At 38.1% G+C, this 72,089-nt stretch overlaps 1 protein-coding gene across 1 annotated transcript; it reads right to left on the bottom strand.

Moving 5' to 3' along the window:
* Positions 1-28,279: 28,279 nt before the first annotated feature.
* Positions 28,280-61,162, bottom strand: LOC137502350 (zinc finger protein OZF-like). The gene is made up of 6 exons (XM_068229359.1): positions 61,097-61,162; positions 60,994-60,996; positions 57,443-57,523; positions 35,604-35,686; positions 29,375-29,456; positions 28,280-29,074 (listed from the first exon to the last, which is right to left on the bottom strand). The coding sequence occupies exons 1-6, from the start codon at positions 61,160-61,162 to the stop codon at positions 28,280-28,282; spliced, it is 1,110 nt and encodes a 369-aa protein (XP_068085460.1).
* Positions 61,163-72,089: the final 10,927 nt, after the last annotated feature.

Genomic DNA, 72,089 nt, shown 5'->3' with positions numbered 1-72,089 from the left:
TCATTTCTATGAAGAAACGTATCATCCTTTCATCTGATACCAGACTTACAAACCACACGTGGCGGTGTCACATAGTTGCGTATCGGAAGACTGTGTATTACATTCATGTGGCACTTCTCAATTCGTGTCCATTGCTGCGCCAAGTGATATGATATCATCAATATCTCCATCTTTCAGTTGACGAATGCAGTAGTGGTAGGGCAATGTATGTTATAAGTCACATGCGTCAGCATATTTCAGCTGAGTCAGCACCCGTGGTCAAGGACTCCAGCAACGGTCACTGACCCTATGACGTCGTGAACACGTGACCGTGATGTCACCAGCTCGTGGACTTGTTTTTAAACAAAAGCACGTGCTTTTGACAGCTGTCATCTTGAAAGAACCTAACCCAACATTTTTGGGCAAGAGACCGTCGCTAACCTCACTGCTGCTATCTTAACAGGTCCAAACCTCAATGCTGGTATCATAAACACATGGGCGCGGAATTAGAACAGCTGTCAAGAGGACAGCTGTCACATTGACGGAACCTAACCTCACTTTCCTGCATAAGGGAACGTCGCTAAACTCACTGATGCTACCTTGACAGACTCTAACCACACTGCTGCCATCTTAACAACATGGGGCGCGGAATTTAAACAGCTGTCAAGATGACAGCTGCCAGCTTGACAGGTCCTAACCACATGCGCTAGTTGGTGCGGATTTCGAACAGGTGCCTATCGCGGAGTCCCCTTCCCCTACACTGCCTTAGAGGGGCCTAACCTCAGAAGCGTATAGTTTTAAAGCTAGCTGACCTTCTCTACATGCACACTTCCCGACAGCATCTTGGAGAGGGCCTAGGAGGTCAACTCAATGCAATCTGTCTCCATCCGATAGTAACATAACCATGACGACGAGATCTTATGCTTAAGGCTTTACGTCCCCCCATCCGACAGACTGTCTGCGACGGGACTGACCACGTGGGATACTAAGATTATTCTGCTTTTAACACGCAGCGATGACGTCGGCATGATTATGCATGTTTAGGCTTGTCCGTTATCAAGGTCACTCTCTAGTAAACTCAAGCCTTTAGAGATAGTATGAGTGTGAATTTTTCTTTAGTCTCTGAGATACTGTGATACAGAGTACAGCAATTTATTCCATCATGACAAGAACATTAATAGTTGATGTACAAGGCTTCAAAGTAATCGGCAACTAATTTGCGTTTAAGGAGGTGACTGAGTTGGATTGCACTCTGTTGTGAGCGCCAATATTACGTCTGCAGTGGGAAGAAAAATAATACCTTATCGCTTTCTATCTTTGATCATGAACGCTTAGTTGTAAAGAGCAGATCTTGTTCTTTTTAATGGTTGTGAAAAGAAGGAATGGTTGCGTGAGTACCTACGATCAGCGTGTGTAATTATAGAGATGCATGAATCAAGATGTCTATCATTTAAAACTCTTCAAAAGGAGGATAATGGACGAACAATTAAGCAGTCTTTGCGGCATGTGGGTATGCTCTTTGACTGGTTGTGTTGCAGTGCATAAAGGGATGTGAACAACATATGTATATTGCAGTGTCGAAATGACGTCAGTGTGAAAGAAACATTTGTAGAGTAAAGACACCATGTCATTTCTATCCGATACTAAGTGTAACGCAGTTGAAAGGGCAATCGTAAAGTTGTATGCAAGCAAAAAGAAAATAAGTACTTTTAATAAAGAAGAGTCGAATGCATTACCAAAGGCATTTTTGGTTAATACAGCTGCGAATGCTGTAAAGAAGATCTGGAATAAGGTGTCCCGTGAGTGGACTCAAGACATTGTTTTGTCAGAGCTTCAAGCGTGTAGTTTACATCATAAACAAGTGAGTTTTGAGCCACACGCTGCACGCACAAAATCCTGCTCACCGTGCATAATATAACAACATTAGCTAAGAACTGAGGCTGGGATCGCGAATTGGAAAGGCCACAAGCCTTGAGCTGGAGATGAGCCTCTCGGCAGAAAAATACCAAGGGACGAAATTTTAATTAAAATATCAAGAAATTCAACAAATAACAAGGAAACATTTATTGAATTAACAAAATGAAGAAACGGAGAAAGTAAATGAATTTGAACATAGAGAAAGATAATCAATATGAAAATTAAACATTCGCAATTCTCCTATTACTGAGATGTAGCAAGTGTCACTATGACGGTATACCACCATTCGGAATCGAATTATATTACAATCAGCTGAACCACACAAAAGCGTGCGATTACATCCAGATTATCCTCACACAAACACGACGCAACACACAGTTCATTATGGTGGTCCGATTTCACAACAGTTAATAAATTCATTTATTCAACTTATCTCCACGTCCGTATATGACATCTCTCTTCTTTTATCTCTCTTATTTGTACAAAAATCCGTCACCCCCCCCCCCCCGCCACAAATAAAACAATTACTCCTGCGCATCAAAGAGCAGACTAAAGGAAATGATTACTCGTAGAACTTGCGGAGTAGATTTAAAAGGAGCATGTACACGAACTACAAGAAAAAAGAATGGTGAAGGCCATTAGCTGACATAAATTGCCCTGAGTCCGCACTATCTTGGAGGTATTTCAAATTCATGCCACTCACAATAGATTTGTTCATGAAAGAACTACAATACCCAGTACCTAACAACGCGACACGCAAAAAAATTGGCAAAGGTTGCAGAGGAGGGAAGACCCCAAATGTTTTACACACATGCCTATCAGGCGCTAACGATGGGCAGTAGTATAATTGGACAGTTCAGCGGCCGCCTCCGCCTCCGGGCTACCAGAGGCCCCTTCCGCCTCCGCCTCACGGGTGAACCTCCCAGAGGCCTCCTCCGCCTCCGCCTCCCGAGGGGCCTTTCCAGAGGCCTCCTCCACCTCCCGCGGGAAATTTGAATTGGTAAACAAAGCCACGTGCTTTTTGACAGCTGTCATCGACAACAACGCATCGCTAACCTCACTGCTGCCATCTTGACGGGATTAAAACTCAGTGGTACCAACTTAACCTAACTAGCACGAGATTTGAATAGGTAAAGAAAGCCACGTGCTTTTTGACAGCCACGTGCTTTTTGACAGACAACAACACATCGCTAACCTCAGTACTGCCATCTTGACGGGCCTAAAACTCAGTAGTACCAACTTAACCTAACTAGCGCGAGATTTGAATCGGTAAACAAAGCCACGTGCTTTTTTGACAACCACGTGCTTTTTGACAGCTATCATCGACAACAACGCATCGCTAACTTCAGCGTTACCATCTTGACGGACCTAAACGTTAGTGGTACCAAATTAACCTAATTAGCGCGAGATTTGAATCGGTAAACAAATCCACGTGCTTTTTGACAGTTGACATCCGCCATCCTTTATCAACAGAGCACAGTGCTGCCCTCTTTAGCTACTTACCTTAGAAATGTGGTGGCGGATAATTTGAAAAATGCTTTCTGATAGCAGCCATCTTTAATCAACAGAGCACCGTGCTGCACTCTGGTGACAGACAATTCCACGTGACAGGAGCCATCTTTAATCAAGAGAGCACAGGGCTACACTCTATGTGGTGGCGGCAATTTGAAAAAATTTACATGCTCTTGTTTGGAAACAAAGCCACGTGCTTTTTTGACAGCTACCATCCGCCATCTTTAATTAAGAGAGCACCGTCCTGCACTGTCTAGTTGAAATGTGGTGGCTGCGATTTGAAATATTCAACGTGCTCTTGTTTGGAAACAATGCCACATGCTCATTTGACAGCTGCCATCCGCCATGTTCAATCAAGAGAGCTGCTGGGGCTGTACCTTAATTAAGGCCACGGCCGCTTCCTTCCAACTCCTAGGCCTTTCCTATCCCATCGTCGCCATAAGACCTATCTGTGTCGGTGCGACGTAAAGCCCCTAGCAAAAAAATAATCAAGAGAGCACAGTGCTGCACTCTCTAGTTGAAATGTGGTGGCGGTAATTTGAAAAATTCCACGTGCCCTTGTTTGGAAACAATGCCACATGCTTATTTGACAGCTGCCATCCGCCATCTTTAATCTATAGAGCACAGTGCTGCCCTCTTTAGCTGAAATGTGGTGGCGGATAATTTGAAAAATGCTTTTTGACAACAGCCATCTTTAATCCAGAGAGCACCGTGCTGCCCTCTTCAGCTAGATACCTGTGGTGGCAGGCAATTCCACGTGACAGCAGCCATCTTTAATCAAGAGAGCACCGTGCTGCCCTCTTTGTGGCGGTGGCAAATTCCACGTGCTTTACAAACTCACGTGCTTTTTTCTGACAGCTGTCATCCGCCATCTTGCATCACAAACCTCAGTGCTGCACTCTTTACCTAGATACCTTTGAAATGTGGTGGCGGCAATTTGAAAAATTCTATGTGCTCTTGTTTGGAAACAAAGCCACGTGCTTTTTTGAAAGCTATCATCCGCCATCTTTAATCAATAGAGGACTGTGCTGCTATCATGCGGGCAATTTCGTCAGCTGTCATTCGCCATCTTTAATTCACAGAGCACCGTGCTGCCCTCTGTAGTAGTGGGCAATTTGAAAAGTTCTGCTAGCTGTCATCCGCCATCTTTAATCAAGAGAGCACCGTGCTGCCATCTTTAGCTAGATACCTTTGAAATGTGGTGGCGACAAATTGAAAAATTCTACGAGCTCTTGTTTAGTAAACAAACTCACGCGCTTTTTGTCACCTGTCATCCACCATCTTACATCGCAAACCTCAGTGCTACACTCTTTAGTTGAAATACGGTGGCGGATAATTTAAAAAGAAAAATTCTACAGCAGCCATCTCTCGACGCTAATTGCACAAGATGGTGGCTATACATGACACCTTAAAGGTGCTTATGCAAGATGGCCGCTATACATAGGTTCTTATGAGACGCCCTTGGGATGCTTGCGCATGATGGTGGTCATACAAGGCACCTTATGAGGCGCCCTAGGGATGCTTGCGCTAGATGGCGGTTGCTCTTATGAAGCGGCTTAAGGGTCCTTGCACAAGGTGACTAGAGACGCCCTAAGGATGCTTGCGCAAGATGGCGGACGCAAGATGGCGGCTGTACACGACTCCTTATGAGACGCCTTAAGGGTGCTTGCGCAAGATGGCTGCTGCTCTTAGCTTAGAGGCTAACGTGTCGTGCAAGTTCGATTCATTAAATTTAGGGCTTAAATGCAAAATGTTAAATATCTCGAAAACGGTGCATCGTACAGCAAAACGGACAAACTTTTTCTGCCCAATACCTCGGTTCGCAGTATGAGGAACAAGAAAAACATAGTCTAATGATGAGATCAACGGTTCGGTTCCTACTTAGGTCCTTTGGGATTTGCTCTGTTTTAGCTTGTATTGAAGCGAGTCTTCGTAACATGATCAGGTCTAGCTATGGTAGAGAGTATAACGTACCGTGCTGGTTCGATTCATTAAATTTGTGGCTTAAATGCAAAATGTTAAATATCTCGAAAACGGTGCATGGTAGAGCAAAACGGATAAAATTTTTCCGCCCAAGACCTAGGTTCGCAGTATCAGGAACAGGAGGAACATAGTCTAATGATGAGATCGACGGTTCGTTTCCTACTTAGGCCCTTTGGCATTTGCTCTTTTTTAGCTTGTATTGAAGCAAGTCTTCGTAACATGATCAGGTCTAGCTATGGTAGAGAGTATAACGTGCCGTGCTGGTTCGATTTATTAAATTTGGGGCTTAAATGCAAAATGTTAAATATCTCGAAAACGGTGCATCGTAGAGCAAAACGGACAAACATTTTCCGCCAAATACTTTGGTTCGCAGTATCAGGAACAAGAGAAACATATCAAAAAAGGCTTTCACGGCCGCAGATCTTATAATCACAGCAATAGAACCAGCTTTTGGGTGGTTAGGCCGTGTGCATAATGCAGAGTTTCGTCCAGACGTGCCATTTGGACTCATCAACTGGAATGGCACGCCCCTCCAGGACTCTGCATAGCAGTGGCAGACCAAACTGTGTGGCCCCGCCGAGTTAGCAAATCAAGTTTGCTAACCTGCTAAAGGAGAAAAGATTTCTCCGTTCAAAAAATGCTCCCCCACGGAGAAATCTTTTCTCCTTTAGCAGGTTAGCAAACTTGATTTGCTAACTCGGCGGGGCCACACAGTTTGGTCTGCCACTGCTATGCAGAGTCCTGGAGGGGCGTGCCATTCCAGTTGATGAGTCCAAATGGCACGTCTGGACGAAACTCTGCATTATGCAACCGGCCTAACCACCCAAAAGCTGGTTCTATTGCTGTGATTATAAGAGAAACATAGTCTAATGATGAGATCAACGGTTCGATTCCTACTTAAGCCCTTTGGCATTGGCAGCTATCTAATTCTACAAGATGGTGGCTGCTCTTATGAGACCCAGGATGGCTTGAGACGTCCTAGGGATGCTTACGCAAGATGGTGGACACAAAATGGTGACTATACATAGCTCCTTATGAGACAGCCTCGGGGTGCTCGCACAAGATGGCGGCTAGTCTTATGAAGAAAGCTAGCTTAGAGGCTACTGCGCAAGATAACGGCTGCTGTTATGCATGCGGTGGAGGGCAATTTGAAATTCTATGTGCATAATCAACAGAGCACCCTGCTGCCCTCTTTAGCTGATATGTGATGGCGGATAATTTGAAAAATTCTTTTGACAGCTGTCATCTTTAAACAATGGTGACTATACATAGGCTGTTAAAGCCTTATCATTCTCCTCCTCCTCCTCCTTCTCTACCTCCTCCTTCCCCCTTCAGTGTGTTTCCATAGTTTTTGATTTTACACTAAGCAAATCATAAAAATTGTACTTTTGCTCTGAACACATCAAACAATGTTCTGATCATATGTTGAAGTTAACAACATCGATTACAGTGTTCAATTCTAGTCTTGTTATGTTTCAATCTGATCTTCTTAGAACAAGGGTATCCCCTGACATGTTCTAAACACATGATGTATTGAGTACAGTGTTCGATTCTAGTCTTGATCACTTATTTTGTGTTCTGAACACATCAATCAATATTCTGATCACATGTTGTATCGAGTTCAGCGTTTGATTCTACTCTTCTAATGTTTCGAAAGTCTAAAGATGCACAATAATGTTATCGCTGCACACGCTTGACTTCGCGATGCAGGTTTAAACTTGTTCGATATAAAACTATGCCTTGACATAAGAGGCGGAGGAGGGGGGAAGGAGGAGGTAGAGAAGGAGGAGGAGGAGAATGATAAGGCTTTAACAGCCTATGTATAGTCACAATTGTTTAAAGATGACAGCTGTCAAAAGAATTTTTCAAATTATCCGCCACCACATTTCAGCTAAAGAGGGCAGCAGGGTGCTCTGTTGATTTTGCTCATAGAATTTCAAATTGCCCTACACCGCATGCATAACAGCAGCCGTTATCTTGCGCAGTAGCCTCTAAGCTAGCTTTCTTCATAAGACTAGCCGCCATCTTGTGCGAGCACCCCTAGGCTGTCTCATAAGGCGCTATGTATAGTCACCATTTTGTGTCCACCAGCTTGCGTAAGCATCCCTACGACGTCTGAAGCCATCTTGTGTCTCATAAGAGCAGCCACCATCTTGTAGAATTAGATAGCTGCCAATGCCAAAGGGCTTAAATAGGAATCGAACCGTTGATCTCATCATTAGACTATGTTTCTCTTGTTCCTGATACTGCGAACCGAAGTATTAGGCGGAAAAATTTTGTCCGTTTTGCTCTGCGATGCACCGTTTTCGAGATATTTAACATTTTGCATTTAAGCACAAAATCTAATGAATCGAACCAGCACGGTACGTTATATTTTCTATCATAGCTAGGCAGATCATGTTACGAATACTTGCTTCAATACAAGCTAAAACAGAGCAAATGCCAAAGGGCCTAAGTAGGAACCGAACCGTCGATCTCATCATTAGACTATGATTCTCTTGTTCCTGATACTGCGAACTTCGGTATAAAGCGGAAAAATTGTATCCGTTTTGCTCTACGATGCACCGTTTTCGAGATATTTAACATTTTGCATTTAAGCCCCAAATTTAGTGAATCGAACCAGTACGGTACGTTATACTCTCTACCATAGCTAGACCTAATCATGATACGAAGACTCGCTTCAATACAAGATAAAACAGAGCAAATCCCAAAGGACGTAAGTAGGAACCGAACCGTTGATCTCATCATTAGACTATGTTTTTCTTGTTCCTCATACTGCGAACCGAGGTATTGGGCAGAAAAATTTTGTCCGTTTTGCTCTACGATGCACCGTTTTCGAGATATTTAACATTTTGCATTTAAGCCCTAAATTTAATGAATCGAACTAGCACGACACGTTAGCCTCTAAGCTAAGAGCAGCAGCCATCTTGCGCAAGCACCCTTAAGGCGTCTCATAAGGAGTCGTGTACAGCCGCCATCTTGCGTCCGCCATCTTGCGCAAGCATCCTTAGGGAGTCTAGTCATCTTGTGCAAGGACCCTTAAGTCGCTTCATAAAAGCAATTGCCATCTAGCGCAAGCATCCCTAGGGCTGACCCGAACGTAGTCAAACACAGAAACACTACGGTAAGGCCAGCAAAAAATAGAACACACAAGAGTCACAATAGACAAAATTAGGACAGGAAGCGCAACTAGCCACCCACAGAACGTAACCTTAAAATCAGTAAATTACTTACCACAATAAGAAGCAGGTGACACATCAAACCATGTAAAATTAAAATCCAGCACAGATGAGTAATTCACTTGAAAGAACAACACCAGTGTTTTGATGCAATGGTAAGTAGAATTTATTAGAGAATAGTTAAACCTTCCAATTAGTAATAAGAAAACGCCCACGTAATAAAATGGAAAGACTAGTAATTAACATGAAATAAAATTATTGCCAAGAAAATAAATTAGTCATATTTAAAAGATATTAGGGGGCCCCACTATACTAGAAGAAATGTAATAATGAAAATCGTATCAGTTAAAATAAAGAAACAGTCTTTAAACTACCAAAAACAACATGAACCACATAGTCCTACTCAAGACAGGTCTTACCAGGAACCCAAAAAGAAAATTCACCTAAAACACTACGGGCAGGGAGAAGTTAAAACTATAAATTGAATTAGGAAAATGCAAAACAAAGGTACAAGAAAAGGGGAAGCACAAAACATTCAATAAAATAGAAAGGAAACGCAGGTAATCAAGCCCAGAAAGGCAAACAAGGAACAAAAATCCTTCCTCAACGGAAATGTTTACATTAACAATCCCCGTACAACATACGTTGTCATGGAAACAGGCCCACGCTCAAAACAAAGCAAAATCAAAGATACACACCGAAAGGAAACTAGGAACGAGGCAAAAAGGAAACTATTTAGGTAGTACGGACAAAGACAGAAGAAAATATAAAACCGGACCCCAAAAATTAAATAAACAAACCGGTTCTTGGTTAGGGCTAAGTAGTTCAAGTTAGACCCAATAATGATGAGCTTAACAGCAGAGTAAAAATTAGTATTATATCATATTCCTTTTTCCTCTTGAACAATTTAGAATGAAATTTACCATACGTCCAGAACAACGTTACAAGTTTACGTCACCATAATAGCACGTGATTAAATGAATATGCTTTTAAAAGGACATACTACCCAAGTTATTTTTTTTTTGAAAACATATCATTAAAATTTAGCCGAGAGTGAACAAATTTTAACCATTAGAGTCAAAGACACGTCTAACACTTCCGAACAGTTTTTCTTTTTGGGGTTTCAACAATATTGAAAATAGAACAGAAGCTTGAAGCCACTCTGCGTCGCCAAACGCAGATAGATAGACTTAAATCAAATACATACAGTCTGTGGACGTTTTCACGATGAATGAGGTATCACCTCATGTTGAGGGCTAGGAGGAGAGCCCTCACACACGTAGTATTCAGCCGTTCTCCATAGTTCCAAGTAAAATCTTCATCATCACGAGGCACCTACTACACGCGTCCATCACCAAACAGACGCCACCACAAGAATGAGTCTCTCGCTTCGAGCGAGCTTCAACAAGCTGTCCGAGACGAGCTCTCATTGGTCAAGGAGCTGAGCATCGTAGTACCAGTTCTCGGCACAGATGTCAGTACGTACAAGAAGCCCTTTAGATCAGGTCGTTACACGGACCAGACCGTTACCATAAAGTGGTAGAGAATCATAAAACTAGAAGGAAATAAGAAATTCAGCGAACTGAATACACAGAAACTTGTAGTAAGATACTAATTTCCACAGGGATTACCCCAGGTCCAAAAACGTTAGGGGGGGAAGAAGGCGATTAAATGTGACACCTCGGTGTCAGGGCATCTCATAAGGAGACTTGTATAACCGCCATCTTGCGCAAGCATCCCAAGGGCGTCTCATAAGGACCTATGTATAGCGGCCATCTTGCATAAGCACCTTTAAGGAGTCATGTATAGCCACCATCTTGTGCAATTAGCGTCGAGAGATGGCTGCTGTAGAATTTTTCTTTTTAAATTATCCGCCACCATATTTCAACTAACGAGTGTAGCACTGACGTTTGCGATGTAAGATGGTGGATGACAGGTGACAAAAAGCGCGTGAGTTTGTTCACTAAATATGAGCACGTAGAATTTTTCAATTTGTCGCCACCACATTTCAAAGGTATCTAGCTAAAGATGGCAGCACGGTGCTCCCTTGATTAAAGATGGCGGATGACAGCTTCCAGAACTTTTCAAATTGCCCGCTACTACGGAGGGCAGCACGGTGCTCTGTGAATTAAAGATAGCCGATGACAGCTGACGAAATTGCCCGCATGATAGCAGCACAGTGCTCTATTGATTAAAGATGGCGCATGATAGCTTTCAAAAAAGCACGTGCTTTGTTCCAAACAAGAGCACATAGAATTTTTCAAATTGCCGCCACCACATTTCAAAGGTATCTAGCTAAAGAGTGCAGCACTGAGGTTTGTGATGCAAGATGGCGGATGACAGCTGTCAGAAAAAAGCACGTGAGTTTGTAAAGCACGTGGAATTTGCCACCGCCACAAAGAGGGCAGCACGGTGCTCTCTTGATTAAAGATGGCTGCTGTCACGTGGAATTGCCTGCCACCACAGGTATCTAGCTGAAGAGGGCAGCACGGTGCTCTCTGGATTAAAGATGGCTGTTGTCAAAAAGCATTTTTCAAATTATCCGCCACCACATTTCAGCTAAAGAGGGCAGCACTGTGCTCTATAGATTAAGGATGGCGGATGGCAGCTGTCAAATAAGCATGTGGCATTGTTTCCAAACAAGAGCACGTGGAATTTTTCAAATTGCCGCCACCACATTTCAAGTAGAGAGTGCAGCACTGTGCTCTCTTGATTAAACATGGCGGATGGCAGCTGTCAAATAAGCATGTGGCATTGTTTCCAAACAAGAGCACGTGGAAATTTTCAAATTGCCGCCACCACATTTCATCTAGAGAGTGCAGCACGGTGCTCTCTTGATTAAAGATGGCGGATGGTAGCTGTCAAAAAAGCACGTGGCTTTTTCCAAACAAGAGCATGTGAAATTTTTCAAATTGCCGCCACCACATAGAGTGTAGCCCTGTGCTTTCTTGATTAAAGATGGCTGCTGTCACGTGGAATTGTCTGTCACCAGAGTGCAGCACGGTGCTCTGTCGATTAAAGATTGCTGCTATCAAAAAGCATTTTTCAAATTATCCGCCACCACATTTCAAAGGTAAGTAGCTAAAGAGGGCAGCACGGTGCTCTGTTGATAAAAGATGGCGGATGTCAGCTGTCAAAAAGCACGTGGATTTGTTTACCGATTCAAATCTCGCGCTAGTTAGGTTAAGTTGGTAGTACTGAGGTTTAGGCCCGTCAAGATGGCAGTACTGAGGTTAGCGATGTGTTGTTGTCTGTCAAAAAGCACATGGCTGTCAAAAAGCACGTGGCTTTCTTTACCTATTCAAATCTCGCGCTAGTTAGTTTAAGTTGGTACCACTGAAGTTTAGGCCCGTCAAGATGGCAGCAGTGAGGTTAGCGATGCGTTGTTGTCGATGACAGCTGTCAAAAAGCACGTGGCTTTGTTCACCAATTCAAATTTCCCGCGGGAGGCGGAGGAGGCGTCTGGAAAGTCCCCTCGGGATGCGGAGGCGGAGGAGGCCCCTGGGAGGGCCACCTGTGAGGCGGAGGCGGAGGGGGCCTCTGGGAGCCCGGAGGCGGAGGCGGCCGCTGAACTGTCCAATTATACTACTATGGGCCATCACGCCTGCTCGGATTTAGTTTCCCTGCTGAGAATTAGACCTAGGACATACATTGTGCTTGGCACCATTTAGACAGTTATAACATTTTAAGGAAGACTTAGACCAACTATACTTGGAGACGTGACCTAATTTCCCAAAATTTCAACATTTCGCTACATCAGTCTTCTTATCAACAGTTCAATTGGAATTTGGACGGCATTAATAGTGCGACGAGTAGGAGAGACGAAGTTCACCTTCCAGGAGAAGGGGATGAAGAAGTAATCGCACCAAAGGAGACAGCTTTTGACGATGCATGATAAGTGACGTCGGGGAATGAACAATCAGAGGGCACGGGAGGCGGACGTCGCAATTTATTCTGATAAACCGTTGTCTCAAACTCGCGACCCAAACTAGTGATTTCTTTCACGCTCTCAACCTGTGATTGTTTTATGTAAAGTTCTTAATCGGCGGTCAGATTGTGATAAAAGATCAAATACTTCCGATTCGGAGGCCTTGACACACAAACGGTCGAATAGCGTTAAAATTCCAGTGACATAGTCGTCAATGGATTCTCCTAGTGCTTGAGTTCTTCTGAAAATATCCTGTTTCAAGCAGTAGTCCATATCGGACAAACCGAGCCTCTGTTTTATTTGCGTAGCGAGATCTTGCCAGGATTGGATATTCGCTTTTGCTTACCTGAACCATTTCATCGCCGGCCCTTCCAGCATTCCAGAGATGACCCTCACGAACAGATCAGGAGATAAGGAGCTACATTCGGCAATATCTTCAACCCGTTCTATTAGCTATTACCTTCACACAAAAAATTCAGCTTCAATTTATGGACAATGTCAAAAATCGGGTTAATATTAGGAATACGGTCACTAATCGGACTAGTAATTTGTGAATCGGAGTTCACGCGTTTTTCAACGAGGGCATTTTCACCACTGGCAATCGGATCCCTCGCTTCAAGGTATCTAGCTCTCTCACTACCAGATAGGAACACGTGTTAATTTCATCTAATTCATGACCCATATCTTTTACATTGTTCGAGATATCTCCATTAAAATTTCACTCTCACTGCCCATATTCAAGCCATTATCTCTTTCCATAATTAGGACGGAATTTCAGGAGCAACAGACACGCCAAGTATAACGGATCTTAGTAAATAAGTAAGCATACCTAAAATTAGGTGACAACATCACACGTGGAGATTGGGGTTAATCGGAAGTGATTTAACATGCCCAGAAATACATTTTCATCCTCAGCTCTAGCTCTTCCCAATTTTATTCGAAGGAGATTACCCAGTCTAACCGCGTGACTGCTACCATTTGAGCCACACCCCGCAAGTACAAAACCTGCTCAACGTGCCTAATACAACGTCATTAGCTAAAAACTGAGGCCGGGATCGAGACTGGGAAAGGCCAGAATTTATAAGCCTTGAGCTGGAAATGAACCTCTCGGCAGAAGAATACCAAGAGACTAGTATTCAAAACAAAATACCAAGAAATTCAACAAATAACAGCAAAACATTTATTGAAATAATAAAATGAATAAATGGAGAAAATAAATGAATTCGAAAGTAGGGAGAGATAATCAATATGAAAATTATATTTACGTAATTCCCCTTTTACAGAGATGTATCAACAGTGCAACTGCGACGGTATACCACCATTCAGAATCGAATTATATTACAATCACTTGAACCGCTTATTAGCGTGCGATTGCATTCAGATTATCCCCACATAAACACGACGCAATACACACAGTTCATTAAATGTGGTCTAATTTTCCAACAGTTATTAATTTCACCTACTCAACCTATCTCCGCTCCCTTATATCACACCTCTCTTCTTTTATATCTCTTATTTTTACAACAATCCGTCATCCCCCAAAAAGTATACTCCGACGCATCAAAGAGCTGACTAAAGGAAATAACTATTCGTAGAACCTCCACAGTAGATTTAAAAGGAGCACGAACACGACCTACAAAGAATAATGTTAAGGTCTCAGTTCGCTTCGAACAGTGGTAGTGTGCGGTTCTACTTTCCTACTTAGTTCGTGTGCGACAAGTGCACTATTCTATAGTGCAAGCATTACAGTATATGTATGGCTCGCTTCGACAGTGGGGGTGGCGGTACTAACCGTTCACCGGACATGGACATTTCTAGTGATATTGATCATGAAGAAACAGTGCGGTCAACCACTAATAGTGCCATCACACCTGCTCTCGGTGGTGAAAACTCTTCATCCAATAATCAGTCTGATAAGACTGATACAATTAATCCGATTTACTACTATTCAGGTCACCGCGGGCCGTACGTAATCTATATTGAGTCAGCTGATGAGAAAAACACTGGAAATATTCATCCCGTGGCGCTTGGTCGGCTCTTCTACGTTAGTAAAATTGTCGGTATAAAATCTATCAAACCGAAAGGTGCAAAGCGTATTCAGATTCTATTTGACTCAGCTAACAATGCCAACAATTTTCTCAAACACCCCATTTTGAGCTATCATAAACTTAAAGCTTTCATTCCGGAATCCAACTTGTATCGCATTGGATTAATTCGGGGAGTTGATAAGAAATTAACTGAGGAGAACATTATCAAGTACATTGAATCCCCCCTCCCTATAGTCAAAGCTCAACGTCTCAACCGACGGGTGACAGTTGATGGAGAAGCTAACTTTGTTCCTACGGGAACGATAAAATTAACCTTCAAATGCCAAGCTTTACCTGAACTTGTTACTATTTTTCACGTAATACTAGAGGTTCAGGCATTCATTTTTCGCCCTATTATCTGCGGGAAGTGTCAACGATATGGCCATACAGCCAAAAACTGCAGAACAAAATACTCAAGATGCGGTAATTGCTCTAGGAATCATGAAACTCAAACATGTTCTGATATATTACGTAAATGCCTACATTGTGGGCTAAATCAGTGTCGGATCCGAACGATGTGAAGTTCATCAGCAACAAATCGCAATGAAGCGCATGATGTGTGTGGACAATATTTCCTTCCAGGAAGCACAAGAAAAACTCCATCCGACAGGATTTTCCCCCTTTAGTGTTCCACATCTATTCCCGCAGCTTAGTACAAGCAATTCGACGCCTCCGCGTGAGACTCCTCGTAAACGGAAATTCACTGAAGTAATTCAAAGACAAATTCGACCAGACCCCCTGCCGAGCTTTGATAGAGCAGGCTATCACGCGATCTTACGCGATCCTACTTTGGATCATGCTCCACGGGCATCTATTTCACAGTCTCAACCGTCAAAGGTGCAAGTGGAACAGTCAAATAGCACGGCTCCCCCCTCAGAAGGTCCTCAGACTTCATCTGATCGACCTATACTCCCGCGATTAACAAAGAACGTTCAAGCAGACATACTGCAAGACTTCAAGCGATTAGCAGACGTTCTGGGTGAACAGCCTCAATGGGCTCATTTATTAAATACACTCTTTAACAAGGTTAGTCAGTTTTTAGAAGAGGAGGATGCGCATACTGCAATGGAACTGTAGAAGTATTGTTCCAAAAAAGCATGAATTAATACTTCTCGTCCAAGAATATCATCCGCATATTATTATATTACAAGAGTCATGGTTAAAACCTGACTCCACCTTTTCTATCCAGGTTATAATGTTGAACGACTCGATGATTGTGGCTATGGTGGGGTACTCACTTTACCACATACTAACGTCTTGCTACCTTACACGATTGTTCCTTGGCTGTGAGAGGACAACTCTACTGCCCGCCCTCCATACAAGGCTATGCCTTTCAATGGCATCACTATTTTTCACAGTTTTCAGCCCAAGACAGTGTACTAATAGCAGGTGATCTCAATGGACATCACACTGACTGGGGATGTGTCGATATCACAACAAAAGGACGTCATATTCTTAATGCAGTCTTAAATAACCATTTGTTTATTTTAAATGATGGCTCTCCTACGCGGCTATCTCCACCCGGACACCCTAACAGTGCAGTAGATCTATCAATTTGTTCCGAAAGTATCGTCCATAAATCAAAGTAGTGTACGCACAGAGACACTCATCTAAGTGATCACTTTCCTATAATTATTGACATTATAACACAGCTCCATTCGCAGAACATAGTTTTAAACCTTCAGCGTAGAACATGGAATCTGCACGATTTTGATTTTGGCCTCTTTCATGATTATATTTTAAATCACATTAAATTTGCCTCACAAACAGCTTCTGCCTATACCTCCTTATATCAACTTATTCAAAACTACCTAGACATATATCAACCTTTTCATTATCGCAAATATAACAATACTACTAGACGAATTAATATTCACTGGTGGAATAAGCAATGCGCTGCTATGGTGAAACGAAGACGCAGCCTGCTCAGAATTTTAAATCAAGATTTCACACCTGCTAATTATTTGCAATATAAAAAGTACACTGCCCATCTGAGAAAAGTATTCAACGAAAGACGAAGAGAATCTTGGAAATGTTTTATTAACTCCCTCCATAGAAACACCTGTTTGAAGGATATTTGGGCTGCTACAAAAAAATTAGCTCATACGGGACGCAATAAAATCGACCAACCACACTTCGAAAGCATCTCCCAATTTTACGACACATTAACTCCGGATTTCGTTGTTCAAGAATTTCAGCAGTATACTACAATGCCTCTTTCAGATAAATTTCTCACACTCTCCCAACCTATATTTCAGCAGTATACTACAATGCCTCTTTCAGATAAATTTCTCACACTCTCCCAACCTATATCTTATCCAGAATTTATTAACATACTCCAAAAGAAACCTACTTCTGCTCCTGGACCGGACTATATTACCTAATGCTCTCCCATCTTCCTTATCATGCACATGCAATAATCGTAGCGTTTTACAATAAAATACTAAACTCAGATGCTCCTCCTTCTGCATGGAATACATTTACGCTCGTAAACATACCGAAACCGAAACTCTCGACTACCAATCTCATCGAATATAGAGGAATCGTTTTAGGATCATGTTTAAGGAAGGTCTTCCTCAGTATTGTTTTGGAAAGGCTTTTATGGTGTCTAGCTTATCACAATTTGCTACCGGTCTATCAATATGCCTTTATAAAAGGGAGAAGCACAGCGGATCCCATTAATATATTATTAACGGATTTGCAACTAGCAAAACAACGCAAACATGGGACAATTGCTGCTTTCCTCGATATCAAAGCTGCCTATGACAACGTGCCCATACACATTGTAACACTTAGAGCAATTAAAGGCATAATTACCCCAAGTGACAGCACCAAGGGTCTGACCGTGTACCAAAGGCACGGTTCAGATACGTGGAAACGTGCTAGACAAAGACAAATAAAAGGAAAAAAGGCTCTTACCATTAGAAAATAAAACAGGGCCCCCAAAGGAGCGGATAAAATACACCTGGTCATATCAAATTATCACCCCTTTTAAAGGAAAACACCAACACCTTGGGGAACAAATATATTTAATCAGCATAATTAAGTAATAAACAAATAGGAAGGAATATCCTCGCTGGAAAAAATAAAATTAAAATTTAAAAATTTTAAACTCAAACCAAAACCCTACGGTCGACCGTTTATAAAGAAAATTATTTAGTTTTTAAAAGACTTAGTAAGATTATGTAGATTAATGAAACACCTCATCAACTCAAGTTTTCTTACAACCAAAAGTTTTCTTGGTACAGTACCAAAGTTTTTTTTAATATCCTTTCAACCGTGAGAAACAACCTTGACAGAAACAGTTTTTAATATTGATACTGAAAACCCCTTTTCAGGATGTGTCAAACGACCCCCTGCAAGGATGGGTAGGTATTACGTGCACTTTTCGCGAAATTAAAATAATAATAATAATAATAATAATAATAATAATAATAATAATAAGCACCGAAACACCGGGAGGAAAAATGAGCAGAAGGAAAAATTAAAATCTCAAAGAAAAATTAAATGGACCAAGGTAATCCGCGCACAAGGCAGAATTCATCACGGGCACATCAAATACAAATCATCAATCCCATCACAAGAACATCAACAACATTAGCATTGCCATGGCAACGACCAACAATGGGTCAAGGGAAGGAAGGGCCAATCACAGACCGCAAACAACAATAGGCGAAAACTAACAAAGGACAAAGAAAACAGACGCAGAAAATAACCCAAAAACCTCAAAAGGAAGAATAAAATTAATTTAAATTAAAATAAAAATTAAACAGAGAAGCAAGAGAGAAAAGGTACCGGGACAGACTGTACACGTAACACCCACATCCCTGAAGCGACTCGCTTGTTAAATTATTCCAGTTAAATAATAGCCTTTTAGCACAAAACGTTTAGGCCTAGAAAAGCCATTAATAAACACTAGGTTTCCCAATTACGACTTCGAAGAATCCAAAACGTTCTTTCACACAGTACGCAAGCCCCAATTTAACAGACATAATTACACATGCTATAAGTTCCAATTAACAAGCCGAAAATTTGAAATTCCACAAGGCAAGACTTAGTTTTTAGATGACGCCAGTTACATAGTGTCGCACACACTTTCTTCACATAGGAAAATTTTCAGGTCTTTCACCAAAAATCAGTAAAGGTTTAGTTGTAACAACACTTACAGTTTCATCCAGATGAAGTTGTGAGGACGGCTTCGGTATTCTATGCTACTTACTTACTTAGAAGGAAAACATAACATGCAAATTCCAGACGAGGAATAATAAACCAAAACAACTTGCAGAATTCACCAGGGCAAAAGCCCTACGTATGTAACCTTAACCAGGCTCGAACATTTTCGGAGAAATCATCTCCTTAGGGAGAGAGAAGCCACACACGTCCATCTCTTCCTTTTCACCAAACAGCAATCGCGACTTCCCGAGATTCCGCAGTGCACGGCCCCAACGATCACATGTGCACAGAGAGTAAGCGCCTGAATGGTAACGTAGTTCGCGAGGTAGTACATACCTACGCCACTAGAGTGCAGGAGAATACAGTCAGGACGTGCATATGATCGGCTGGACAACAAATAACCTTCTCAGCGGCGAAGTTTCCAGCAATAAGTTTTGAAAAGAAGAAATAAAGAAGCGGCGAACCACTTCTAAGAACACAGTTTTTCCACAGCCATGGGGCTAGTTCGAAAATATTTCCCAAGAGGGAAAAATTGTTACGCAGGTAACAACATGTTACTGTCGAAACTTCATAACGTACACCTCCCTGCTAATTTTATTAAAATACTCCAATATCTTTTATATTTTCGGCGAATGGAAATCACATGCCAAACCTCTACGTCTAATGTACGATACGCGTCTAATGGGTTGCCTCAGGGCGACATTTTAAGTGGCCTATTATTTTCTCTATACTTAAAGGATTTAGAAGGTGTGCTTCGCGATGCAAGAATATTACTTTATGCGGATGATATAACCATTTATTCTTCTCATGAAAGTCTGGAAGTCTGCAGAACTCATATCACTCGAGCATTAACTGCTGCTAAAGCATGGTTAAACGAGCATGGTTTGGAACTTTCCTCTACTAAAAATGTGGCCATGATTTTCACGCATAAACGCAAGTATAACACAGACTCTTTCAGAATTGCAGATATTACAATTCCGATCGTCCGGGTGCACAAGTATCTTGGTATATTTTTAGATAATAAACTGTCCTGGAAACCCCATTTTGAATACCTTTCAACAAAGACTCAAAAATTTACTAATATTTCGAAATTAACAATTCCACGAAACTGGGGTGCTGATCCCGTAACGGCTTTATTACTTTATCGGCATACAATACGCTCGCACTTAGATTATGGATCCTTTTATTTTGATATCGCATCCTCCACTCTTATTCACAAGCTCAACGTAATTCAACATCGAGCACTCCGACTATGTATAGGCGCTTTACCCTCTACTTGTTGAAACATGTGACATGCCTCTCCACTATCGCCGTTTGTATTTAGCTTCTAAATTTTTATTGCCCCGAATGGCGCTAGCTAGACATCCTATTCTACCCAAACTACAATTAATGGAGAAATATCGTCAACGTTCTCAACAGCAATCACGAACTCCAGCTTTGTTAGACGCATTCAACTTGACGCGCCAATATCATAATGCTTCGCTTCCATACAATACAATGCCATACAATATTATGCACTACAAACCAAATATTGTAGTGTCTCAGCACATTTTCTTTAATAACAGCACAATGCAACTTTCTGAAAAACCTCAACTAACACTTAAAATGGCAATAAACGATCTAAATCCTACTCTCACAATATATACAGACGGATCCAAACATGTAGGCACGGGAGCCGCATATTACATTCCGCAGTTACACGTCCGCGAGCAATACACACTTCCAAACTATGCCTCAATTTTTACTGCTGAGGCTTTCGCTATACGACAAGCTTTGATATACATAAAAAAATAATCATATCTCCAAAGCGATCATTTTTACCGACTCCTTAAGTGTACTTCAAAGTTTAATGCCACACAAGTCCTATAGAAATTGGTATTTCTGCAATATTCGACGCCTTTTATTTGAACTCGATGAAAATGGTGCTGATATAACTCTAACATGGATAAAAGGTCATTCGAACAACGCAGGTAATGATCAGGTTGATAAAATGGCACAACAAGCTGCATACGGAACCGGAATCAATGCTTCCTTAGCCCTTCCCTACACAGATTTCACGCCGATTATTAAACTTGCTGTTCAAAAAAAATGGCAGTACAATTGGACACAATCGGCGAAACTCAAAGGAAAATATTACTATCAGCTGCAACCATGTATTGCTAGTCGCCCATGGTTTTCAATAACAAAATATTCACGCAGACATATTACAACACTTATCAGATTACGCTTTAATCACGCTCTGACTCCGACTTATAAATTCAAATTAAAGTTAGTGGATTCACCCATGTGCCCATGTAATAATAGTATGGCCGACATTAATCACATATTCTTTCAATGTTCCCATTTCGCCCTACATAGAAAACGTTTTTTCCACACTTTAAGCTAGCAAAACGTACAAGTACCCACAACAGTCGCTCGCCTCGTTCAACAGCCTGTACCTTCACCTGTTCTTGCTATTCAAGAATTTTTGGATAATTGTAACATTAAACTCTAAGTTCTTTCGACTAGAGAGTCTTATGAGCTTCTTAACTCGCATCCTCCTCTACATAACTGTAACTCAATCTCTTTGCTGTAACCTATGAAGACGTCACGTTCTCGACCTGTAACCCTAGTGTTTATTGAGTGTTTCTACAAGTGTTGATCAACTCTATCAGTCTTAAGTAAAACTCAGTATATATTTCTATTGAAGATTTGTGATAAAATAAGTGTTGCGACTGGGTAATGGCTTTTTAGCAGCGCCCAAGAAAATCCCAAGAGGAAGATGATGTTAAGGGCCAAAGGCATGCGCACAGCATACATACATACATTGTATTTACTTCTAAATTTACATTTACTACTTCTGTTCTAAATTTGGTAACTTACCCATCCACACGATGTATTGTAATTCATTACTATTGGTGGTTGGCTCATAAAAATCACTGTGTCGGAAAACACCACGACACGTTGAAACTTGTGCGTCAAAATTATCCACGGAATCCCTCTTGGAACATTTTCCGGTGCTGTTTCGTTTTGACTGTTCGAGTAACGCCATGCATCTTGCACTTACGGGATTAATGCGTGTGTTAGTGTGTTTAACCTGCAAAATTATTTTGGTCTCGTAGAACAATATTCTGTGCGCCCACATATTTCTGCTGCAGACATTTTTGCGCGATTTTCCATCCATGCAACTATATCTGATGAGCAAGAATATGTGTGATAGTTATAATTGTTTACTGCACTTTGTACTGGTATGATAAGGTTGCTGTCAACTTGTGTGATGTGTGGTGGAGCGCTGGCCACACTTAACGTGTTTATCTACTGGCATATGGTGAAGCTCTGCTATTCTTCAACCAAGTAAGACTATTCCATGTTTACTGTACTTAAAATGTTGGACTGTCATCTTCTGTAATCAACGTGTGAAGATTTGATTTGGACACTGAAATTGTACCATGTAATATTGTATCCAACGTCTCAACTTTTCGCCTCCCCGTGTTTTGGCTTTCGGTGGGGAGAATCTGTGACATGAATTAAAGCTAACCTCATTTATTTGGCATAGGTATTTGTGTGTGGGGAATTCATCTACCATTGTTTGAATTGCCGTTAATTTATGTGACTGAACTATGTCTATTTCAATGTGTAATCTGCTATTGATACGTCAGTAGCTTCGATGTTTCTCATTCGCTCAGTAAGCTAGTTGATTTGCGCGCGCAGGCGCACTATTCCCTTGAACTAAGCGATGTGCTTCTTGCTCGCTGCAAACGAGTCATTTGGTAGCCAAGTGCCATCATGGACGCTATTACTAACCGTGTTCTGTGGAAGATGCGATTGAGAGTTGGTGGAATGGAGCGCGATACCCCTGGCTGATAGCCATGTAAACTAAGGCATTTGCCTCAGTTGCAGCATATTTAGTGTTTTAATATTTTTTATTTACTGTTCTTTAGTATATAAGTGACTGGAATATCTGAGTGAGCGTGCTTCATTGCAAAATGACCTAACAACGTAAGCTATCGGATTATATTAAACTGGACACCCAAGGATGTAAGTACAAGTATCCTTTTAATTGTTTCGAAACTGTTCTTGTTATTTGGAGAAGGATAGTCTGAGTAACACGCTATCATTGACATTCATATTGTGGGAAATTTCGGCAACGCTGACAGAATTGTATCAAGCCAACCTCGCAACTGTAATTCGAAATTACGCCTACTTTTTCAAGGACCCGTCGGCGACGGTTTATTCGTTAATTAAAGTGGGACTTCTCTATCTTCAAGATTTTAAAATGTAACACGTTTGTAAAATTCAATATTCCAATTGTAATTGATAATGGTATAATTCTGGAACTCGGTATATGCGCGGATGAGAGGCAAATTTCTCCATTCATTTTTATTTCATTGAGATTGTCGTTGTGATACCTTTTCTGTTCCTTAAAGTTATTGAGATTATTATTATTATTAATTTTAGTTGGCGGATTTCTTTCTAAATTTCCTGGTTCAGGGTTGTGGCCTCTATAGCACTGTTATCAATGCATTGTATAATGCTGTGTGCTAGTATAATTTACGTTATGGGATCATTCTTTAACTCCTTACTGGGATCGTTTATTTCCTGTCTTATTCGCACATAACCGTATTCCAAGACCTCCTGAAAATTAAATTCAGTAACCGGCATTTTAATCCAGTATTAATAGTTTGTTGGAGGAAATGACTGTCACACATAAAATACTTACCGATGACGATATTTAACGCGGAAGGGAGAAGCCCACTCCAAGAGTAGGTTCATCAAAAGGCCGGGAACAAGTACTCACCTAAAGTTTTAACCTGCCTTAACATGTCATGTGAAATGAGCCTCGCCATTAAAGTTAAAAGATATTAATCAACACATTCATACCTACAGATGCATTTCAATTTCTACTAAGTAACTGAAAAGAAATATCTTGTCAATTAAAATTAATATTGTGAAACAACTGAAACCAGAAGTTGAAATATTTCTTAAATCAAGATAAAAATTGAAGGTTGAGGTACCTCAAAACAACCTTAACTATATCCTTAATATATTATTATTATCACTATTATTATTGGAGTGTGTACAGTATCCGGAACCTCAGAATTAGAACAGGCCTTGGTTTACTAGGCAAAGAATATTGTTAAATAAAATTAATTTTGGTACTTGACATGCACAATCAACTGGCAATATTAAAAACTGACTAGCACAATTAATTCAATAAATAGATTCCACATTTAGCTAGCTAGCAGAATAAATGACAGCCATTAAACACAATTATTCCATCTATGAGTAATATTCAGAAACGGTAATCTATTTTTCAACAAGATAGAGCAAAGAAAAAGAAAATAATCATCAAAGAAACTCGTAACCGGGCAAACGGCCATTATAAAAGGCAAGGCAATAAGCTTAAATAAATCTAGCCTTACGGCCATTGATAATTTTGAGGTTTCGTCTACATTAGGGAAGAATACCACGAAACGCAGTTGTGAACTTTTAGGTATACACTCATCATGCGATGTTCACATAACACCTTTAATAATCTTAACCTCGAGTTAGAGCCATGATATAGCTTTTAAAACTTACTAGAAGGGATGTATATTGAATTAAGGTTAACATTTTAGCACATTTTAAGAATTCTATACAGAATAATTGCGAATTACAGATGTAGCATATCTGCCGATCACACGGCCACTGGAATCAGTTCCACGCATAAATTTTAACTCATAGCATACAAAAAGGTTACATATTTACCTTGAGGTTCGGATCACAACACTACCTGATTAAAAATGGAAATTGAATGAAATAGTTTACCACATGGGCACGTGAAACGGATGAAAATGATTTGCCCTTCAAGAAAGGGAATATTCGTGGTAAATCAAACAATAACGGCTAGTGCTGACTTGAAGAAAACATCATGGAAACACGAAAAGCCACAAGGGTTTTTATTCAGGATCAAAAATCCTTCTTGCACACATTCTTATCTGTCGCACAACCCAATTTGCTTCCGATTCAAAAACCATCTTGCTCGACTACAGAGGAGTTCAGTTCAGCTGTCTTATTGTCGGAGTTCCGACTGGCAGCTGCGTGTAGCGCCACCAACTAGCTGAGTCTTTATTAACGAGGAACGCCAACAGGCTGCGCAGCGATGCACACTCGTTTCAATTCATAATTTGACACGAATCTCAATTTACCTGCGAAAGGAGCTTAAGTTCCTTAATAATGCCTCCATGACAAATTTAAAATTCTATACCTTATTATTGTAATATCGTGGTTGTAGGGAACTGAAATTTGTTTCTGCCATTCCTTAAAGATACCAACGTTTACGCTCCTCAGACTATTCATGTCCGTGTTATCCTTTTTTCTTCCATTATGAAGTGTCATTTATCTTATCTCCCTCTACGCTACATTTGTGTGAGCCTTGCCTTTAGTTTGATGATTTTATGTTAGCTTGGCTTGGGAAGCTGTGGGCTTCATCGTGTGTACGACTGTTCAGTTAACTGTGGAATGTTAATATCGTTTGCCTTCGTAATTTGTAACTAATTTGGGAAATATTTTTATGTGGAATTTTGCAGTTCTCTTGTCTCTTTATTTAATTATTTATGTATGGAAAATTTGGTTTGCGACCTTTGGTTTTAAAATTGTGCGTGTTACCGTGATTCTGGGATGATTGAAATGTTTATGATAAACTGGCCAGTGGTGTATTTAATTCTTGACATACGGATCCGTCTTAATATTTGTCATTTATTGATTCTGATGCGAGCTGCAACTACACTTATTTCTCTGTACTGTAAGAGTTAATTTAGTTTGTAATGCGAGTGGGTTTTCACATTTTTAATTTTTCTAAATAAGAAATTTGTCTCTTATTTGAATAAATTTAATAAGAAATATTTTCTTTTGGGGGTATAAGTTCTCCGACTTGCTTATTTCATTACATCATAAGGATTATTTTACATTATTATCTGAGTGTGCTATCATAATATTTATGTAAAACTGAGTATTTAATGCATAACTAAAAGAGTTGATTTTATCATTAAATTATTTGCTCTTAATTTTGTTCATTTTTCAATATATTGCAGAAAGTTTTAAATCGTATTTAAGTACCATTCATAATTTTTCTTTTCCAAATTTTTAAATAAATTTTTATTATCTGAATTTTAATTTTGCTTTTATTTAGTAGTTAGCGATATTGACATGGCCACCCCTCAAGTAGTAAGCTAAGATCCTGTCTTATTATCCTTTAGGTCCTGGGTCCTCCACGTCGGAACGTTTAATGCTGCAGCCCCCAAAGGTAAGTATTTTGCGTCTTGTGCTCATTTTTTCATTTCATGTGTATTCATTGTTGGGCGTTGCAGAGAGTTTTGAAACAGAAGCAGCAATCCAGAAAGGATTGAGGGAAAGTTGTAGTTTGTCAACCTCCTTTTGAATGTTTACATAGATATCAAAGAGGAATTTGAAAGGGATTCACAATGCAACGTGTGGAAATCAAGACCTTGAGATTTGCCGATGATATTGTTATTCTATCTCAGACTGCACAAGATCTCAAGAAGCTGCTGACTGTTGTGGACGAAGTCTTGGGTAAGGAGTACAAGATGAATATAAATAAGTCCAAAACAAAAGTAATGGAATGTAGTCGAACGAAGGCAGGTGATGCAGGAAATATTAGATTAGGAAATGAAGTCTTAAAGGAAGTAGATGAATATTGTTACATGGGTAGTAAAATAACTAACGATGGCAGAAGTAAGGAGGACATCAAAGACAGACTAGCACAAGCAAGGCAGAGCTTTCTTAAGACAGGACATTTGCTTACTTCAAACATTGATGTAGGAATTAGAAAGATGTTTCTGAAGACCTTCATCTGGAGCGTGGCATTGCATGGAAGTGAAAAATTGACGATAACTAGCTCAGACAGAAAGAGAATAGAAGCTCTTTCAAATGGGGTGTTACAGAAGAATGCTGAAGGTGAGATGGATGGATCGTATCACAAATAAAGAGATACTGAATCGAATTGGTGAGAGATTGATTTGGCTAAATTTGACGAGAACAAGGGACAGAATGACAGGACACATCTCAAGACTACCAGAACTTATTCAGTTGGTTATTGAAGAAAGTGTAGGCGGTAGGAACGTTAGAGGTAGACCAAAGAAAGAATATGACAAGCAGATAAGTGCAGATGTTGAATACAAAGAGCCGCATTTAACAACAACATTAAAATGGCACCCAGCATGAGGTGTTTGAGTATTTGATTCGATAATTTTAGTCATATGGCGATGTTTATTAATGACTTTGTTACTAACATATATTATAGTACACCAAATTTGCACTCTTCAAGATAGTTCCTACCACATCCATTACGACAATGTGGGCGCTATACATTAATCGCAAACATGTGTGGTCAATTATCAGATTAGGTTGAAATATTTCCACATTGAACAAAATTATGTGGATGTGTCTAATAACCGCTGTCTTTTAACACGTTCCCTGCGGCAGTGAATTTCGATGACTTAATGTTACGTCGTATCGGCCCACCGGTGACCCGATGCTGCCTTTAGTTATTATCGGTTCGGGTCACCGGTGACCTGACGAATTTGACTTTGTTTACTCCCTAGTATTAAATCCTAAAGAATGCAAGTGCACTTGTTGTGTGCGTTATTGTTGAGGAGACATTCCAGTGTATTTATCTGTGCGACAGTGTTCCGATTCAACAATTGCGTGAAACAGAAATGACCCCGGAAATAATTGGGTCACCGGTGGGCCGATCAAAACTAGCAGTATGCCTCGATCCTTCATTTCAATTGGAACACTATGTTGCCATTAGTTAACAGAAATTCATAACTAGGACGTAGTTACTTACTTCGCAATTCTGGGAAGTTCGCACCGACGGATAAGAGTAACATGTTTCCGGGCACATGGTGACCCGAACCGCACGGAACGTGTTAACACGCAACTAAGATTTATATAACCAAATGCATATTCAACTCGGACTTCTGGCCAAAGCTGTTACACACATCGATCTCAACAAAGAGGAAGAGATGGAATATATGTTGTGTTTTCGAAGAATGGAATAGGTAATAAAACTAATTATCGCACTGATCAAATGAATGCAGACGCACCCCAGTATCCGTCAGCGTATGTTGTCGAAGAACTGGTTTTTAGAAAACTTCTTCGCAGAGTCATTACCAGAACGGGGACTCTCACTAGTATGGATAAGCAGGTGTTGCTGACTAGACGTCTTGTCTGAACGTTCACGATAAAAATTCTTAGAAAACTTATTACCACATTATTTACATTAATGTGGTCGGCGACCAGTATGTGTAAGATGGTGAAACTTAAGATGTGAATTCTGGGAAAACATCTGACCACATTGTTTGCAAAAAATGTGCACGCTCACGAGTATGTGCTTAATAAGACTTGACTTTAAATTAAACTTACAAGGACATTGATCACAGAAATATAGACGCTCACAAATATATATATAAGAAGTTGACGCTGTAGACTCGTCTTCTCAGAAAATGTCTTACCACATTGTCTACAAAAAAATTAGGACGCTAATCAGTATGTGTACGAAGGTGACGCCGAAGATGTGACTTCTCAGAAAACCTCTTACCACACTGTTTACAGGAAAATGGACGTTCACCAGTATGTGTAAAAAGGTGACGTTTGAGATTCGACTTTTGAGAAAACCTCTTACCACATTGTTTACAAGAATGTGGACGATCACTAGTATGTGTAAACTGATGTTTCAGAAGACTTGACTTTCGAGTAAAATTAGAACTACATTGATCACACGAATACGGACGCTCACCAGTATGTGTAAGAATGTGACGCCGAAGTGTCGACCTCTCAAAGAACCGCTTACCACATTGTTTACAGGAAAATGGACGTTCACCAGTATGTGTGAAAAGGTGACGTTTGAGATAGGCCTTTTGAGAAAACCTCTTACCACATATTTTACAAGAATGTGGACGATCACCAATATGCGTAAAAAGGTGCCTGTTGAGATTGGCCTCTTGAGAAAACCTCTTACCACATTGTTTACATGAATATGGACGCTCACCAGTATGTGTAAAAAGGTGGCTGTTGAGATAGGCCTTTTGAGAAAACCTCTTACCACAATGTTCACAAGAAAATGCACGCTCACCAATATGTGTAAACTGGTGAACCCGGAGACTTGCCTTTTCAGAATAATTGGAACAACATTGATCGCTGGAATATGGACGTTCAACAGTATGTGTTACAAGGTGCCTTTTGAGATTGGTTTTGTGAGAAAATTTCGCACCACATTGTTTACAGCAATATGGACGCTCACCAGTATGTATAAGACGGTGACGCTCAAGATGCGACTTCTGGGAAAACTTCGTACCACATTGTTCACAAGAATATGGACGCTCACCAGTATGTGTATAATGGTGGCGATCAAGATGCGCCTTCTTGGAAAACTTCGCACCACATTGTTTACAGGAATATGAACGTACACTAGTATGTGTAGCAATGTGACGTCGAAGGTGCGATTTCCGAGAAAACTTATAACCACATTCATTACAACATAGTTCCCATTTGTTATTGAGATGGATTGGACTTGGATTAGAGACACAGGACATGTGTAGGTTGCATCCATTACAAGTGGACAAAATGCACATTACCTTACTTCCTTCTTTCGTTATCTTGCACCTACTGTTACATGTACCAACTGGACCTCCAGTAATTAATGGAACATTCCCAAATCTAGAACATGGAAAGAAAAGTTATTAAATTTTACAATTAAGTTGACAAAATAAAATACAATAATCAGAGGCAAACGCAATATATGTACCAAAATTGCTTCTAATCACATAACATAGCAGACCAAATCTCAATAATTTCAGATAAAGGCTCTAACATATAAGCCCATATAATTTCCATGTGCCAAATAGAATATATGATACATCTGCACTTGTATATCTTAGGAACATCAGCTGAATGAGTAACAAGATGGGTTATGAATCTTAAAACAATAGACAGGAAGTCAGGCTTAATTTCAGGGTCAGCCGTTTATAAAGGGTTCAAAAACTACCCCATTTCAATATTCACAACTTCTGTCAAACTCAACAGCTGGGTTGGTTATCACGCTAGAATCTTAGAGTACACAATGATGGGGCATATGTATACATGATGAGTTAGAAGTCATAAGGGGTATATTTTCCATGTGTCCCGTTTTACTGTATTCACGCATGAAAATTACATTACATTACCTTACCTTACATTACATTACATTACCTGGCATTACCTTGCAAACTTATTTTCAGCGTGTTCGAGCATTTTAACAGCATTATGCTTAAACTGAGGTACAGGTGACACTTCAGGACGAATAGGAAATTTGCCATTAAACCTGCCAGAATCATCCATTTCATCATTGTTCAAAAATGTTCTTCACATACCCTTTCTTCAGAAGTATGGAATGGTTTATGGCGTTCTTCAAGCTTCCAAAACCTCTGCAATTTTGTGTGAAGAGAATCGAGATTTATTAGCCTGGCACACCGAACTTTGGCGATATTCTTAACATAAACATCAGGGATGGTGCCTGAAAATCCCCAACCAAATTTGGTCATCTAACAAAGTGCGATAACCTTCCTTATGCAAGGTATTAGAAGACAAAATATCATAGTAGACTTCAACTCTTCGCAAGATATAAGAGGAAGAACGCTGCTTAAAAATACTAACACTTAAAACGACATCACGAGCAATATACCAACTGGAACAATCAATTTGTTGTGCAGGAAGTTGGCTTGTGGTGTATTCACAACTGCACAGTTCAACTTCATTGTGTAATCTGACACATTAGAGAACGAAACAAGGTTGCATGTGTATCATGCAGGCGATACATCAGTATTGCCTATACCAAATACAGGTAGCTAACAAACCTCAGTACAAATGCCAAACTTCGTGACAAGACTTCAAGACACTAAGGATAAATGACTCCCCCAGTCCAATAAAATCTTCAACTAGTACAATCTCTCCTGAACAGTTCTTCACTGCTACACACGTTGTGGTTAACTGAATATTTGTGGGCTGGCACAATTGCAGAACTTCTAACAGGTATATCATTGTTGGGAATTGTTTGGTCTTTACAAACCAATAAGGTGTGGGGTCCATTGTACCGGGGACACTTGTGTCACTTACACTGTTTAAATACATGAGAAGCAAAAAATATAGATACCAACGGTTACTTTCCCTCACAAACTTGCAGTGATAATTAATGTTTGTTCGAACTTTCTACAATCAAAATTGCTATGATTATCAAGTTTTCAACATTCACCGTTAAAGGAAATGCTCTTGTTGGTATTGTGTAATAAAATCTAAAACAAACGACAATGACAAAAGGGCCATGAATGAAAGAAAATTAGTGGATCCAATTCACAATGCCTTATTTTCGGAGATAATGCTTGTTGTCCAGAAGGGTCCAAAATCCATGCACAGAACCTTGCAACAGTATTAATTACTGGTAAAGTGGAACCATGGTCTTCCTCCTATAGTGGTACAAATCACACATGTCGTACTCATGGCGTTCCTCTCATGGTGGTACTAATCACAGGTAATATAGACACAGAGCATGCCATACATAATGGCTCACCTCAAATGTAACACAGACCGATGGTGTTCCTCACACAGTGGGACTAAACACGGTCACCACCCAGATCAATGATGATGATGATCATAATTCTTGTTCAAAGGGGCTTACCCGCTAGGTAACCAGACCCTATTGGTATGAGGTGCAACAAAATGGAACAATAATTAAAACATAAACATGCATTCATCGACAAGTTTCTGAAGTAAATGTTGGTGAAAAATTAGCATGAATTCAAAATAATCAGTGGATTCAAATGACAATGCTTTCATGACTTCACTATGCACGGTAGGATTAAAGAGAACTTTATTATAAAACATACAACATAGCTTGGAGTCCCAGCGCTCAACGCTGCATCAGCCTGTTTGCATCCCGGAGTCAGCGTGCTTTCCTCCTCCAAAGAACGAGTTTGCGACAACTTTTTAGGTCCTATAGCCAAGAACATCCACCCGATGGATGATAAGTTCGAATCCGCAGTTAAGAAGATAGTTTTAAAGTGGTTTCACATTTTCATACCTAGCTGGTCAACATGTCACTGTACTGTGAAACTTCTTCTCCTCAAAGACGTAGTAGCGCTTAACCTCTGCCTTATGGACAGAGTACTGTATGACTTCTTCGTACCTAGTACTCATTTCTGTTACAAAATTGAGAAAACCTCGGATTTATCTCTCACACCTCTTAACAGACAACGAAACGTACACCTTTATGGAACAGACCTAAATGAATCGCTGTTAAAATTTATACTTCATCAATTCACATTAAAATAAATGCCTTCCTCACCACCACCATTAAGGAACAAACGCTGAATCTCCGTGTTCTGAGATAGAGATTTGAATCCCAAAAACTACAACAAAAACTCCACTCATATTCACTTTAAGACGTGTATTGATATAATCGTTTTACAGAGAATCGGTTCATCACGGGATTCGACTACTGAGTTGAATGACAATTATAATTAAACTTATGTCTTAATGGTCCACCTTTTCAATCCTATATTATGCAATGTGTATAGACTATATAATATTGGGAAGGTGGACCACTAAACATAAGTTTAATTATTACTGTGATCACAATTCAATACGGATCAAAAACAAGTAATTTATATCCTATGATATTGAGTAGTATGGCAAAGCAACTATAAGCTGCGACATAACAACTTCAACAGAAACCAACAGAGAGCACCATCAGTTAGAAATATACCACCTGCGGGAAAAGCTTCTTCTATGGTGCCCGGAAATTCTACACCATAACCACCACCATGATGACAACAAATTGCAATGGAGAAGAATGCAGGGAAGCAGGCTAGGAGCCTAGAAGACAGTGATTCTCCAATCCCAAATAATTGCATGTAGCTTGCTATTCCTCCAGAGGAATAATTTCCATTTGTATTGTTGGGCAGAACACACACACCACTCTCAATCAGGCGGCATATCACATCTCAACATCAGAGTGATATTCCTTATGCTAGTTGCAATTTTGTAGACAGGTCTGATGGCAACGATGGGACAGGAAAGGGCTAGGAGTGGGGAGGAAGCGGCCGCGGCCTTAATTAAGGTACAGCCCCCGGATTTTACTGGTGTGAAAATGGGAAACGACGGAAAACCATTTTCAGGGCTGTCGACAGTGGGGTTCGAAATATGCACAGCCCTTACCTGTATTGATGTTGAGAATGCCTTTCAAAGGAATGATATATAAATTCCATCATCTTCCAGTTCCAAAGACAATCACCAATTCCCTAGCGAAAATCAATATCCAAAACACATTTACCTACAACTCTCCAATTAAAGCATGAGTACCACAAGGTTCCCACTGTCACCACATTTGTGTGTCCTGTTTTGTAACAATATTACCCAACCTATACCCCCACTTTCATTGTGTCAGTTTGCTGAACACACAGCACTACTGGCTGTGGAATCCAATAACTGATCCTTGCAATCCCGTCATCAAACGAATTTAACTGAACTCGAACAATGGCTCAATCTCTGACAAATCAAGATTAATGTCAGCAAAAAATGTACTTTTTTTCCTAATCGTAAATGCAGATGCCCTCCCACTAACAAACCCTTTCTAACCTTACATAATCAACCCCTTGCTGTAATGACCACACTTACCTACTTAGGCATAACGTTTCAAAATAATTTTCAATGGGATGTACATTTGGACCAAATTTATAAAGAGGCATCCCACAGGATACAGATCCTCCCCTGGCTGTAAGGTCAAACCTGAGGATTAAAAGGCATACAAATCACACCTAGTACCAAGCACCACTTCCCGCTTCCAAGTCAGACGATAGATACATTTAAACTCAAAAGGGAATTATGGACATATACAGATCGCACATTCTTATTTTATTTTTTTCCTCAGAAATTATGACAACTTGGCTTATTCACATGAAGAAGAATTCTACATATAATCGGAGTGTGTCTGTGTTGGTGGCACATTTAATAAATAAATATAATGCTACTTTTTTAAAGTTCACTTCTGACTATCATTCTTAGATCAGCCTTTTACGCTGATGGCAGTAGAGTGCTCACCTCCTATTTTAGTCTACACAGACGTGAAATGCTGCAATGTTTCACCATCACCTCTGTCCAGTGATCCATAGATCAGCCCTTTAGGCTGATGACAGTGGAGCGCTCACCACCTATTTTAGTCTACACAGACGTGAAATGCTGCAATGTTTCACCATCACCTCTGTCCAGTGATCCATAGATCAGCCCTTTAGGCTGATGACAGTGGAGCGCTCACCACCTATTTTAGTCTACACAGACGTGAAATGCTGCAATGTTTCACCATCACCTCTGTCCAGTGATCCATAGATCAGCCCTTTCGGCTGATGACAGTGGAGCGCTCACCACCTATTTTAGTCTACACAGACGTGACATGCTGCAATGTTTCACCATCACCTCTGTCCAGTGATCCTTAGATCAGCCCTTTAGGCTGATGACAGTGGAGCGCTCACCACCTATTTTAGTCTACACAGACGTGAAATGCTGCAATGTTTCACCATCACCTCTGTCCAGTGATCCTTAGATCAGCCCTTTAGGCTGATGACAGTGGAGCGCTAGCTTCCAAAGTTAGTCTACACAGACTTGACAGGTATCTTTCAACATATATTTAAATTCTGCAGCCAAAACTTTAATCTCTAAGTGATGTAAACATTATGGTATGCAATTAAAAGTCTCTAAATTTCAAATCTGTGAGCTCAAAAATTAAAAATCAACAAGTGAGTGACTCCGTGGTCGCTCAGATCTGAAATTGACGTTCATTACGTCCATATAAGCAATCCAAATATGTTAGGCCTTACACCATCTCCGTATTCCCATTAGCAAAATGTGTAGCTACCATCTTGTTGGAAGTCCAGCACCGAGTCTCGAAGATCACCCTCGAATCTTTCCCCTCTATGAGTCAAGCATATGTATTAAGCCTTACAGCCTAGTCTCATTAGTATAATGTGTCGCCGAAATTTTGTTCCAAGGTCCGCTCCAAGGGAGCTAATGCTTCTGCACATTGCCTATGTAGTGGCCTCCACGGTATGCGCTAGCCTTGCATTTTGGTAGGTGTGTTAAGTACCAACTGATGTGCCCAACTTAGCAAACAAGAGCAAAATGCAGGCAACCAAGAATGAGTTAGCTGGAAAATTTATAATATCCAATAACGGACCATTATATTGGTATTATAAATTTACTCGTTCAGGACAAATATTCATGTTCCCTATGGGAATCTACATCAATATCATCTGATGGACAGGTAGGCATCAATTTTTGGAAGTGAGACATAGTCTCTCCTTGTGCATTGGCACTGCTGGTGGCTTCGAGTAGCCTATGCAGTGGCCTCCATGGTATCCACTAGCCTTGCATCTTGGTAGGTGTGTTATGTGCCAACTGATGTGCCCAACTTAGCACATAAGAGCGAAACGCAGGCAACCAAGAATGAGTTAGCTGCAAAATTTATAATGTCCAATAACGGACCATTATATTGGTGCCAACTAGGCGGCCTGCTGATCACAGGCTAACTTACTTTAATTTTGTGTAATTTTCTCAAGAGCCACGATCAAACCAACAAGTTCGGACCATGAATGAAGTACAGGAGACAGAATTCGAGAATGATATGGATGGACCTGTGCTGCCTTGAACCCAAGATATTGGGATACTGAGGACTTAACTCCACCTCTTGTCTGCAGAGGGAGCTACTCAACATATAAATAGCAAATTCCATATTGTTGAGGTTTAGGGGTGTAAAATCTAATTAATCTAACCGGTACTTACTTGTCTTCTTCTTTGAAACAAGTGACCAACTGATCCACTGTGTGTTCATCCACACTTAATTCATTCTTAATATCGCTGGAAGGCTGTAAAGAACAAATATGCAAAACAAAGTAAGAAATGTAGAGTAAACAGATAACTAGAGTAAATGATTATAAAAAGACATGGCATAGCTGACAAAATAAACTGCATAATTGCACAATAAAATATCAATTTATTCTCCCAATGTAAAAAGGAAACAAGCAAACAAGTGTCAAGTCAAATTTATATTAAGAACAAGAATAAGAGAAGGAAATCGTAAAAGATAAAGAGGACAGCACTGGAAGAGAGAGCAAAAGAAGAAGAAAAACTTGAAGGACAACAATAATCTCTGCACATTTCTTCTTCTCTTCCTACAACTTCCTGTCATCGTGTTCATTGTATTATGTGTTCTTAAATGACTGGTCACTTGTTTCTTTCTTGTGTTCCCGCAGATGACTCTGATTGTCAGAAAGACATACATTGGATCTTAACATGAGAAAGGTCAGAGTCTTGCCTACCATGTTCAATTTCGTACAACAAATAGTTAGTTGTTGGACTTTTCATTGACTCTAGACAATCTGAAGGCTTTATTAATATAGACTTACAACATTTACATTCAGATTTTAAAGGACAATGATGGCCGTGTCTCTACGGAGAGCAAGTACACCTCATTCCCGGAAGCCACAGAATTGATTCTCGGACAAGTTAGAGATTATTATCACACTCTGACGGCTAGTTGCTGGTCCAGTCAGGCTGTGTGAGAACAAAGAAGTTGTTAATTGATAGAGAGGTAGAGTCCTTAGTCTAAGAAGCCATGAATAATCGCCAAGAAAATTTGTTTTGTTCACCACACACTGACTTATAAACTGCCGAACATCAGGCTGAGCAGGGGCCACTTGACAGGGTAATGCCCATCAGAGTTGTAGAGCCAGAGGTTTTGGTCTTAAAAGGACTATGTTCAGGGAGTTTTAAACTACCTAGTATGTTTTCTAGATATGACTCGAAATGCCTAACACTTTTAAATATCATTCAACTTAAGTAGCCTACGCTTAACTTTGTATGCAATGTTAGATTAATGTTATCTCTCGGGGTTTTTGAAAAAGAGAAACCTTACACTTTGCTTCCTCACAAGTGAATCTTCCACTGTTCTAACAAAGGTGAAAGGATTCGATTTAGTTAAATGTCATTGATTATTTCATCAATAGAGCAATATTCTAATGAATTCATCAATCTAAACCTAACTAATAACAGTTGAAGGATCATAAATAATGTCGTGGATTTTGAAACTAACAACCAGCAAAAGAGAAGAAACTCCCATTGTCCTGTGTAGCAAATGCTGCAAAAAAGTCAAAGATCCAAAGCACATGGGTAACACTTGCCTGGAAAACCTCAAGGCTCAATTCATCTCAGATGAGTCTCTTCAGGAACGGCTGCATCTACGGATATGCCACGAAGCACATGTATGTAGAATTATATTGACTTGAATGTAAAGTTTTATATCGGAAAGGCAAACCCGTTTGTTCACAACAACAAAGCTTTAAACAACAATCTATATTAACTTCATGAGAAGAAACATGCTTGAAACAGGCGTTTCTCCAGATATATCCATAAAATATTTTCAACGGACTGGTCATATGAAGATTAAGTGGATGAAAACAGAAACGATGTTTAATTAGCTCTAGTAAATGAAGGCAAACTGACGTACTGGAGACAAGATGGTTCGAACTTTAAGAGGGACGATACTGCTGATGTGACGCTATGCAATGGAATCTAATAATGTTACTGACAGCACACGTTAGTTTTATACCTACCTTACCTTAGAGCATACCTTCTCACATCACACGCACGCAAACTGGCATAATGAACACAGTCTCGGGTTAGCTGGAAATTTAGGTCAGTGTTGTCGCGATGTTTTGGTATCGTACAGCACGAGAGTGTCTTCAAGATCTTCAAGAAGCTTGCAGCGAAGCTGCATAGCCTTACAGGACAGTGGCACGGTGGGTAAAAGCCTTTAACGAAGGACGCCAATAAGTGGCAGACGTGTGTCAGCCAGGTTATCCTAGTGTCAGTGAAGGGGAAGTGCATGTTCTTCCCGTGTTAATGGACACTGCTCGATGTCATATGGCATGTGAGCTGGCCCAGGACACCGGGTCAACTTGGTGCTTCAGGTGAGTTTCTATTTACAAAAGGAATTCCTCGTTGTCTCAGCTTCCGTCACGCTAATACGCAATTGATTTCCCTCCTTTAGGTCCGCCTTGGTTCGAAATCTTTCTAGACCCTCCAAAAATCCTTCTGAACATACTGTGTTTTCAAAAAATCTCGGCCGTCAATCTACAATTCTCAAATTTATGGATCTTTATGGCTACAGCTTTCAAAATATAAGATCAATATTACGTGAAAAATATACTAATGTAATTTAATTTACAGTATTCACACAAGATATTAGTCTCTATACTCTAGATACTATCAAGACAAACTCGAACATTCTACACAGGTCATTAACATATATACTACGTTTTTTCTTAAGAATGAAGCCATGTTTTCCAGAGTTGACTAAGTTCAATGTAACAAAGGCTTTTCAGTCCGTCAAACACACAGCAAATGCAATGTAAATTATAACACTATAAACATACCTGTAAAATACACACTAACATACAAAGAATGAGATGCTTCGTTCTACAAGAACATCCTCGGATTCTATTAAATCACTTAAAAACAAACTTATATATGTACAGTATTGTTTACGTAGCGTAAACTTGTCAATGATAGAGAGTTTAGTGATAACATGAAACAGTAATGACAAAAATAAAATATATACAATTACTAATATAATGTAAACTTACGTACTTATCTAGACTGCCGATGTTAAGTCCGTTGTCACCAAACACTATCTCAGGACTGTGGTCGTGGAAAGTTTTGGTGAAGCACGCTGTGCGTGGAGAGGCGAGGGCAAGAAAGGGAGGGGCCTTGGAGAGCGAAGTGGATCTCTCCTATTGGATGATTAAATCGAGTACACTATACAGTAGAGAGGGGAGGGAGAAGTAGGGCGGAGCGGCTGGAGCGCTGTGGAACCTTCCATCAACATTGAAGAGGGAAGAGATGTTATTGACCTATTTCATGTTAAATGTACCTTTATGTAATATGGATGAATGCAATTTAATAATTATTTTTTAAAGTAAGGAACGGTATTATTATTATTATTATTATTATTATTATTATTATTATTATTATTATTATTATTATTATTATTATTATTATTATTATTATTATTATTATTGATAAAAGCAATTTAATGAGTAGGTTTTGTCAGATATTATGTGAGTAGAGCGAATAGGGGGTAATTATTTGAATGTGTATGCTCATTCAGGTTATTTGCATTACCATTTTTTGCGACGTAAACTTCTATTGCTTCTTTTATATTCAAATAATTTCTTTTATTTTCGAAGTGTAAAATTTTTAGATTAGTGATGACGTTTGTGAAATGGTGTGAACAGTCGTATAAGTGCTCCCCGAAGGCTGAATGCCGATTATATCTGATCGCGTTGTTGTGTTCTTTGTATCTTGAATGGAAATTAAATTTTGTTTGACGCCACATATATTTGTATTTTACAGGTATGTTTATAGTGTTATAATTTACATTGTATTTGCTGTGTGTTTGACAGACTGAAAAGCCTTTGTTACATATATACTACAAGGAGCTGTTTTATCAAAAACTTGGTGCTGTAAACTGATTTTCCCTCACGTATAATGACTTTTAATATTTTATCAGCCAATTTTACTGTGTTAAATATAATTAAGAACGTTAATAATCTGATAAGGCCAATTGAATGCCTTTAATGTCCAATTAAGATATATTTTATGAAGAGTATTTACAAAAACTCAATGCTGTACTCAACCTTTATAACATCCACAAGCAATTTGACAACGTCATTTACTATTTGTATATTTGTATAACCCGTTAAGGAGAGATCCTCCCTTGGACTATGTGTAAGTAGGGTAGCATCCTGCTTCATGAATCTGCCGAGCTCAGACATTTTAAGCAAGCCTCGGACCTATGGGAGTAACGGAGTCCCACTCCCATTTGACAGGCGAGGGACTCCTTGGAAACAACTTGGCGAACGAAATGGAATTCAATGGAGAGCCATCAATATTAATGGGGCTTATGGAAGAAAGAAAGTAGAACTGGCTGAGTCAGCAAACAGGATGCATCTGGATGTGCTAGGAGTAAGTGATATTCGGGTAAGGGGAGATAACGAGGAAGATATAGGAGATTATAAAGTGTACTTGACGGGTGTTAGAAACGGAAGGGCAGAGTCTGGGGTAGGGCTCTATATCAGGAATACCATTGCACGGAACATAGTTTCTGTTAGGCACGTAAGTGAACGAATGATGTGGGTAGATTTGTCAGTTGGAGGAATTAGGACTAGAATTGTGTCCGTGTATTCACCATGTGAGGGTGCGAATGAGGATGAAGTTGACAAGTTTTATGAAGCATTGAGTGGCATTGTGGTCAGGGTCAACAGCAAGGATAGAATAGTGCTAATGGGCGATTTCAGTGCGAGAGTTGGGAATAGAACTGAAGGATACGAAAGGGTGATTGGTAAATGTGGGGAAGATATGGAAGCTCATGGAAATGGGAAGCGTTTGCTGGACTTCTGTGCTAGTATGGGTTTAGCTGTTACGAATACATTCTTCAAGCAAAAGGCTATTCACCGCTACACATGGGAGGCTAGGGGTACCAGATCCATAATAGACTATATCTTAACAGACTTCGAATTCAGGAAATCTGTTAGGAATGTACGAGTTTTCCGCGGATTTTTCGATGATACAGACCACTATCTGATCTGTAGTGAACTAAGTATATCTAGGCCTAGGGTAGAGAAAGTGAAATCTGTCTGCAAACGAATAAGGGTAGAAAATCTCCAGGACGAGGAAATTAGACGGAAGTACATGGATATGATTAGTGAGAAGTTTCGAACAGTAGACAATAAGCAGGTTCAGGATATAGAAAGTGAATGGATGGCATACAGGGATGCTGTAGTAGAAACAGCAAGGGAATGCCTGGGAACAAGTATGTGTAAAGATGGGAAAAGGCGAATATCTTGGTGGAATGATGAAGTGAGAGCAGCTTGTAAACGTAAAAAGAAGGCTTATCAAAAATAGCTCCACACAAGTGCCGAAGCAGACAGGGAGTTGTACGTAGATGCAAGAAACAGAGCGAAACAAATAGTTGTTGAATCCAAAAAGAAGTCCTGGGAAGATTTTGGTAACAACTTGGAAAGGCTAGGTCAAGCAGCAGGGAAACCTTTCTGGACAGTAATAAAGAATCTTAGGATGGGAGGGAAAACGGATATTAACAGTGTTTTGAGTAATTCAGGTGAACTCATAATAGATCCCAGGGAATCACTGGAGAGGTGGAGGGAATATTTTGAACATCTTCTCAATGTAAAAGGAAATAATCCTGGTGGTGTTGTGAACAGCCAAACAAATGGGGAGGAGGAAAATGATGTTGATGAAATTATGCTTGAGGAAGTGGAAAGGATGGTAAATAAACTCCGTTGTCATAAGGCAGCAGGAATAGATGAAATTAGACCTGAAATGGTGAAATATAGTGGGAAGACAGGGATGAAATGGCTTCATAGAATAGTAAAATTAGTATGGAGTGTTGGTAAGGTACCTTCAGATTCGACAAAATCAGTAATTGTACCTATCTATAAGCAAGGGAACAGGAAGGACTGCAACAACTATCGAGGTATCTCATTGATTAGTATACCAGGCAAAGTATTCACTGGCATCTTGGAAGGGAGGGTGTGATCAGTCGTTGAGAGGAAGCTGGATGAAAACCAGTGTGGTTTCAGACCACAGAGAGGCTGTCAGGATCAGATTTTCAGTATGCGCCAGGTAATTGAAAAATGCTACGAGATGAATAGGCAGTTATGTTTATGTTTTGTAGATCTAGAGAAAGCTTATGACAGGGTACCGAGGGAAAAGATGTTCGCCATACTGGGGGACTATGGAATTCAAGGCAGATTATTAAAAGCAATCGAAGGCATTTATGTTGACAATTGGGCTTCAGTGAGACTTGATGGTAGAATGAGTTCCTGGTTCAGGGTACTTACAGGGGTTAGGCAAGGCTGTAATCTTTCACCGTTGCTGTTCGTAGTTTACATGGATCATCTGCTGAAAGGTATAAAATGGCAGGGAGGGATTCAATTAGGTGGAAATATAGTAAGCAGTCTGGCCTATGCTGAAGATTTGGTCCTAATGGCAGATTGTGCCGAAAGCCTAGTCTAATATCTGGGAACTAGAAAATAGGTGCAATGAGTATTGTATGAAAATTAGCCTATCGAAGACTAAATTGATGTCAGTAGGTAACAAATTCAACAGAATCGAATGTCAGATTGGTGATACAAAGCTAGAACAGGTCGATAATTTCAAGTATTTAGGTTGTGTGTTTTCCCAGGATGGTAATATAGTAAGTGAGATTGAATCAAGGTGTCATAAAGCTAATGCAGTGAGCTCGCAGCTACGATCAACAGTATTCTGTAAGAAGGAAGTGAGCTCCCAGACGAAACTATCTTTACATCGGTCTGTTTTCAGACCAACTTTGCTTTACGAGGGCGAAAGCTGGGTGGACTCAGGATATCTTATTCATAAGTTAGAAGTAACAGACATGAAAGTAAAAGGAATGGTTGCTGGTAAAAACAGGTGAGAACAATGGCAGGAGGGTACTCGGAATGAGGAAATAAAGGCTAACTTAGGAATGAACTCGATGGATGAAGCTGTACGCATAAACCGGCTTCGGTGGTGGGGTCATGTGAGGCGGATGGAGGAGGATAGGTTACCAACGAGAATAATGGACTCTGCTATGGAAGGTAAGAGAAGTAGAGGTAGACCAAGACGACGATGGTTAGACTCGGTTTCTAACGATTAAAAGATAAGAGGTATATAATTAAATGAGGCCACAACACTAGTTGCAAATCGAGGATTGTGGCGACGTTTAGTAAATTCACAAAGGCTTGCAGACTGAACGCTAAAAGGCATAACAGTCTATAATGATAATGTATGTATGTATGTATGTATGTATGTATGTATGTATGTATGTATATATTGTATCTCATAAGAATTATTCTAGTCTTTGTATTTTAAATATACAAATTTTATGGTATACACCCAATACAAAAACTTATTTGAAGAACAAGTTCTAAATACATAAATTTTTAATTATATTAGTGTAGTTTTCAGAATGCCTTGTAACAATTTTCTTAGCCTGATGATGGCAACTATAAAATAAAATAAAATAAAATAAAATAAGATAAATAAATATCTGACGTATTAATAACTTCACAACTTTGTAGTATTGTATAGGTGGAACAACTTACCCATATTTCCTAATGAAAATCTTGATTCTATATGGACCAAAAATGAAATTTTTTACATTAAATAAGGCGACTAATGTCAGATATCGGTCTTTCTGTGGGGTGGTTACCCTTGATAGACCTGGTACCGGCCTATGACTAACATTTCCTGTGTCTCAAAATCGTCTTCAAAACCTGGAAATGAAACTTTATGGCACATTCAAGGATACGGCGACTTCGGTCCGTGTCTGGCCTGCTTCCAGGCGGCCGAGTATTCTACCCTGCAAGACGGGGTCCAAATGGCGTCGTTGTGACTTTATGTTGTCACGATCACCATGAGGCTACACTCCGCGCACTATAACACGGCAAACACGACTGAGGGAATATGGGGCGCAGGCACTGGCTGGGTTTACCTTGCGGTTACACCACCAGTCAAGGCTGAGAACACTCCTTTCCTATACAGAGCGAACACGTAAGGCTGGTATGTGCATATCACAGAGATTTACTGAATAATGGTGCCGGTTTCAGTATTTAAATGTCATCATCAGCCATAAAATACTTTAATCACACAATTGAGAAAGGACATGATAATTAAAATTGACGTCATTATACATAAATAAATATATAGTCTTTTAAGGATAAAAGATGAAAACGTTTTGACAAGTTATCGACGTATAAGTCTTTTGAATCGCTTATTTACACTGTGTGCTGAATAAAATTGTAAAAAAACTCATACCAATCACTTGATACACTTTTTCTGCTATTATGTTTATGTACAAATACTCAAACCTTCGCGTCATATTTACGGTTGCATTTGAATCTTTGGCGATAATTTGCCCGTTCTTTAAGGCAATTGTTATTCGAATGTTGTCAAAGTGAAAACGTAATTTTAGTTGATAACACCTTGTTCATGTAAAGAACTTGTAGAAATATGCATTAGTAAATCTCATTACACTCGTAGTCTCGAAAGGCTTGTTGTGTTCATTAAAATTATACAATGATGTATTAATAAATGCATTATAATACCCGTGGGGACACGTTTCGAAGCCTCTTAACAGCACAACTCTGGCCTGGCATTTTATTCCTTCTCGCTAAATGTAATTGCATCTTCTCCACCCGCGGGGCTATATTCCATCGTTCATATACGATGTTTCCTGATCTCATGTCTCTTGTCTACCGGTCTGATGTCGGACCAGCCGGAGAGCGAGTCTTAATTGGCCCGCTCGCTGTCCTAACTTCTTTTACTGTACATCGCCGGGTAGCGTGAAGTCAGTTGATTGTCGAGCGCCATGAGGGTCAGAAGCTTAATGTGGTGGCTCTTGGTTAGAGCGTCTACCTACCTCAGCATGCCTGGATAGCATGTAAAGGATCAGGGCTAACGCCCTGAAGTGTCGTTTTCATCTTATTTTCTTTCCTGGAGTGGACGTCCGCTACTTATTCTACTTAATTCTATCTCTATGAATTTGTAAGTAACCTGCATCCCAAATGACGCCATGCGTTAGTTTCCACTCATGGACTAAAATGTAAGTCTATTTCAAGAATATATTATTTTCCTTTTCTCCTGGAGCTCGATGACCTCGTCTTGGAAGTTCATTTAAAATTGCAGTCGCATGCTGCCGGAGAAATACAGAATTGGTGGTTCTTCTGTTCTGACAAAATTTTAAAATTTTGTAACATGTTTGATTTTCGGCCTACTGTCTGCTCCGTTTTAACCTACTATGAGTAGAAGAAAACCTTTCCGACGAGATGATCTTGGCACTAAATGATGTTCCTGTTTCGGATTTAGTTGAAGAAGTTAGGAGTGAAATAATTTAATAATGTGAAGTCATCCATTAAAAGGATTGAGATCGCGAGATTATCTCCGTGGATCGGGATCTATTTCTTTCTTTAAATTTTATCTTTTCTGTCTTTCTTTTACACTTCAGTACCGTTTACTGTTGTTGTCGTCTCCATGGGAACTACTGTTTTGGATTATTCATAAGGATTGATTATATTGCTGAATTAATTAGTTTTGTGAGGAGCGTACCATTAAGTTGGGAGCTGTTGGCTCTTAACTCTTCGCCTTAGTTGATTTATGAATTGAATGTGAGAGTTCTTCCTGGTGGTTTGAGCTGGACTGCTCTTCATCCTGATTTCATTTTATGTGTGCTTTTTTCTTTTGTTGATTAGAGCTGCTTACTGTGATAACCAATGACTGATTTTTTAATTTTTGGTGGGCACGTTACCATTCTTGTTTTCCATTTCGAAGCACGGTGAATTTTTGGGGTCGTTTCGTGACCTGTTGAATGTCTATCTATCTTTGAGAGCGCCTTCGGTTTTGGATATGCTTTCTGTGAATGTTAATTAATTTTCCTGTTGTGCCTATTGCGACCCGGTTCATAGGATGATCTAGCAGCCTCACCTTAGCAGTGTTTCACCTAATGTACAAAATAATTCCTTTTGAATGATTAAGATTGAGCCTCCCAGGCACGCAGTAAAGTTTAGTCCATGGACATTTTCTGACAACCAATTATCTTGTAATTTAATCTTGATTTAAGTCTATCTACAAATTAAATTGAAAAGCGTCCCTCGACACTAGGTATACATTTCTACTCAATTCAGAATTATTTAATAAACCCATTTAAAATATTAATTCGTCACCTCAATTCAGAGTTTATTTCATTCATCAAATTATCATATTAATTCATTATTCAATTCAGCGTTTATCTAATTTAATCTAATTATCATATTAATAATCTAATTATCATAATAACTTGTTATCCCAATTCAGTATTTATTTTATTGATCAATTTACCACTTTAATTAGTTAAACTGTTTGTCTTTGTGAAGGTGCACCTGTAGTTTCAAGGGAGTTTTATTTTCCTATCATATGTAACTTTCTCTTATAGCAGAAATTAAATCATTTAGTTTTTTGAAAAACTCGCAAATTTTTCTTTCATGGTTTCTAATATTTCCTACCGTGCAAATCTTTTGGTTCGGTGTGAGTTGCCTCTGGTTTATGGTCGGTTACTGAACTATTTGGTGAGTATTCTCTGTTTTCCTTCTTAAGTTTAAAAAAAAGGAATATTTGCTATCTCTTGCTCTTCGTTTACTTGTACGAGTAAATGCCGGTACGACTGGTATGCCAGTTATATTTAGCTATAGATCGAATTGTATTTAATATTTTATTCCAATTTTCTCTATTTAGCGGTATACTGAATGCCCGGTCTGCTGTAGGTAGCACATTTTCGACTTTGGGATGGAATGAATATTTCTTTATGGTAGTAGCGGCCTGTGTTGGTTTCCTGTAAATATTGTATTCTATCGAAGTAGGAAGTCTGTTTAACGTGAGATCTAGAAAATAAATGCTTCCATTTTACTCAGATTCCAGAGTGAACTTTATCTATGGATCAATATTTTTTAAATTGTTTAGGGTGGAGCCTGCATAAGTAATTCTTTTGTGAAGGATAACGAGAGTGTCATCTACAAATCTGGCCCAAAATTTTATGTTCGCAAAGTCACTATTGTTATTAATTGCCGTATGCTCTAAATAGTCAATGTATATTTCTGCTAATATCCCTGAGGCTGGCGACGCCATAGCCAACCATCCTGCAGATATATGCAATAATTAAAAAGGAAGAAATTACTCTTAACTACTAGTTTCAAAATTTCCATGAAATCTAGAATCTCGAATTTACTGACGTTACTATTTTTATTTAAATTATTTTGGATAATAGGAAAAAGTTTCTTTGTACTGACACTCGGATACATATTTGTTGTATCGACAGAATGCAACGAGTGGAAAGGCTGTATTTCAAAGCTCTCTTGCTTTTTAATTTACTCAATAGTATTTTTCACAGAATTATTCGACAGAAAAGATAATTCTTTATTAGAAATTTCTGGATAAATTGTGTTAATTTATACAATGGACTTGGCCTATAATTGATGATGGGGCGTATGGGGACGCCAGCCTTATGGATCTTAGGTAAAGCTTTCGTTACTGGCAGTTCGGGGTTCATACTTATTAGTTTTATTTTCTCTTGTTCTGTAAATAAAAACGAGGTATTATGGGACTGATTTTAGGAGACGTTGTATCAGTTGGGTCGGATCTTCTTAGTCACAAATATTATAATAATATTTATAGATCCACCTCTTCAGTACAATGCAATACAATCCACTATTTTATGTGGTTAAAATATATACATAATACATAAAGGCCTTAGGTACATGTTTCACCGTTTTTACGGGCATTATCAGCCTATATCAATCTTGAAAATTAATGGATACGGGATCTTTCTAATCTTATAAACTATAGAGTAAAATGTTGGACAATGATCTCATAAAATGCTGTACTATAACATCTAAAATAGGGTTATTGCACGGAAAGTACGTTAAAATACTGTGAATTAACAGTTTTTGAAGATTATAAAGTGGTTAATCATGAATATTTGAGCGTTTAAAACCAAAATGGATCCTCTTTTTATACACTATTAGGACTGTGACCGCCTTGAGTGTATAAGCACTATCATCCAAGGGGGATGGTTACTCCATTCCCATAGCATGAGTTCAATATAGTAAAATCAATGTCAGTTATTTAAAATAGAAGTGAGCACATATCAAATGTGTTAAAATATGTACAGGTGATTTATCAGAAAGTCGTAGAAAAGAAGATGGGACTTCTTGTGGAGACGTTGCTAAAGCTAAAATGTTGTGTCAAAGCTAGCTTATGTCAGTATTTAGTTATGTTAGTACGGTAATCAACTGGATCCAAAAGACGGTCAAGTGGGTGTTATTAACCCTGTTGAAACATTTGTTCGAAGAAATGATCGAGTTTTACCTGAAACAAAATGTTAAAGAGAGTTAGTTAAATAGTATTGTGCATGAGACTAAGGCGGTGTTCACTCGTACAGTGCGTGTTAAGTACGTCGGGCTGTTCCAGCAACCTTTCTACTGCTAGTATTATACCGGTGTGGCTGAGGCGGTGAAGGACACGGGGGGGGGGGGAAGGGGAGCGGATCCTTGCGTGCAGGTGTTGTTGTTTGAGGGCTGTTAGGAGCAGAATGGGTGGGCCTAACATTTGGCGAGGTGGTGGGAACTTTAGAACAAAAAGTTCTAAAAGTCTGCAGGATTGTATTGTTTCGACTTCACAATACCTAATAACTTTAATGTTAGCTCATATAAAGGATATTTTGCCTCTGTGGCATCATTAAGATTATGGTCTTTGTTATAGGCTTGGTCAAAAAAGATGTAAAGACTTTCTAATTCATTCATAAGTTTTCCTTTGCCTATACATGTTAGAATAGTGAGATCCTTATCAATTGATGTAAACTGGTGTCCTGTTTCACACATATGTGAGCTCATCGCTGGATATTTGTTATGTTTGAAGGCATTGTAATGCTCCGTATATCTCGTATAGAAGCTGCGCCCAGTTTGACAAACGTAACTAAATCCACACTGAGCGCAAGTTAGTCTGTAAGTACCAGATCTCGAAAAACGGCTGTTTTTATAATTGACTTTATTATGATTAAAAATATACTTTGATTTGTATTTACTGTTCTGAAGGCGATATTAATGTCATATTTCTTGAGTGTGTTTGCGATCTGGTGGACGGCTGGGTTGTTGTATGTAAACGTGGCATAACTAGTTTTTTAGGTTTATCCGGAATGAGATTCGTGGATAGTTTTTATTTAACTTTATCAACTAACCGGTTAATCATTTCAACTTTGAACCTATTAAGTTTAGCCAAGTTCCTTATATAGTTTAAAACAATTTTTAAGCTGAGAGGGAAGAGTGGGATTTTCAAAGCTCTGTGTATTAAATTATAGAATGATGCCTGTTTATGAGTATTGGGATGTAAAAAGGAATTATTTACGGTTATACGAGATTGTGTGGCCTTCCCGTATATTTGAAATCCAAAAGTATTATTGACGCGCGTGATCGTTATATCTAGAATATTTACGGACTGTTTAACTTCGTCTTCCTTAGTGAATTTTACATTAGGGTCAATTTTATTTAATTTACCTAAAACTTCGTCACTGTTAGTAACATTTTTGTCAATAACCACAAAGGTGTCATCCACGAATCTTAGCCATAAACATATAGCTTTTATATGCGCTTTGATGTCCGTATGCTACATTGAATCCATGAAATGTCTGCCAAGATGCCGGACAAAAGGTCACCCATGGCTAAGCCAGTCTGTTGATAACTCTTTCCGTTAAAGGAGAAAAGTTGTTATTCAATACAGAATTCAATATCTTCATAAATTCATAAATTTCCACCTTACTCATGCTGCTACATTTTGAAATATTGTCAGAGATAATTTCGACCATTTCTTTAGTAGGTATATTTGGATACATGTTTATGACATCAAAGGAACACATTATGTGGTTACGTTGTAAGTCAAATCAACTTAAGTCAAATATACTTAAAATATCGCAAAATTTGATTGAATTCTTTAAAGGATGTTTATTATGAAACAAATAATGTTGTTTTAGAAAACCGTGGATATATTAGGAAACTTTATAGGTAGGGCTATTACGGCAATTAATAATCGGACGTACGGGAATGTTGTTCTTATGGATTTTAGGTAGGGCTCTAGCTACTGAAATGCTGGGGTTCATGTTGATAAGTCTCTGTTGTTCCTGTTCATTAAGAAGGAATGTGGTGTTCTTCATTATAGATTTTAAATTGCATTGTATTCTTACAATAGGATCTTTGCTAGCGATTGTACAGATCTTATCCTTAAAAAATTAGTTTTATTTAGGTAACTGTCCTTATCCAATAATACTATAGACCCTCCTTCATCAGCTTCTGTGACTAAGATGTAACTATCTTCTTTTTTAGTTCTGAAAATACGTATTACTGTTTTTGATGAGAATCGCATTTAGCGTTAAGTCCTTTAGCTAGGGTTCGTAATTTCCTATTATGTCAAATCTAGTGTCAGTTTGAACTTCAAAGGGGAGTTTAGAAATGTTAGCCTCTACCTCAGCTACTGCGGTAATTATATCCAAGTTCGTTTTTATTCACTAGGCCAGTTATACTTCGGACCCTTATTTAGGAGTTCCATTTCTATTTCAGAAAACTGCACACTGGTTAAGTTAACAATTGCAGGTGTGTTGACACGCGGAGTACTTGCTTTTGATTATCTGTATTCTGTACAATGAACTGTGTTTGGGATTCTTTTAAATGCGTTCATTTCTTATCTAATGTAGTCTGTTTCTTGTCCGGTAAAACCATCATTTTGTAGTGTACGTGCAGTTGGAAAGAGTTCCATTCTAATGGCAGCAATGCCTGGGTCACTGTTAAAAGAATTTTATATAGATTTAAGTTCAATTGCAATTTCTTTTCGTATAGTGACCTAACTTCATTCCTTAACCATATTTCAATTACTTTGTTTTGGATTTTGTTCATACATGGAATGGTTAAGTTTCTTCTTTGTGTAGGTTTCAAAAATTTTGGGATCAATTTTAGTTTTAAACATTGCTTCAAAAATGTTATATCCTTAGACAACTTGCATATTTTAATTTTGAGATTGATAAAACCTATTTAATTTGAGTCTTGCCTGGTTGGCTACTAAGTTACAAGTAACTATCCTCATTTTGATTCTGTATAAGATGACGTATATCACAAATATCATTATAATATTTATAGATCCACCTGTTGAATACAATGCAATAAAATCCACTATTTTATGTGGTTAAAATATATAAATAATAATACACAATTCACAGGTATATGTTTCACCCTTTTTTTATGGGCATCATCAGCCTATAACAATCTTAAAAATTAATGGATACGGGATCTTTCTAATTTCATAAACTATAGAATAAAATGTTGGACAACGATCTCATAAAATGTTGTACTGTAACATGTAAAATTGGGATATTGCACAGAATGTATGTTAAAAAATACTGTGAATTAACAGTTTTTGAAGATTATAATGTGGTTAATCATGAATATTTCAGCGTTTAAAACCGAAATGGATTCTCTTCTTATACATCATTAGGACTGTGACGGCCTTGAGTGTAAAAGCACTATCATCCAAGGGGGATATTTACTCCATTCCCATAGCATGAGATCAAGATAATAAAATCAATGTCAGTTATTTAAAACGTAAGTGTGCACGTATCAAATGTATTAAAATATATATGGTTGATTTATCAGAAAGTCTTAGAAAAGAAGATGGGACTTCTTGTGGAGGCATTGCTAATGCTAAAATGTTGTGTCAAAGCTAGCTGTTGTCAGTGTTTATTTATGTTAGTACGGTAATCATTTGGCTCCAAAAGATGGTCAAGTGGGTGTTATTAACCCTGCTGAAACATTTGTTCGAAGAAATGATCGAGTTTTACCTGATACAAAATGTTAAAGACAGTTAGTTAAATAGTATTGTGCATGAGACTTCCCGTAAGTCAACAATGCCTAAGGTAGTACTTACTCGTACAGTGCGTGTTAAGTACGTCGGGCTGTTCCAGCAACGCTAGCTAGAAGTAAAATGGTCAGTCAATCCAGTGGATCTGTAAATATTATAATAATATTTTTTATATATGTCATCTTCAATACGGAACCAAAATGAGAATAGTTACTTGTTATCTTTTTTAGTCACTGTAAAAGAGCTTTTCTTGAAAAATTCCCCATATTTGGTGTAATCTGTTTCTTCCATTATTACTGCCGGGTTCCCTTTATCTGCCCTAGTGATAATGAGGTTCTTTTCTCGATTTTCCTTTTGCTATTTGCTTTACGTGCACCGACACGGATAGGTCTTATGGCGACGATGGGATGGAAAATGCCTAGGAAGTGGCAGGATGCGGCCGTGGCCTTAATTAAGGTACAGCCCCGGCAATTGCCTGGTGTGAAAATGGGAAACCATGGAAAACCATCTTCAGGACTGCCGACAGTGGGGCTCGAACCCACGATCTCCTGATTACTGGATACTGGCCGCACTTAAGCGACTGCAGCTATCGAGCTCGGTAAATTTCCTTTTTTTTGAGGTTTATTACCTGTTCCCGTTCAACAAAATATTCTTGGTTTCTATTGTTACTTGTAGATAATGCTTTTCTTTTTGATACATGGATTTTGTTCAGTTTTCTCCTATTATCGAATCTGACCTCATCTTGTATTTCCGGGGGCATTTCACTAACAGCTACTTCCGACTCAACAATCATTATGGTAGTGGCATTGATTATATTCATGTTCGACGAATTGTGTTTCAGACCTTTTTCTAGTATCTTGTTTTCCTGCTCTGTTAGTTCTGTTTTTGACAAATTTATAATGGGAGGGTGAAATTTCTCAATCAAGTTGTTTAAATTGTTATGATTTTCTATTTTGCTTTTTGTACACATTTTTTGTCGCATTAGCCTTAAGTGTGTTGAGATTTCTGTCTAGCACGAGCTGTTTTTGGGCTAATATTTCCTGCTCTCTTCTTGAAAATTTCTCCTTTCCTCTCAAGAAGAGAGCAGAAAATATTTTAAGTTCAACATTGTGACTAACTTAATAGGTGTTATTTATTTATTTATGAATCAAAAATTATTCTACTTCAAGTGTTTTATTAAATGACAAAGCAAACACAAAGAACATTTTATTCTTTTTCAGATTTAAATAAGGATTTGAGTTCCAAGAGCAGAGCAGATTTAAAATTTCAGCATATAGTGACTAATTTAATAGATTTTATTCAATTATGATTTGAAAATTTATATTTTAAAGTCTGTAATAAATAACATAGTAAGTAAGTAAAGTTAAAACACAAAGACATTTTTAACAATTTCAAAGAATTATATATAATTGTCCTGTTGATAGGTATATTTGTAATAATGCACAAAGTCCAAATGTTATTGAATTTTTGGCACCGCTGAAGGAGAGAGTAGTTAGCTCTAGAAATATGTACGGTAATTAAGTTAAATAAAATATGTAAAGTATTGACAAGGCAGGAAGATGTTTTATAAGTCAATACGGACAGGATTAATCAACATGGTGGAAATAATCCATGCTAATAATATTCTCGCCATATAATGGGAAGACAGAAAGGATGTGCATTTACTTTCAACTGTTGATAAGGACTTGGACTTTGATGTGAAAATTCAAAGAAAATGAGACTGAGGAGAGGAAGTAGTGAAAAACCCCAAGGGTACTGGAAGATAACAACCAGAAAATGAATACAGTATATCGTCAAGACCAAGCCCTTGCATATTTCCCTGTAATGCGATGGACTATGCTGTATCTATTGGATATGGCTATCTTCAATTCATACATTGTGTTCATGAAGGTTACTGGCAGGTGGCTGTATTATACAGAATTTCTCAGAGCATTTGCCAAGCAATTGTTGTAGAGTGTTGCTCTCCTGCCTAGGACAACAAAAGGAAGAACTCCCAGTCAACACAGCCACCTAAGACTTCAGGCAAATGTATGGGGCATTTTCCAGTGCCTGTTCCTCCAACAGAAAGGAAGAAAATTCCTTCTAGGCCCTGCAATGTTTGTAAGGGTCATAAAATAAGGTCCGAAGAGAGGTGACTATGTGAAAAATGTGGTATTACTCCATCTGGAGAGCTGCTTCAAAAATTATCACACAATGATTCACTACTGAAGACTGAGAAACAGTTAATGAACAGTTAGGCATTGATTTGTGAAGTATATAGCTTTGAAAAAATGCCAGTTTTTGACCAAGCGTCAATATATAAAATTAAAACACTATTTTCTAAACTAAATAGTTTTCTGTCCCTGCAAGTTAGACTAGTAGTCAGGTTCCAATGGGTTATTTAAAGTATAGTTTCAGAACTTTGCTGCTTTAAAAGTGGGAAACCACAAAAAACATATCTTTGGAAGAATGGCTGAAAGAGAAGTGCAAGGATGTTCAAGGCTTTATGGTCTGAGGAAAGGTAGAAAATGCATGCCGACAAATCAATGAAGCCTTTGGAGAAAGGAAAACTAGGTAAGAAAGAGTAGTGATGGGTGACACAACAGTGCTGATGAATTGGATATGGAGGAACATAGTCAACAGCTTGCTGATAATCCTATGAAACTACCGTCAAACAATCGGGCTCATTTCATATGTGCATCTTTCCCACTTTATCCGAGCAATTGCCCCTCAACAAGAGCTCAGATGGGAAAATCTAGCAAAAAAACATAAAGCACAAATATGACAGGAACATATCCAACACCATTATCAAGGTAAAGAAGTAGATGATAGCGATCTGGAAAAATAACAGGCTGGTGATGCTGATGAAATGGGAGTCCCAATTTTGAAGTCAGAAATTGAGAAGTTTTGAAAGAACTAAGTATATGCAAGGCACCAGGAATTGATGACATACCCTCAGAATTACTGACTGCCGTAAGAGAAACCAGCACGGTGAGGTTATTCGCTTTATTGTGCAAGATACATGGAAAAGGAGAATTATCATATGATTTTTGGCAAAATGATGTTATATCTATTCTTGTGAAAGCCACTGCTGACAAGTGTGAAAACTATCGTACCATTAGTTAGTATGGAAAGACAATTGAGTTGGAAGACATCAATTTGGCTACAGAAGAAATGTAGGAACACATGAAGCAATCCTGATCTTAGAGGATTGAATTAAGAGGGACCGGCACACATACATATTATCCATAGAAAAACAAAAGGCATTCATTAATAGATACCGAGAAAGAAGAACAATTTACAATATGCAAAACATCAGTCTGCTGTGATAAGAATCGAAGACATTGAGAAAGCAGCAGTATTCCTTAACAGAGTCAGGCAGGACTGGAGGTTCCCCCTCCTTCACAATGTTTATATAGAAGAAAGAAGCAGTAAAGAAAATCGAAAAGGAATTTGTAAAAAGGGTATCGCAATCAAAGGAGAGGAAATCAAAGCTCTCAAGTTTGCTCATGATATTGTTTTATATCTCAGTTTGCAGAAGATCTGGAGAAATTGTTGAATGGTACAGGCAGAGTCTGGGGGAAAGTGTACAAGACAAAAATAAACAGAACCCCCAAAAAAGTAATGGAGTGCAGTAGAAAAAAAAGTCAGCTGACGGAGGAAAAATGAGATTAGGATATGAACTTCTAAAGGTAGCAGATGAATATTGTTACTTGGGTAATAAATAAACTAACGACAGCAAAAGTAATGAGGACGCAAAATGTAGATTACAGGCTAGCACAAGCAAGGAAGGCCATTCTTCAAAAAACAAATTTGCACCTTTCAAACAGTGATGAACAGATTACTGAGATATTTTGAACACATTTGTCTGGAGCTTGGTGTAGTATGGAAGAAAAACATGGATGCTAACTAGCTCAGGAAAAAAAGGGTAGAAGCTCCTTAAATTGTGTTAAAAATGAATGCTGTAGTGAGTTGCGTAGATCGAATCATGAACGAAAGGTACAGAATTAAATTGGTGAGAGATCAATATCAGTAAATTTGACAAGAAGAGATAGAATGATAGGATATATCTTAAGACACCCAGGACTTGTTCACTTGGTTCTTGAGAGAATTGTAGTCAGTAAGAACAGTAGGGGTAGAACAAGATATCAATATGACAAGCAGATCAGAGGAGATGTAGGATGTAGTAGTTATCTAGAGATGAAAAAGACACCACAGGATAGGGGCACATGAAGTGCTGCATCACATCAGACTTTGGACTGATGACTCTCAAACAATAACATGTGAGAAATTGTGTCCTGGTTAACAGTGACTGCAATTTGTTTCCAAGAGGACATGTTGAGAACCCGGTTATATTCATTAATCAAGATGAACCAGCCAGTCCAGTGCACTTACAAAATAGACTGTATTTAAGCCAAACATTGTCATACTGTATTACACCTTTCTTCATATCACCCAGTATTGAATCCCATTAAGTTGATATAGTCAAGTGTCAAGAATAGCATTTCTGAACAAAATGTGATGTACAGAATGGAAGCATTTCTATCATTTATGGTGAACAAATTGCTTCTATTACAAATGAGGACTGGAAGTAAAATTTGCGAGCACGTAAATTAATTTCAACATCAGTAATTTCAACTGAAGATTTATTTGATTATAGTGACAGTGATGGAAGCAATACTGAAACCGCAAGAGAAAGTGGTAATAAAACAACACTGCCAGCGGAAGTGAAATAGGCATGAATAGAGAATATGATGAAACAGTGTGAGGGGCATTATCTATGCCTAGATATAGTGACAGTGAATGATCCATTGTCTTCCATCAAGTCATTAGCATACTGAGTTATGTGTAATGTGCTGTTATATGTGTAATTATTGGAAGGATTTCTGAAAGGCTTAACAGGAATACTATAATTTATGATGAGATTGTACATTTCATAAGGCATGCATTGTACAATATCCTTCACTTATACTCTCCTGTGTATGCTCGAACCTAGTCCTTGTCACCTTCCAAAACAGCGCACTTCCCGTCCTGCACTTAAATGAATGTTCTCCACAATTTGCAAATGCTGTACCCAAAGATTGTGACTCAGTCCTCAACACAACAAAAGTATAAAAAAGAAACCTACACCATTAGGAACCCTCCTGATGTACAACATACAGGCAGACAGGGTAAAAAGTATGGTGTATCTAGGGAGTAACATAGGACCATTGTGCTGCAATTAAATGCTGAAGAAACCAGAGACTATCTTCATTAGCAAGTGGCAACGCCTATCATGAAACGATCACAGAATCAAGCTCAAAAATACAATAACAAAATGCTGTATCCTCTCTTCCCTACTAAATACTGTAGAGCCCTATATAATTTATTATCCACAGAAAAGAGAATCCAAACTTTCAAGATATGGATATATAATGGCAAATTGTGTAATTCCTGTGGGTTATTTTCATGTCGCACCAATGGAGATAGGTCTTATGCCAACAAAAGGATAGGAAAGGGCTAGGAGTAGAGAGGAAGCAGTGGTGGCCTGAATTAAGGTACAGCCGCAGCATATTAATGACATGACAATAGGAAATGATAAAAACTATCTTCAGGTTTGCCGCCAGTTGGGTACCCCACACAAAGAGCTGTCAACCTCAGCTTATCAAGACAATTTAACTCAAGAGGCTGAAATACACATATCACATTTTGAGGACTGTTACAAGTAATATTTTGAGGAAAAAATTTAGGCAGAAGAGGACTTAGAATAAGATGGACATCTCGGATCAATATTTTGAATGGGTTGGAGCTCTTTGGCACATGACAAAAGGAAGATAGCCATGCTTGTAGCCAAATTCCAGTTAGGATAAGGTACCAGCAGTAACAGTGAAGAAACCAGCCATCAGATGCCATGCATTGGAGGGACTTTGAACAATAATAGCTGCTATATATTAACTAGCATAAAATATCGAGCTACCTGAAGAAATTACGAAAATCGTTTCAAATATTGGAAATTTCACTATACATCTTTCCAAGGATCTTCAAAATGTCTGCCTAAAAACGAGGAGTTGCCCAATTAAGTCTATTCAGCAGTTTGTTAGAATTTCCATTATCAGAAAAATGACATCAAAATATTAGATTACTTCAAATGTGTTCACCTGTGTTTCTCTTGGCACTGCCAACTCTGATTTCGGTTCTTCTTTCAAACGCATCTCTTCTGATATAATTTTGTAATTGTCCTGTGGAAAAGTTAATATATTAGGCAAATTTTTCAGACACATCTGGAAATGTATTTATATATGAGTGGGCTTAACAATTCATCATTTCCTAGTAAATAAGACAGTTTCAGTTTCAAATCTTAAACTATCGTTTATCAGAAAATCTCCATGTTGAGTATCCATAAAAGCATGACAATTAAGAGACCTTCAGGAGTGGAGGAATGTCCTGTTTAAATGCTCATATTTAATTTTGAAGAGTAGAACAATTATATAAAATAAAATCTTCTAAAATAACACCGAATATCAGGAAAATGTACAGACATACTTACAAATAATCTGCTCATTATAAAGAAACCAATACTGAAATATTAAGAACTTCACAATTTATCACTGTTATCTTTCACGTCTTGTACCAACAAATACAGCTCAGCAGGAAAATGTATCTTCCATATTTCCTCTTCTATATGAAGTGTTCAGCTTGAAGACAGGGAAGATCCTCAATAGCCCTACCATCAAATGGCATAGAGAGCTAGGTGTCACTGAGGAGGCAAACTAAGGAAATGAAGAGTAAGGTAGCTTTCCATTGCGTTCCTCCTCCAGCCAGACAGTGCTGTTACACACCAGTCTCTCATGAGCACGGTACTGTACACACAGACCAGCTATTTCACACCTTTTCCTATAGGATCTGGCTGTATTAGGAATGGTGTTGTCCGTATTGCTCATATCTCAGTCACTTTCATATCGTAAGAGCCAAGAATGAGACTGAGACCCAAAATACAAGTGACAAACTTGTTCTGGGCCAATCCAGAAGACAACAGGTATTGAGCACACAGTATCTCACCAGAAATGGAATAGGGCAGGCCACCTCATATGGAAGTCATAAGCCCTAAACAATTTAAACCATACCCTATAGGTTATCTACAATATCATAGAGGGCCTGTATGCCTGACATCAGTGCTCCTTGTGCAGGTACGAGTACATATGGTCAGCTGACAGGGATATTGCAACTTGCTTTACATTGCACTGATACAGAGAGGTCTTTTGGCGATGATGGAATAGGAAAGGGCTAGGAGTGGAAGCATACCTGCCAACTTTACAAAACCAAAAATCAGGAGATTTTGATATGAAAATCAGGAAAATCAGAAGAAACAATTGGTCAAAATTGCTTATTCTGCATGTCTTGTGCAATACAGTACTATGATATATCTGTAACACTGATTGTCTCAAAGCCTGACTGCTGCTGTGTGAGAGTACAAGGCTAAAAATTACACATCTCTATTACCTCACAGGAAGTACATGTGTGAGATGATCAGTCTGTGAAAAGCCTTCCGAAAATAGTATGAACTCATGTTCCAGTCATGTACTTAGATACCATTACTTAGCAAAAGCATAGATTAATATATTGCAGGCGATTATGTGAAGCTCAGTGCTATTTGTATCAAATAACTAGCTGTTGTACCCGTGCTTCGCAATGGAATGGAATGGAATCCTTATAGTTTTCCCAACTGAAGTCACCATAGGTCATAACAATGGCATCATTATGAATGTCATGATTAAAAGTAATGCTGTCATATGAAATATTCTATAAAATGAAAAACAGCACATTTTCTCACTTTTAACGAAAAGTACTACGGTTGATATAGATGTTGATTCCCATAGGGAAACCAGAATATTTGTCCCGAATGAGTAAATCTATAATACCAACATAAATGGTCCGTTATTGGACATTATAAATTTTCCAACTACCTCATTCCTGGTTGCCAACGTTCTGCCCCCGTGTGCTAAGTTGGGCTCATCAGTTGGTAAATAGCACACCCACCAAGATGCATGGCTAGTGCATACCATGGAGGCCACTGCGTAGGCTACTTGCAGCCACTGGCAGTGCCAATACACTATGAGAGACTTTGTCTCATTATCAAGAATTGAGGCCTGCTTGGCCATCAGATGATATAGATGTTGATTCCCTTAGGGAATCTGAAATATTTGTCCAGAATGAGTAAATGTATAATACCAATATAAATGGTCAGTTATTGGACATTATAAATTTTCCAGCTAACTCATTCTTGGTTGCCAGCGTTTCGCTCTCGTGTGCTAGGGTGGGCTCATCAGTTGGTAAATATCACACCCACCAATACGCTGGCTAGTGGATACTGTGGAGGCTACTGTGTAGGTTGCATGGAGCCACCGGCAGTGCCAATGCACTAAGAGACTTTGTCTCATTAAAAAAATTGATGCCTGCTTGGCCATCATATGATATAGATGTTGATTCCCTTAGGGAATCTGAAATATTTGTCCCGAATGAGTAAATTTATAATACCAATATAAATGGTCCGTTATTGGACATTATAAATTTTCCAGCTAACTCATTCTTGATTGCCAACGTTTCGCCCTCGTGTGCTAGGGTGGGCTGATCAGTTGGTACCAGTACCAATAACGTCAATAATGTTAGACTTTAAAATATGGGGAATATTGATTTATGATGTAGAAATCACTGATGAAGTGAAACATGTACGTGTGAAATAATTATACAAAATTAAAAAATGATAATATATTGATATGGCAGACCAAACCATCGTCCATAGTATATTATGTGCTGGATGTCATTCATTGTTATTGGAAATAGTGGATACTTGTTGTCACTGGAACCTTGTAATGGAACACTTTAAAACATAATGGAACACTTTGGAACATTTATGAAAGGCATAACAGGTTATTTTTATGTTATGTAACACTTTAAAACATGTATTAGAAAAATCAATCAGTGATAAAATGTGTTTTGCTACTATTTGTTCTGTTGTAGCCCACTTAAGAGTAGGCCTTTTAAATATTTAACTATTATACTACCAAAGTGAGTATTTTTGCCTTGTTATTCTTAGAACACTTTCTAGAATGAAATGGTTTACCATTGAATTATTTGCCTCCCTAAGATCTAAAGGTGTAATTCAATATATCATATCGGATGAAACCTTTCTATGTTGGTGTTGGGTTGGAAATTCGACAGAATGGATCAAACATTCTGTCACGAACATGAATTCGTGGCTATTAAAAATTGCTCTTCTTATTGTAAATTATTGAAGTGGAGGAAGACTCGCTCACCAGCCTAACACTTATTTATTCTATGTAGTGCAAATTAGCTTTAAAGGTTTCAAAACACTAAGATGACAGAAATCGTTCCTGCAGGAGGCTAATGTATTTGAGCACCTTTAATACCATCAGGGAGATAAAGGATTAACATGCCAACTTGAAACCAGAAGACAGGCCCTCCACAACATGACTACTCAGACTACCATTTTTCCTGACAAGAGCTATAAATCAAAGAGAGATGAAGAAAAACCCACTTCTTCAGCTTTCAGACATGCTGTACCAAATAAATGGTCCATACCTGTAAATTCTGCATTTGTGTAATCGTAAAAAAAAAATACTTTGTCAATTTGAGATTAGTATACAAATATATATGTGCCTTAAGATTAGAGAGCAAGACACTCACATACCTCCTGAACATCAGATAAAAGTAGAGTAATGTAACCAGTCAAACTCAGACGACTGCTATGGTTTAATTGTAATCACTATAAAGTTGTCGAGAATGATACTTACGCATGAAGTATTTGATGTTTCCTCAAAGCAGATTGGTTCCTCTTTGATCTTTATTTCCATGTCCATTTTAAATGGCATGTGAAGGTATGGACGGTTTTGGGATATAGATTACTTCCACAGTTTGCACTGAAACATGAGCAACAAACACTATTATTGCTGTTTTGTAGTCAAGTCTGTAGTGTTAAGTGATTGTTGATATTGTGCTCATGGCCACAGTACCTCCAGTTTTACCTCGAAACTGAACCTCATGGATAAACATTTTCAATGAAAGAACATCCCACACCCACAGAATGGGATTAATTTGCACAGCCCTTGTGAAAAGCCTGTGACTATGCAACTTACACATCGCCCACTACACTGGGAGTCTAATGACTGGTTTGATGTACCTTTTTCTTTTTTTATGATTTGTTTACATCAAACTGACACAGATAGAACTTATGGCACTATGACTAGGAATGGGAAGCAAGTGAATGTGGCCTTGAGTAATATAGAGTCCCAACATTTCTCTGGTTTGAAAATGGGAAAACACAGAAAACTATCTCTAGGGCTGTGACTTCTTCCCATTCCTAGCCCTTTCCTATCCCATCATTACTATAAGTCCTATCTGTGTCAGTGTAATGTAAAGCCAATTGTTACAAGTGACTATTCTCATTTTGGTTCCGTATTGAAATTGACGTATGTCTCAAGTATTATTACAATATTATAAGTCCACCTGTTCAATACAATACAATATGATCCACTATTTCATATGGTCAAATGTTTTTTATACATAATACATAAAAGTCAAAGGTACATGGTTCACCCTCCTTAGGGGCATCATCAGCCTATATCAATCTTAAAAAATAATAATAATACATATACTTATAAATTATAGGTTAAAATGTTGAAAAATGGTTTCGTAAAACATTATACAATAACATCTAAAACAACGATAATGCACCAAAGTATGTTAAAAGAGAGTGAAATTAACAGTTTGAAGATTAAAACGTGATTAAACATGAGATTTTGAGAGTCTAAAACTAAAATGGATCCATATTTTTATAATATCATTAAGACTGTGAAAGCCTTGAGTATAAAAACAATCATCAAAGGGGGATGTTTCTTCAATTCCCAAGTTGAATCCAAGGTGGTAAAATCACTTTCAGTTATTTAAAACGGAAGTGTGAATGTAATAAACAAGTTTAAAATGTATATGATTGGGATATCTGAAAGTCAAGAAGAAAATGGAACTTCTGTAGAGGCGATGCTTGTGATAAAACGTATGTCAAAGCTAGCGGAGTTCGGAAATTATGGGAGTCGAATGGATCTAAAAGATAGTCAAGTTGATATATAATTCCGTTGAAACATGTGTTGGAAGAAATGTTCAGGATTTTCTGAAACAAAATGTAGAAGAAAGTATGTTAATAATACCGTACTGTACAAGAGACTTCCCGTACGTCAAAGATGGCTAATGCGGTACTTACTCGTACGGAGCGTATTAAGTACGTCAGGTTGTTACAGCAACGCTAGCTTGACTGGGTTTTCGACTTCTAGTATTATAACGGTGTGGCTGAGGCAGTGAAGGGCATGGAGGGGGGGTAATGGTGGGTGGATCCTTGCGCGCATGTGTTGTTATTGGCGGGCTGTTAGGAGCAAGATGGGCGGGCCTATCATTTGACGAGGTGGTGGAAGCTTTAGAACAAGAAGTTCTAAAAGTTGGCGGGATTGTATTATGTTTTGAATTCACCATGCCTAATAACTTTGGAGTTAGCTCATATAAAGGATTTTTTGTTTCCGTGATATCGTTAAGATTATGGTCTTTGTTATAGGATTGGTCTAAAAAGATGTAAAGATTTTCTAATTCATTCATGAGTTTTCCTTTGCCTATGCATTTTAGAATAGTGAGATCTTTATCAATTGATGTGAACTGATGTCCTGTTTCACTCATGTGTGAGCTCATCGCTGAATATTTGTTGTGCTTTAAGGCATTATAATGCTCCATATATCTCGTATGAAAGCTGCGCCCAGTCTGTCCAACATAACTAAATCCACACTGAGCACAAGTGAGTCTGTAAATACCAGATCTCGAAAAACGGCTGTTTTTATAATTGACTTTATTATGATTGAAAAATATACTTTGATTTGTATTGACTGTTCTGAAAGCAATATTAGTGTCGTATTTCTTCAGTGTGTTGGCGATCTGGTGGATGGCTGGGTTATTGTATGTAAACGTAGCGAAACTAGTTTTTTTTTAGGTTTATCCGGAATGAGATTCGTGGATAGTTTGTATTTAACTTTACTGATTAACTGGTTAATCATTTCAACCTTGAACCCATTAAGCTTGGCCAAGTTCCTTATGTAGTTTAATTCTATTTTTAAGTTGTTAGGGGATAGTGGGATTTTTAAGGCTCTGTGTATTAAATTATAGAATGACGCTTGTTTTTGAGATTTAGGATGTAAAGAGGAATTATTTATGGTTATAGGAGACTGTGTGGGTTTTCTATAGATTTGAAAATCGAAAGTATTATTGGCGCGCGTGATCGTTATATCTAAAAAATTTAAGGACTGTTTAACTTCGTCTTCTTTAGTGAATTTTACATTAGGATCAATTGTATTTAAAATCTCTAAAACTTCGTCGCTGTTAGTAACATTTTTGTTAATAACTACAAAAGTGTCGTCAACAAATCTCAGCCATAAACATATACCTTTTATATGTTCTTTAATTTTCGTGTATTCTATTGAGTCCATGTAAATATCGGCCAAGATGCCGGACAAAGGGTCACCCATGGCTAAGCCAGTCTGTTGATAAATCTTGCCATTAAAGGAAAAAAAGTTGTTATTCAATACAAAATTCAGGATCTTCATAAATTCATCAATTTCCAGCTTACTCAGGCTGCTATGTTTTGAAATATTGTCATAGATAATTTTGACTGTTTCTTTAGTAGGTATATTTGGGTACATGTTTATGACATCATAGGAACACATTATATGGTTAGGTTGTAAGTCAAATTTACTTAAAATATCGCAAAATTTGATTGAATTCTTTAAAGGAAGTTTATTATTAAACTTGTAATGTTGTTTGAGAAAACCGTGGATATATTTGGAAACTTTATAGGTAGGGCTATTACGGCAGTTAATAATCGGACGTACGGGAATGTTGTTTTTATGGATTTTAGGTAGGGCTCTGGCTATTGGAATGCTGGGGTTCATGTTGATCAGTCTCTGTTGTTCCTGTTCATTGAGAAGGAATGTGGAGTTCTTAATTAGAGATTTTAAATTACGTTGTATTCTTACGATAGGATCTTTGCTAACTACTGTATAAATCTTATCCTTAAAAAATTCTTCAGTTTTATTTATGTAATGGTCCTTATCCATTAACACCATAGACCCTCCCTTGTCAGCTATTGTGACTATGATGTTGTTGTCTTCTATTTTCGTTCTCAAATTACTTAGTAAAGATTTTTGATTAGAGTCGGATTTAGCATTAAGTTCTTTAGCTAGTGTAGGTAATTTCTTTTTTATGTCAAATCTAATGTCATTTTGAACTTCAAAGGGGAGTTTAGAGATATTAGCTTCTACCTCAGCCACTGTGGTAATAATATCTAAGTCCTTTTTTTCACTAGGCCAGTTATACTTTGGGCCTTTATTCAGGAGTTCCATTTCTGTTCCAGAAAACTGCACGTTGGTTAAATTAACAATTGTGGGTGTGTGAACATTTGAAGTAGTTGTTCTCTGTTTATCTGTATTCTGTACAATGGATAGTGTTTGAGATTCTTTTAAATGTGATAATTTCTTGTCTAAAGTGGCCTGCTTCTTGTCGAGTAAAACCATCAATTTGTAGTCTACGTGAAATTGGAAAGAATTCCATTCTAATGGGGTTAATGTCTGAGCTACCGTTAAATGAATTTTATATAGTTGTAAGTTCAATTGGGATTTCTTCTTGTATAGTGACTTAATTTCATTCCTTAACCATATTACATTTACTTTATCTTGGACTTTGTTCATACTTGGGACGGTTAAGTTCTTTCTTTGTGTAGGTTTCAAAAATTTTGGGATCAATTTTAGTTTTAAACATTGCTTTAAAAATGTTATATCTTTAGACAACTTGGATATTTTAATTTTAAGATTGATAAACCTATTTAGTTTGGAATTTGCCTGGTTGGCTACCATGTTACAAGTGACTATTCTCATTTTGGTTCCGTATTGAAATTGACGTCACCGAGCTCGATAGCTGCAGTCGCTTAAGTGCGGCCAGTATCCAGTATTCGGGAGATAGTAGGTTCGAACCCCACTGTCGGCAGCCCTGAAAATGGTTTTCCGTGGTTTCCCATTTTCACACCAGGCAAATGCTGGGGCTGTACCTTAATTAAGGCCACGGCCGCTTCCTTCCCACTCCTAGCCCTTCCCTGTACCATCGTCGCCATAAGACCTATCTGTGTCGGTGCGACGTAAAGCAACTAGCAAAAAAAAAAAAAAAAATTGACGTATGTCTCAAGTATTATTACAATATTATAAGTCCACCTGTTCAATACAACACAATATGATCCACTATTTCATATGGTCAAATGTTTTTTATACATAATACATAAAAGTCAAAGGTACATTTTTCACCCTCCTTAGGGGCATCATCAGCCTATATCAATCTTAAAAAATAATAATAATACATATACTTATAAATTATAGGTTAAAATGTTGAAAAATGGTTTCGTAAAACATTATACAATAACATCTAAAACAACGATAATGCACCAAAGTATGTTAAAAGAGAGTGAAATTAACAGTTTGAAGATTAAAACGTGATTAAACATGAGATTTTGAGAGTCTAAAACTAAAATGGATCCATATTTTTATAATATCATTAAGACTGTGAAAGCCTTGAGTATAAAAACAATCATCAAAGGGGGATGTTTCTTCAATTCCCAAGTTGAATCCAAGGTGGTAAAATCACTTTCAGTTATTTAAAACGGAAGTGTGAATGTAATAAACAAGTTTAAAATGTATATGATTGGGATATCTGAAAGTCAAGAAGAAAATGGAACTTCTGTAGAGGCGATGCTTGTGATAAAACGTATGTCAAAGCTAGCGGAGTTCGGAAATTATGGGAGTCGAATGGATCTAAAAGATAGTCAAGTTGATATATAATTCCGTTGAAACATGTGTTGGAAGAAATGTTCAGGATTTTCTGAAACAAAATGTAGAAGAAAGTATGTTAATAATACCGTACTGTACAAGAGACTTCCCGTACGTCAAAGATGGCTAATGCGGTACTTACTCGTACGGAGCGTATTAAGTACGTCAGGTTGTTACAGCAACGCTAGCTTGACTGGGTTTTCGACTTCTAGTATTATAACGGTGTGGCTGAGGCAGTGAAGGGCATGGAGGGGGGGTAATGGTGGGTGGATCCTTGCGCGCATGTGTTGTTATTGGCGGGCTGTTAGGAGCAAGATGGGCGGGCCTATCATTTGACGAGGTGGTGGAAGCTTTAGAACAAGAAGTTCTAAAAGTTGGCGGGATTGTATTATGTTTTGAATTCACCATGCCTAATAACTTTGGAGTTAGCTCATATAAAGGATTTTTTGTTTCCGTGATATCGTTAAGATTATGGTCTTTGTTATAGGCTTGGTCTAAAAAGATGTAAAGATTTTCTAATTCATTCATGAGTTTTCCTTTGCCTATGCATTTTAGAATAGTGAGATCTTTATCAATTGATGTGAACTGATGTCCTGTTTCACTCATGTGTGAGCTCATCGCTGAATATTTGTTGTGCTTTAAGGCATTATAATGCTCCATATATCTCGTATGAAAGCTGCGCCCAGTCTGTCCAACATAACTAAATCCACACTGAGCACAAGTGAGTCTGTAAATACCAGATCTCGAAAAACGGCTGTTTTTATAATTGACTTTATTATGATTGAAAAATATACTTTGATTTGTATTGACTGTTCTGAAAGCAATATTAGTGTCGTATTTCTTCAGTGTGTTGGCGATCTGGTGGATGGCTGGGTTATTGTATGTAAACGTAGCGAAACTAGTTTTTTTTAGGTTTATCCGGAATGAGATTCGTGGATAGTTTGTATTTAACTTTACTGATTAACTGGTTAATCATTTCAACCTTGAACCCATTAAGCTTGGCCAAGTTCCTTATGTAGTTTAATTCTATTTTTAAGTTGTTAGGGGATAGTGGGATTTTTAAGGCTCTGTGTATTAAATTATAGAATGACGCTTGTTTTTGAGATTTAGGATGTAAAGAGGAATTATTTATGATTATAGGAGACTGTGTGGGTTTTCTATAGATTTGAAAATCGAAAGTATTATTGGCGCGCGTGATCGTTATATCTAAAAAATTTAAGGACTGTTTAACTTCGTCTTCTTTAGTGAATTTTACATTAGGATCAATTTTATTTAAAATCTCTAAAACTTCGTCGCTGTTAGTAACATTTTTGTTAATAACTACAAAAGTGTCGTCAACAAATCTCAGCCATAAACATATACCTTTTATATGTTCTTTAATTTTCGTGTATTCTATTGAGTCCATGTAAATATCGGCCAAGATGCCGGACAAAGGGTCACCCATGGCTAAGCCAGTCTGTTGATAAATCTTGCCATTAAAGGAAAAAAAGTTGTTATTCAATACAAAATTCAGGATCTTCATAAATTCATCAATTTCCAGCTTACTCAGGCTGCTATGTTTTGAAATATTGTCATAGATAATTTTGACTGTTTCTTTAGTAGGTATATTTGGGTACATGTTTATGACATCATAGGAACACATTATATGGTTAGGTTGTAAGTCAAATTTACTTAAAATATCGCAAAATTTGATTGAATTCTTTAAAGGAAGTTTATTATTAAACTTGTAATGTTGTTTGAGAAAACCGTGGATATATTTGGAAACTTTATAGGTAGGGCTATTACGGCAGTTAATAATCGGACGTACGGGAATGTTGTTTTTATGGATTTTAGGTAGGGCTCTGGCTATTGGAATGCTGGGGTTCATGTTGATCAGTCTCTGTTGTTCCTGTTCATTGAGAAGGAATGTGGAGTTCTTAATTAGAGATTTTAAATTACGTTGTATTCTTACGATAGGATCTTTGCTAACTACTGTATAAATCTTATCCTTAAAAAATTCTTCAGTTTTATTTATGTAATGGTCCTTATCCATTAACACCATAGACCCTCCCTTGTCAGCTATTGTGACTATGATGTTGTTGTCTTCTATTTTCGTTCTCAAATTACTTAGTAAAGATTTTTGATTAGAGTCGGATTTAGCATTAAGTTCTTTAGCTAGTGTAGGTAATTTCTTTTTTATGTCAAATCTAATGTCATTTTGAACTTCAAAGGGGAGTTTAGAGATATTAGCTTCTACCTCAGCCACTGTGGTAATAATATCTAAGTCCTTTTTTTTCACTAGGCCAGTTATACTTTGGGCCTTTATTCAGGAGTTCCATTTCTGTTCCAGAAAACTGCACGTTGGTTAAATTAACAATTGTGGGTGTGTGAACATTTGAAGTAGTTGTTCTCTGTTTATCTGTATTCTGTACAATGGATAGTGTTTGAGATTCTTTTAAATGTGATAATTTCTTGTCTAAAGTGGCCTGCTTCTTGTCGAGTAAAACCATCAATTTGTAGTCTACGTGAAATTGGAAAGAATTCCATTCTAATGGGGTTAATGTCTGAGCTACCGTTAAATGAATTTTATATAGTTGTAAGTTCAATTGGGATTTCTTCTTGTATAGTGACTTAATTTCATTCCTTAACCATATTACATTTACTTTATCTTGGACTTTGTTCATACTTGGGACGGTTAAGTTCTTTCTTTGTGTAGGTTTCAAAAATTTTGGGATCAATTTTAGTTTTAAACATTGCTTTAAAAATGTTATATCTTTAGACAACTTGGATATTTTAATTTTAAGATTGATAAACCTATTTAGTTTGGAATTTGCCTGGTTGGCTACCATGTTACAAGTGACTATTCTCATTTTGGTTCCGTATTGAAATTGACGTCACCGAGCTCGATAGCTGCAGTCGCTTAAGTGCGGCCAGTATCCAGTATTCGGGAGATAGTAGGTTCGAACCCCACTGTCGGCAGCCCTGAAAATGGTTTTCCGTGGTTTCCCATTTTCACACCAGGCAAATGCTGGGGCTGTACCTTAATTAAGGCCACGGCCGCTTCCTTCCCACTCCTAGCCCTTCCCTGTACCATCGTCGCCATAAGACCTATCTGTGTCGGTGCGACGTAAAGCAACTAGCAAAAAAAAAAAAAAAAAATTGACGTATGTCTCAAGTATTATTACAATATTATAAGTCCACCTGTTCAATACAACACAATATGATCCACTATTTCATATGGTCAAATGTTTTTTATACATAATACATAAAAGTCAAAGGTACATTTTTCACCCTCCTTAGGGGCATCATCAGCCTATATCAATCTTAAAAAATAATAATAATACATATACTTATAAATTATAGGTTAAAATGTTGAAAAATGGTTTCGTAAAACATTATACAATAACATCTAAAACAACGATAATGCACCAAAGTATGTTAAAAGAGAGTGAAATTAACAGTTTGAAGATTAAAACGTGATTAAACATGAGATTTTGAGAGTCTAAAACTAAAATGGATCCATATTTTTATAATATCATTAAGACTGTGAAAGCCTTGAGTATAAAAACAATCATCAAAGGGGGATGTTTCTTCAATTCCCAAGTTGAATCCAAGGTGGTAAAATCACTTTCAGTTATTTAAAACGGAAGTGTGAATGTAATAAACAAGTTTAAAATGTATATGATTGGGATATCTGAAAGTCAAGAAGAAAATGGAACTTCTGTAGAGGCGATGCTTGTGATAAAACGTATGTCAAAGCTAGCGGAGTTCGGAAATTATGGGAGTCGAATGGATCTAAAAGATAGTCAAGTTGATATATAATTCCGTTGAAACATGTGTTGGAAGAAATGTTCAGGATTTTCTGAAACAAAATGTAGAAGAAAGTATGTTAATAATACCGTACTGTACAAGAGACTTCCCGTACGTCAAAGATGGCTAATGCGGTACTTACTCGTACGGAGCGTATTAAGTACGTCAGGTTGTTACAGCAAAAACATTTGACCATATGAAATAGTGGATCATATTGTATTGTATTGAACAGGTGGACTTATAATATTGTAATAATACTTGAGACATACGTCAATTTCAATACGGAACCAAAATGAGAATAGTCACTTGTAACATGGTAGCCAACCAGGCAAATTCCAAACTAAATAGGTTTATCAATCTTAAAATTAAAATATCCAAGTTGTCTAAAGATATAACATTTTTAAAGCAATGTTTAAAACTAAAATTGATCCCAAAATTTTTGAAACCTACACAAAGAAAGAACTTAACCGTCCCAAGTATGAACAAAGTCCAAGATAAAGTAAATGTAATATGGTTAAGGAATGAAATTAAGTCACTATACAAGAAGAAATCCCAATTGAACTTACAACTATATAAAATTCATTTAACGGTAGCTCAGACATTAACCCCATTAGAATGGAATTCTTTCCAATTTCACGTAGACTACAAATTGATGGTTTTACTCGACAAGAAGCAGGCAACTTTAGACAAGAAATTATCACATTTAAAAGAATCTCAAACACTATCCATTGTACAGAATACAGATAAACAGAGAACAACTACTTCAAATGTTCACACACCCACAATTGTTAATTTAACCAACGTGCAGTTTTCTGGAACAGAAATGGAACTCCTGAATAAAGGCCCAAAGTATAACTGGCCTAGTGAAAAAAAGGACTTAGATATTATTACCACAGTGGCTGAGGTAGAAGCTAATATCTCTAAACTCCCCTTTGAAGTTCAAAATGACATTAGATTTGACATAAAAAAGAAATTACCTACACTAGCTAAAGAACTTAATGCTAAATCCGACTCTAATCAAAAATCTTTACTAAGTAATTTGAGAACGAAAATAGAAGACAACAACATCATAGTCACAATAGCTGACAAGGGAGGGTCTATGGTGTTAATGGATAAGGACCATTACATAAATAAAACTGAAGAATTTTTTAAGGATAAGATTTATACAGTAGTTAGCAAAGATCCTATCGTAAGAATACAACGTAATTTAAAATCTCTAATTAAGAACTCCACATTCCTTCTCAATTAACAGGAACAACAGAGACCGATCAACATGAACCCCAGCATTCCAATAGCCAGAGCCCTACCTAAAATCCATAAAAACAACATTCCCGTACGTCCGATTATTAACTGCCGTAATAGCCCTACCTATAAAGTTTCCAAATATATCCACGGTTTTCTCAAACAACATTACAAGTTTAATAATAAACTTCCTTTAAAGAATTCAATCAAATTTCGCGATATTTTAAGTAAATTTGACTTACAACCTAACCATATAATGTGTTCCTATGATGTCATAAACATGTACCCAAATATACCTACTAAAGAAACAGTCAAAATTATCTATGACAATATTTCAAAACATAGCAGTCTGAGTAAGCTGGAAATTGATGAATTTATGAAGATCCTGAATTTTGTATTGAATAACAACTTTTTTTCCTTTAATGGCAAGATTTATCAACAGACTGGCTTAGCCATGGGTGACCCTTTGTCCGGCATCTTGGCCGATATTTACATGGACTCAATAGAATACACGAAAATTAAAGAACATATAAAAGGTATATGTTTATGGCTGAGATTTGTTGACGACACTTTTGTAGTTATTAACAAAAATGTTACTAACAGCGACGAAGTTTTAGAGATTTTAAATACAATTGATCCTAATGTAAAATTCACTAAAGAAGACGAAGTTAAACAGTCCTTAAATTTTTTAGATATAACGATCACGCGCGCCAATAATACTTTCGATTTTCAAATCTATAGAAAACCCACACAGTCTCCTATAACCATAAATAATTCCTCTTTACATCCTAAATCTCAAAAACAAGCGTCATTCTATAATTTAATACACAGAGCCTTAAAAATCCCACTATCC

Source organism: Anabrus simplex, chromosome 10, assembly GCF_040414725.1.
Source record: "Anabrus simplex isolate iqAnaSimp1 chromosome 10, ASM4041472v1, whole genome shotgun sequence".
Taxonomy (NCBI): domain Eukaryota; kingdom Metazoa; phylum Arthropoda; class Insecta; order Orthoptera; family Tettigoniidae; genus Anabrus; species Anabrus simplex.
The sequence above is the reverse complement of the archived record's forward strand: the minus strand, read 5'-3'. Positions and strand labels throughout refer to the sequence as shown.

Bases quoted from the DNA above. Each gene is read 5' to 3' on its own strand.
- LOC137502350 (XM_068229359.1), bottom strand. From the start codon at position 61,162: ATGGACATGGAAATAAAGATCAAAGAGGAACCAATCTGCTTTGAGGAA. The intron at 35,687-57,442 runs GTGAACACATTT...TGTTCTTTACAG, and splicing joins CAGTGCCAAGAGAAACACAG to CCTTCCAGCGATATTAAGAA. The intron at 29,075-29,374 runs GTAATGTGCATT...TTTTCCCAGAAG, and splicing joins TAACGAAAGAAGGAAGTAAG to TCGCATCTTGAGCGTCACCG.